Raw genomic sequence first — 69,806 nt, 5'->3', positions numbered from 1 at the left:
CTTTTCCAGTAAAATCTTCTTTTGCTATCTAATGTTTCTAGGTTCACATAAATATTTTTGGCTTATGCGGTTCATTTTGTGGTTTGCTTTTACTTAATTCCTGAATGTTGATGCAGACAAATTTGTTGTCTGCAATGGAATTGACAACTAATATGATGAGAGAGGTGAAGCTTTTGGAAGAAAGGCGCAAGCAGGCTAAAGAGGCTGCTACCATTGCTGGTCAAGATATTCTTGCCAAGATGGAGGAACTTAAGGAGATATCAAGACATGCACAGGAAGCAAATGACATGGTGTTTGTACTTTTCTTATATGCTTTTTTCTTTTTTTATTGCTAGAGGAAGATGCTAAAAAATTTTCCTAATATTTACAGCATGCTGGCGAGGTTTATGGTGAGAAAGCTATATTGGCGACTGAAGCTCGAGAGCTTCAGTTCAGACTCCTCAGTTTATCAGATGAAAAGAATAAATCTCTTTCAATGATTGAGGAGGTGTGGAGTGACACTTTGTTTGTGAATATACATACAAGCACATGCTTACTCCAGTTTTCTATGTGCATGTTTATCACACATTATATTGGTTTTTTCCTAAATCTGATAAGCATAAATTATCAAAAACAAGACATTGCTCAACTGTCTTGGTGGCTAAACGGATGCTTTCCCATCATTGAGATGTAATTTAGCAAAGTATAATCCCTTTACCATTTGAACTGAATTCTTGTATGTGCTTACTGTCTTCCATCTCTATTTTAGATTGTTTCACCTCATCATTATATTCATGGGTCTGTTTCGAAAACGTCTGAAACCGTTTAACTTTACATGTTTTTTTCTCATTTCACATAGTATATTGTTTCTTGTTTAATACTAGCTGAATTACTTGCCCTATATCACTATGTAGGTTGCTTCAATGGATGCATGCAAACATTTAAAGATGGAAAAATATGACCAGTAATTTTCAAACAAAAGAATGCACTTTTTCTTCACTATATGTGCCTGTTCATGACTCATATAATAAATTTAATAACATTAATAACAGTAATATTATTACTTTCCGCCAAATCCTTACTGATGATAGTAAGCCTTGGAGTCATGGTGCTCCTTTTGTGATTTGGGTTACCATGAGTTCAAGTCAGAGAACTTACATGCAAAATTAAGACTGCATATGTTGACTTTTACCAGACCTTGCATTCTTGGGAGCCTCATGCATTGGGTCCTCATTTCTCATCATATTTTTTGATGATATCCTTTTGTCCCATGATTCAAGTTGCAACAGTGGTCTGATGTAGCAGTAACCTACATTCTCACTTAATTTCAGGTTTTGGTTTCTCATGCTTCTTGTAGTCCAACTTTCATCTTAATTGCAATATAGCCATTTTGCATCTAATTTAAGAGCGCATTCCAGATTATGTACTTTGAGTTGCTTATCTTTACAAATAGAACTCATGACTATGATCGCTTTACATATTGTATTTTAACCAATATATTCTTACACATCCTCTCTGGTTTTCCTTTTAAACTTAGTTGTATTTTCTTTTTATTGTGACGACTCAAATTTGAAACAATACAATAGTCCTACTATTGTTGTCTCCTACCAGGATGACATTATTATCTCTGCCATTTACTTTCAGATGTATTACTCTATCCTATGTGAATTTCTACTATATGGATTATGCACATAATGTCTTCCTTTTTTGGAATTTTTTTCTTTTTATAAAATTTCAATTCTGCAGTATCAGTTTGCAGGTCATGATTGTGTTCTGATCAAATATTTATCAAAATTTTATTTATTTTGTTTATATGGATATTCGTTATTATGAAAACATTTGTGTTCTTTGAGAATTAATATTGGGTGAGTCTGGGTACAATGACATGGTTATTCCTGTGCAATGTGTATGATTTGAGTTTGTGTGGTGGAAACAATTGTACTGATATGGATAAAGCTTCATGAATTGAACCTTCCTAGACATTGTATCGGCGGGAGCCTCTATGATGCATTCGCCCTATTTGAGAATTTATAATGTTGTCATTCCGTAGGATACATATCCCTATGATTAGATATGATATCACATTAAAAGACCATAGAAATAAGAAAGTTCTTAATATTTGTCTATTGTTTCATTATCTCTTCACAATTTATTTGCATAACCTTCTATAGTTCTATTAATATTTGAACATCAAGAACTTGAATATGCATATCTTATGTTATCTAAGCCTTTTGGAGTAAAAGCGAACTTGAAATGTCATACGTACTTGTGAACTTTATCCAGATTCGCCAAACTGTTGAAGCAAGCATAGCTGCAATGGAGGAGGAAATTGCAGCAGCTGAACAAGAAAAGCTTGAGAAGGAAGAACTAGCTCTCAAGGCTCTTAGCAAACAGGAAGCTGTTATGGCTGCAGCAATGGAAGAGTCAAAAAAGCTACAACAAGAAGCAGAAGCTAACTCCAAGGTATTGTAAATTGGTCAATATTTTTAAACATCGTATTACTTACAAAATGAATCAGCTGAGCACGCCAATGTCTCTACTTTGCAGGTGAGGGAGTTCTTGATGGATCGTGGCCGTGTAGTTGATGCACTCCAGTAAGTTTTGATGTTGCCATTTCTTTTCAGTTTCTGATGTGCTTACCTTAAACATTGAAGTGTTCCAACCTCAAATTGATTATTTATGATCCTGAATGTAGACTACAATATGATTTTTTTTAAAATTTCTTCGACCTTCTACCCTGGAATAATTTGAATATTATTCTCAAAGTATGTCTCACTATATTTTAACAAGAATTCATTTACACCAATAAGCTTTACATCAAACAAAAGAAGTTTATGAAATTTTGGTAGTTAAAATCTGATCTCTTTCTTTTTGGTATTTGCATTCATTCTTTCTTTCTTTCTTGGTTAAATGACAGGTGCGCTTAATTTTAAACTATGTATTTTTGTTTCAGAGGTGAAATTAATATTATCTGTGAGGATGTCATGTTGCTAAAAGAAATAGTCGATGGCCGTGTGCCATTGAATGGATCTCTTCGTTCGACAGCTTTGAGCTTGTTGGCTTCATCAAGCTCATCATCCTATAGGAGCAAACGTTCATCAGATGGGGTTCTTGAGCTCGATGATCTTCCGGAGAAGTCTGCAATCACTGAGCAAGAACAACATGAGATTCAACAGAATGATAAAAGCAACCTCAGCGGCGGCATTCACGGAGCACAACCAGATGATGGCTGGGAGCTTTTAAAAGGTGGAGTATTGTGAAGCTAGACGAATGGAGTTACAATTTGTTTTCTTCCTGATTTTGGTAGTTCAATTTTTTTTTTTTTTTTTCCAAAAAGTTACGGTAAGGTTTAAAATCATATTGCTGATTACTACTACTACTACGTAGCTGCAAACATGATGAGGTTCATGTGGTTAATCTCTTGCACGCCCCAGCCGAAGTTTGTGAAGCACATGCAGCTATTGTTGCAATTTTTGGTTTCTTTCTTTCTTTTTATTTTTTTGGATGAGATGCGAAAATGTCATCGTGGTGTTATGGACTTTGTTTTGCTCAAGACATGTATCTGTGGTACCATGACCACTTACTCGTTAAATCCATGATCATTCTTATTGCCCTCAAGAACTTGTTGGAGTGTCACCTTTGGCTTTAACTGTTCCACGAAGCCCTGATCAGAGTTCTATAATCGATGGTTTCAGTTTTGTCAAATTTGAAATTAGATCAGTTCCGGACATTTTGGAACCCTCGATTTCAATTTTGATTGATAATAATAATAATAATAATAATAATAACCTTACTCTACCAAGATTCGAACCCAGGTTATTAGACTAGTTTATAAGAATAACTATTACACCATGAAACACATTTATTTTAATCTTTTTTTCGTTTTTAGTTGATTCGAAATCAAATTAGAATCATTAATTCTAATTCCAATTTCTAAGAACTAGAATTGAATCATATGGTCTTTGTTTTCATTCTATTCATAATCGTCAAATCATTCAATTTGATTTTGGTTTTGAATCAAGTCGTTTTCAAGGCTAATGCGTATCCTTGCACCCTCTTGATGGCGTCTTAATAGTCTGTTGATCTTTTGTTGGAATTTGAATTACAATATCTCTATGGCCTCTACTAATACGTTTGGGTTAGTTTGTAGCTTAGTAGCTCTTGAAGTCCATTAACTTTGTTGAAGATTGGTGCGATGATGTTTGGATCTTGGAAATCTGCCTCTTAACACAATCTTTCTTGTGCACTGTTTCTCTCGTGATATGTCAAATGACAAACATCACATTGGCATATTCTTCACTAATGTTAGCCATTGCAGTCTTTTACCTTACGCAAAGGCCTTCTAAGTCTTCACCTCTGTATATTAAGTCAAGTCACTACCTCGATATCTTCATCAATTGCATCACCAAAATCAAGTGTGCGTCTTAAAGCTGTCTTCGACTCTGGTGCCACACGAGATGTGTCTTACACTATCAGATGAGAAAACTAGGAACATGGTATCGCTCTTATCTTCGCAAGTTGATGCTTTTGCTTTATGTGCTATCTTATGAGAAGACTCGATTCATATGACTTGCACTGCACGAGTCAATCCTCCGTTAAGTCCGATGCTCATCCACTTGATCTTTCAATGCAATTCATCGACAATCACGTCACTTAGTTTTTGTAACATTATCTTTGCTACCCTTGTCCTTCGGCTTTAAAGAGAGAGCCGCAAGGTTGAGTAAGCATGCTTCTCATAAGCATCTCCTTGGTGATGTGCATGTGATCTATTGTACAAGAAGCATCCCATTGAACTCCATGGGACCAAGATTTGATCATCTTAGGATTGTCATTATCAGTTTGTCATCACGTCTTTCTTGTTTTTCAGTAACAAATGCTCTGGTACCACTTATTGAGAAAAACCTGTTAAAGCGGAATAATTCTTTCCCTCTTTGTGTATCAAAATAGATTTCTCATCAAAATACCAACTTGACATCCAAATGCAAATATCAACCAGCACGGCATAAACAATAGAGCAAAAATCAATCACACAGTGAGATCAAATCTTTTAACGTGGAAGACCTGAGAAAAACCACGGGACCATAGTCCACCTCAAACTTCCACTACCAATAATAATGATAACAGATTTACGCATGTGCGCACCACGTGGAGTTAGTCATTCGTTTGAATGTGCGCACCTATACCTAAGCCCGTCAAGCTAGTTTTGCTTAAGTTAAATGATCACCAGCAATTTTTCATAAATTTTAAAAGTCTCACTTATAAAGATTTGAATTAGGAAATCATAAATTCTACAAACTTAAGCCAATGGATTCAATATATTTATAACTTTAATCATGATAAATTCACATTAAGTCATGAGTAACATTGCATTGACCCACTCTTTTAGTGTTTAATTAAAAGTATCTTCTTTTGATAGCTTCATCAAGACAGAAACATAAACACAAACATAAGGAAGCTTAAAATGACAAATTCTAGAGCAGCTCCCTACAATAAAAAGTACCATGGTGTGTTCGTTGATGTCTATAGAAAAAGCACATCATTTGAAAGCTTGCAGTAATACTGTAAAGATACCAGCACACAGGAAAACCACAGTCGGGGGTAGTAAGCATCTATGGAAGCACAGCACATAAAGGGGCAAGCACAACACGGGTTAATGCCAGCAGCAGCAGAAACAATCACCGGTGCATCTTCCAGAGATCAACCTCCCCTGGCTTCCCTCCTGGTGGCATCGTGAAGGATGTCGATGTCGACCCCGTCAGGAGGGAGTTGGACATAGCGTACCACTGATCCCCTGATGAAACAATTCCGGACCGACAACTGCAATAAACCAGAGAAGTTTGAGCTCAAAGCAAAGTGACATCGTTCTTAAAAATACATGAAGCCATTTAAGAATGAGAACTGAAAATGGTACAAATGTAATGGTCTTTGTCTTGAAGCTCTATTCTCTTTACCCAACTAAGCAGTTCGATTGACAGAACCGAAAATGAAGTTCTATTCTCTCACCAAGTCGCAACCTGGTGAGAGATCTAACTAATGGAAAATAAGACTCCCAGGCTCTTGTTGCCTTACATATGTTGAAGCTTGTAGGTCCAGTGAATGCATCAGATGTTTTGTTCATCAGAATAATGGGTGAGTCCATGCAATCAGATGCATTTGCGAGAGGAATGATGCAAGGTGACTAAATTTTACCAGAAAGGCTCACAAGCAATGATACAGGTGGTAAAAATCTTCACAAATCCAGTCAGGACACTAGGATGATCCTCAAATATACCATTAACATGAAGCAAAATCCCAGTGCAACTCTGTCCCACCAATTTCCTATAAATCCTTGCAAAACCTCTTCAATTTGGCCTTTGAAGAGTATTCCACAAGCTCACATCGTGTTGCAGGCAAAGACGAAATAAAGTGATATGAAAAAGCGTACAGTATTTCAAAAACAAACATGACCAGACAACAAGAAAGAAAGAGTATATCTAATAGGAAAATGATTCATGAGATATCCTCAAGTGAAAATTTATCAATGATATGCAAATTATATATGATTATAGTTATAGAAAAGCACGTACAAATTTGATGATTTCAACATTCTATAATGCGACTTTAATATTGACAACATGGCGAACTTATTTCAAAAATTAAAGCAGATGTATTGAGCTGAATTGTCCAGCTCAAGAGAGGACAAATGATGTCGCCTCACTTTAGGACAACAATGTTGGTATGCTACAAATTAATCAGCTTAGCACCCCATTCAGACCAAAACAGGTATAATGATGAACAGAGGAAAAATGGATAGGGGACTACCACTACTAAACTTTTTGTAACAATGAGAATATACTATATCATCCAAATTTTTTCTAGTTAAGAAATCCCCATCTTCAAAAAATCAAACAAGAAACTCGACAGGGGCCTGCAGCAACTTAATTTTTCAAGACATTGAGAATATATCATATCATCCTACATTTTTTCCAGTTAAGAATCGCCCGCTTTCGAAGAATCAAACAAGAAAACTAGATAGGGGCCAGGGCCAGCAGCAACAAACTTTTCATGACAATGGGAATATATCATATCATCCATCCTTTTTCCAGTCAGGAATCGTTGTATTCAAAAGATCAAACAAGAAAACAAGGATAGGGGCCTGCAGCAACTAAACATTTCATGACATTAAGTATATATATCATATTGTCCAACTTCTTCTAGTCAAGAATTCCGTCTTCAAAAATGTCAAACAAGAAAACAAGGATATAGGCCTGAAGCAACTAAACTTTTCATGACATTGATAATATATCATATCATCCAACTTTTTCTGGTCAAGAAACCCACATCTTCTAAAATATCAAACAATAAAACACAGATAAGGGCCTGCAGCAACTAAACTTCTCATAACACTGAGATCCCAAGTCCTTTCTAGTCAAGAATCCCCCATCTTTAACAAAAGCATCCAGACATTTTCCTGGTCTTGTTAGGACTCTCTAAGGTTGGAAGAAAACTAAATGCAGTTTACAACTCCACTTTACCCTGATACAGAATGTGTCACTTAGAAATAGACTGAAATCTTTTGGGAATCTTATGGTTACAGGTTAAGTCTACTCCATAGAGATGATAAAAGATAATAGTCACCCAATAGATCTTTCCAATTTGAGATTCCCAAATTCCTAAATCATCAATCAGATCCCTGTTAGTGCTCTAGTATGCATGATAATAGACTTATTAAATTAGAACTTTAAAGTTTAATATTTACATATAATCAGAAAGTTTAGACTTAAACTAATATGGTTCAACTCTAGATATAGCCACCGAACAAAGTAAGACTAGATTTTGAATAGACCTAATCGTAACTGGCCTATATTTTTCAGATGCAAAATAGTAAAAACAACAAATAAGCCAGTGATTTAAATTCTGAAACTAACAAGCATAAATATAAGCAAATTCAGATAAGTTGAGTATTGGGCATGCCCATAATAAATAATATCTGCAAATGCTACAAGTATGGCTTTGGTCAGCCTGTTATGATAGAATAGGCTATTGATCTCTGGAGTCTGGAATACCTTAATAAACCAAATGGTAAGAAAAAGAAACAGAAGCAACTATTCCCAAATCACAGCCTTCAGGGAGAAAAGGACACTCAAGTTGGATCTTACCATAAAAGGGCATACCCAGAGGCTCCTACCAATGCAAGGTCTGGAGAGGGTCAGTCAATGTACGCAGCTTTATCTTTAAATATTTAAAGAGGCTGTTTCCGTGACTCGAATCCTCGTCTCCCAGGTCGCAAAGGAGGAACCTTACCTTACCATACTGAAGATAATGTTTCACCCATAATAGACACATTCATTATCCAAAGTCAGATTATGAACTAATGACTAGAGTTGGTATCTTGGCCTAATATAATTGAAGATCATATTTGGCGCTTATTGTCCTAATATTTAAGTCCATAATTTGGAAAATAGTTACTGTACTGGTAATTAAGCCCACTCCAAATAGTTGAAATTATGGACAGTTCAATGCACCAATGTACATCAATAGAGATTATTGCAGATACTGTATACATTCGAAGCAGGAAATGTGACTGGTTGAAGCAAAATCAAGATTCCATTTCACTGTGGGAACTTTGCTCTCTTTTCTTTTATTTTTTTGCTCTATCTTCCCAGTATTCTTCTTTTCTCCATCCTTCTTGCTGCTGTGATTATCAATTCGATAGCAGCATATAAAATAATTTCAATTCCAAAGAGATCCTTAACGGAGAAAGATAAGTGTAGTCTAGGACCACAAGGTTACAATATAAAACTGTTGTCAGTTGAGCAGATCTCGCCAACCTATCTTGCACTCTTTTATCTTTTCTCCTGCATAGATCTTCAAATGTTTCATTGCTTTACAGTTTTTTTGTTTTGTGTCATTCCTAACTTGGTTTTGATCTTTACATGCAGAAGTTTGAGTAAAAAGTTTTTATCTACATATGACAAAAAGGATCGTCAATATGGTTATGCTCTTAAGCCAAGAAAAAGGAATGTTCATACCAGGAAAATCCTTATGAGGAGACAGACAATGGAAAGTGGGCATTGTCCAAGTTTCACTAAACTGCTATATTGTGTATTACACTTCATAATTACACTTCATATTTAGTGTACTTCTCTCGTTTCTTTCTTTTTTGCTAATTACACTTCATAATTTAGGTCTGTGAATTATGAGGTGTTGCTTCAATGCCTTTATGTGTGTTCTACGGTAATGTTTAATTTTCTCAACTCACTTTGACCACCCTCTCCTCTCCCTCAGGTTGCTCAAACCTATCTCTTTCCACCTTCTAATCTAATTGGTTTGACACAGATGATAAAAGTGAATTCGATTAATGAATCCAACAAGAAGAGGTTTGGCATAACCACAATGAGCTTAGATCACCAGACCGATAAATGAATCCATTGAACCAATACATCTTACTTAAGGACCAACTCTTCTGGCAAATGGATCTCATTCATCACCTTAATGAAAAATAAAAAGGACAAACAACACATTGCAAGCTAAGATTATTCTCCATTTCAGTCCCGCATCAAAATGTCCGTGACAGAATCACCCACGACAAATAAAATAATTTTTTGACAAGGAAAACTGGTTTTAATTGCTCAGACGAAAAAAGAATGATTTTCCAATCGCCAATAGACGTTAGGATCATAAACCCTAAACCTAACATTAGCAGCGCAGACACCAATAGGCAGTCCACGAGTCAAGATTACGGATATGCATATGCATCCACGCCAGCACACACAAAAATCAAACAGAAATCCACAGAGAAAACTGGAAAAGGAAGAAGAAGAACGAAATCAAGAAGAAGAAAGAGATGGGTCGAGGGTACCATGTGAGGATACTTGTCTTGGTCAACGACCCGGATGTTTTCGAGCTTGATGTTGAGATACTGATCGACGGAGTGGAGGGTCCCTCTGATGGCGAGATCGTTCTTCAGCTCCACCGTCACTTCTTTCCCAACCAACTCCTTGAAGTAGGAGAAGAAGAGCTGCAACAAAGGCGAAAGCAAGTCCAAATGAGTTGACATCAACCAGAAGAGAACTGCGGAAGATACAAAGAACAATTGCGAAGGGAAGTAACAGTACCATCTTGGCAAGGTAGATGGAGAGAGGGAGAGGGAGAGCGGAGCGGGCAGGGAGGCGAGGGAGAGGAGAACGCAGGGCACGGTGTCGCGGCGGCAGAAGGCATATAGACCAACTTGGAGCGAACCGACTTGAAGCTAATTACCCGATCCGAGTCCGACTCGATCGAATGGCCGCTCATCTCAACACAATTGACGGATAAGATTCGGGTTCGGATCCATATTTCTCCAATCGATTGTTGGATACTAAGCCCATATCACTCACGCCTAAAAGTGATCCATCAACTATAGATGGGCGACCTTCTGTCTGATTCAGATCCGATAAGAATAAATCTGATTTGTGTTGATTAATAACCACCTTATCGGATCGGACCAAACGAAAAAACCCTGATCCGCATGCGATGGGAGTCCTAATTATTCAAGTTCAACCGACTTCATAGCAAATGCACATGCATGATTATACAAGAAACCAGCTTCGATCAAAATAAATCCAACTATATTTCATCGATTCAATTACTGGATCATAAGAAACTCACTGAAAGCAGCGTTCATGTAGAATGTACTTATCAAATGTTCTCCACATTAAGGTGATTATTGATGATGAATTAAGGCCAACGCAAACTGATTGATCTCTCAAGTGATTCCTCCAAACATCGACCAAAATTTGAGATTCGTACATGTTGCCCATGATAGTGTTAACTGTGGGGCAAATACCGAGCTGTGTTGCAGCAGTGGAAGGAAGCTCAGCTAATTACCTTAGCTACAACTCCTGCACCAACTGTCCTCCCACCTTCCCGGAGGGCAAATCTTTGTCCTGGAACATAAAACAAAGCAATTATGCTTTTATAATATTCAGAGCACTGAACATTAAATAACTTATCTATGGGCAGGTTGCGCATGGGTTGGGTTTCAAGAAAACCCCTATCCAAGAGAAAAGAAAAGGAAAAATGAATTGCATAATTTGGTAAGAAAACCGATAACACTTAACACATATAAATAAACAAATAAGAGGGTCCTTGATGTGGATTCAATTACTAGAATTAGACTACTAAACTTAAAAAGGCTTGGAAGATATCCAGAATAAGATTTCTTCAAGCCTGTCCAACAGATGTAGTAAATGCATTTTTTAAAAAAAGGAACTGCTGTATCAGCTACTGAATGAAGAGCTAGAAGTAAGTTAAGACAGAACAGTTTTATATAATGCTGGGCCCTTATCCTAACAAATGAGCAGGTTAACAACATAAATAATTATGGTCAACTGACATGTTCCCAGAAGCTATGTTGTCTAATTTTCATTGGGAAATAAATAGTGATGTAAATTGTGAAAGACATTGAGGAAACATTCTTATTAAAATAACTACCATCTTTCTCAAGAAATTTAGGTGTAGATACACCAAGATAAAATTACCTGCTTCAAGGGGAACAGGTGAGATCAATTCAAATGTAGCTGTGACGTTGTCACCAGGCATCACCATCTTTACACTTTCAGGGAGCTCCACTTTACCAGTAACATCTGCAGTTCTCATGAAGAACTGGGGTCTGTAGTTTGAGAAGAAAGCAGTGTGGCGACCACCTTCATCCTTCGTAAGTACATAAATCTCTGCCTCAAATTTCGTGTATGTCTTTAATGTACCAGGCTTGCATACTACCTACACTCATTTCGACAATCATACCTCCAGTTAACTATATATTTAGTGACAAATCACTACATAAGTTAACCAAATATTGAAGGAATAAGAACACAAATCCAAAATTTTAGCAATGAACGAAAAGCACCAATGGAAAAATGGACCCTGAAGTCAAGTTTCAATTCCCTTGAGACTTGCATGTATGATGTATACCTATACCTTTGGCTTTACATTTTAACATGTTGGGATAGAGTCGAGAGAGACTCCGTTGATATGCCTGAGTGTTGCTCATCAGTATCATATTGAAATACTAAATAATTGTTGTATGTTGCAAGACCAAAATATGGTTGTTATCTCCAACAGTTCACAGAAAAAATTATGACCATTGATGCCAACCTGCCCTCGTTGCACATCTCCACGCTTTAGTCCACGTAGTAGAAGGCCAACATTGTCGCCAGCCTACATAAGGAAAAACCTTATGATCCATTCTATATAGGGATACTGAAAAAGAATAAAATGCCAAATCATCTATTTACTTCTCCATGATCCAAGATCTTCTTGAACATCTCAACACCAGTAACGGTAGTTTTCAAAGGCCCACCCTGGTAATAGAAATATGTTAGCTATATCTGGCATATTTCTAGCATAATAGAAGAATGCTACTAGAAAGTATGTCATAAACTAAAGTATGAAAAACTGATTTCCTGCTAAAAATAAACAAGGACTATGTATTAGTCACAAATTTATGCAGCTGATAATTGTCAAGAATTTTTCTGACAAAGCATTTATTTACCTGCATCAGCCCTAAAACTTCAACTTCTTCTCCGGTTTTTATTGTTCCTTGCTCAACTCTGCCGGTAACAACAGTTCCACGTCCCTGCAGACATCAACAATATCCCAAAAAAACTCCCTTTAAACTAGCCATGCCAACTTTATAGTAGAAATTAGCATCAGAACAACATCAATCAGGAACTGATAATAAACATCTCTTGACAAGAATAATCTTAGGGGAGTTGCATCAAAAAATGAGACCAAACAGATATCTTAGTTCTAACTTCCAACCATGAAATCAATGACAAAGCTGTTGCTTTATTTGATGAATTCTTAATTACAGTCAGGATGATGCTCTCACTTCCAACCATGAAATCAATGACAAAGCTGTGCTTTATTTGATGAATTCTTAATTACAGTCAGGATGATGTATGTCAGCACATCAATAGTGATGATTCCTTTTATGGGTTATTGATTTAACCCTTGAAATAAAATCAAGATAAGTTATCAACTGATTTTTGGTTATCTTGTGAAAGACTGTCAAGAGGGATTCCATAAACAGCACAGAATAATTTCACAGTGAATGTCATTCCTCTCACAGGGTATGGTTAGAACCTATATCTGTTCAAAGAAGAATGGACCAACAAAAAGTGAGATATTTATCAAACAGAAACTTGTACAGCCGGGAGACTGAGAAGACTAATTGTCTAATATCAGTAAACCAGTATAATAAACGATGTGCAAGTCTACAAGAGGTGTCATATCTTTGCCAATAATATCTTAACTTTTCAAGTTAATTCAACAATCATAGAACTTAGTAATTTTGACTTCATCTAATTTCAGTATTCTAATATTTGGAAGGAGATCATATATTTTTGGTAAAAATATTTGGAAGATTCATAGCACAAACAACTAATGCTACCATAAGCAATTGCATTTAAAGAAAATAACATATTAGATGCTGCAGCTAAAAGGAGCATGAATTATGTGTAGCAATCAAGCATGGAAAATTAATTTTTATATTTGAAGCTTTGAAAGATTATCATTTTTTCATTGAAAACAGATATCTTCTCATAATCCCAAGACAAAGAAGTATGAGAGAACATATTCCTTGTTAAAGATAAAAATAATGTAAATTCATTTCTTCTGATGATCATCCAAGTAACAAAATTATTGTATTTTCAATTACATTCAAATCTTCAACATGCATATATTATCTTTTTAATCTTGTGCATCCACAAACCAAAATATTATATGCAAATCTATTTGGAAAAAAAAAACAGCTGAAACACAGAAACAGAGAGCAGCAGCAGTAGCAGCCTTGAAAACTGAAAAGGATGTGTTTTGATGGTTAACCATTCAGACTTAAAATTCTATAAATACATCATAATTACTAAAATGAACTATCTCCTGAAAGAAGAACGAGAAATATTTCATGCAGAAACATTGTCATGAACTTCAGAAATTTTCGTATTAACTAGAGAACACATAGTGCAACAAATATAAGTATAAAAATCATATGATTTAAAATTACTTACTATTAAATCTTATTAAAAATATTCAATGAATTCTCAAACAATAAGGTTAAGTTGGATGATAGCCAAAGAAACATGTGATTTACCTGTATTGAAAATACATCTTCAATTGGCATGAGAAAGGGCTTGTCAAGTTGGCGTATTGGATCTGGTATATATTCATCTACTGCATCCATTAATTTTAAAATTGCCTTCTTTCCTATTTCTTCATTTGTACCCTGCAAAGCGGACAATGCTGATCCTTGTACAATTGGAATCTCATCCCCAGGGAACTTGTAAAAGCTAAGCAGCTCTGCAGAAAAGCAAAAAGAATATCAAGCATAACTCTACAGAAATAGATCTTTAAAAAGAAACAGAGGTCATGAAAAATTTTTATTCTGTCATGCAACATCATACCTCGAAGCTCCATTTCTACAAGTTCTAGTAACTCAGGATCATCAACAGCATCAACCTTGTTCAGGAAGCATACAAGTGATGGCACACCCACCTAAATGTAACAAAAGATAAACAAGAACTGAATTAATCTAGAGAAAGATTATTCAGACAATCCATGAAAAAAAAAGTTAATTCAATGTAATGTAATCATAAGAATCTGGAAAATGATCGTTGAACAAGAATAGGATATTACCTGCCGAGCAAGCAGAATATGTTCCTTAGTTTGAGGCATTGGTCCATCAGGTGCCGAAACAACGAGGATCCCACCATCCATTTGAGCAGCTCCAGTGATCATATTCTGTTTCAGAATAAAAGATTAAGGCACACAATAAAGTTGTACTCCCCCTCCCTTGTTTTACTTGCGGATACTATTAAATATGTTTTTGATAAGAAATATGGCAAAAAGGATGTTTACATCAGGACAACATTTAAAGCAAATAGGCTACTCAGCAACCACAAATATCACCTGATGACAACAAAGTAGTACTCAATTTTCCTCATGGAATACAAAAATTTCTGCAATGATCTAGAGCTTTAAATAAGACTAGGATTAAATGAAGGATTTGCAGGATTTTGAAAATATATGTGTAATGTAATTTCAGCGTCTAGCACTGAAACTTCAATACAAGTTGATTATGAGATCATTTCTGGGCTTGAGAACTATAGGTTGAATTCCCCAAGGAAATTATTACCTTCAACTGATGTCAAAAACTTTTTCATGTTGCTGGACTTGAAACTTCTGACCGGAACTATCAGTTATATTGCCAGTCAAGCAATAGTCCAAGAGTCCATATATAGACAATGAAATTAAGCAGTACTGATTGACAGTTGCGAGCAGTAGAAGTTCAAGAAAGAGATTGTATGAGCATTCAATTGTAATGGTCACAGAGGTACTTGTAGCAGCTATGGTGGGTGGCAGCATGGATGGTGGCCAGCCAGGCAGCAGCAATAGTGGCACTAGTGGTGGTGGCAACTAAAGTGATGCAAGCAAGGTGGTGACAATGGTAAGCTTGCAGATGGGTGACGATGGCAGTTCACAAAAATGTTGGTGATTGGTAGCAACAGCAGTGTGGGAATGAGGGGGGTGGTGGTGGTGGCAACATGAGAGGGGTAATTGTGGTGATGGTGAAATTGTTGTTCGAGACAATGATGACCAAGAATGATAATGCCATCAATAGCCATAAAATTGGAGGTGGTGGTTGCGATGAGGCGATAACCTGGACAGTGGCAATAGTGTTTTCAAAAATCCCTTTGTAAATGTACTATCAAACAACCAAAATTTGCTAAAAGGAATTTTTTTCCTTAAAAGCTCTCAAAGGCCTTTTCATACTTGGTCTAGTAGAATCCACTCCAGTTCCTAGCACTTGTTCCTAGCACATGTCTTTCCATGTTCACTCTCTCTCCGAATGGCTTCTAGCATGAAGGATCTCATGGAAAGGCACACACATCAAAATGTTCAATCTACAAAGTACAAACAATTGGATTTCACATTTGATTTCTAAGAATCCTTAGCGCAGAATTCTTGATCTGATGAATTCTTAAACTATTATTATGTTTGGAAAATACAAATCTACAATTAGGCATCTAACTGATAGGTCATAAATGATGTCATGACCATAAACTTGCGATTATGCACAAAATTACACAAAGTGGCTAAAACAAGTACAATAAATAGTTGCACACATTACCTTAACATAGTCTGCATGTCCTGGGCAATCAACATGGGCATAGTGTCGTTTTGCAGTTTCATATTCCACATGAGCCTGCAGAAGAAAAGAGATATACACAATAAACAAACAGAATTCGATTAAATACACATATGAAGAAAAAGGATGCACGAACTGTTGCGATGGTAATTCCTCTAGCTTTCTCCTCGGGGGCTTTGTCGATCTCATCAAAAGCAACAGCTTTAGCTTTTCCCTCTTCAGATAGAACCTAGAGAAAAAGATGATAATGAACTGTGTTTTCAACAACAAACTGAAGAAAATGACAAGCTACCACCAGTTAGAACTTTAAAAAATTTTAAAGTGAGATGTCAAGAAGTTAAATACTAAAAAAAAGTCATATCAAATGCAAAAATAAAACTAATTGTAAGGGATTTGGACTCCTAAAAGGCTGGCTAACCTTTGTAATTGCTGCTGTTAGTGTAGTTTTCCCATGATCAACATGCCCAATCGTACCAACATTTACATGAGGTTTCCTGGGATAATAAGAGGAAAAGTTAGAACTGAGCTAACAAATCTTGTGTTGTCTTATCATAAGCAGTGAGATACAAGAATTATGGCAAACTGCATTAACTGCCTAAAAGAACCAAAAAGATAGGGAAAACAACAAAAATTAAGATAAGGCAAAACAGAAGATGCTTAAGTTTAGCTAAGATGTCGACACAGAAATTGGTCAGAGGATGTCATAGGTGCATGCAGAGTTGAAGATGCCACTACTAGGACCTAGCGCAAAACCAGGGCATTATGGTACTAGAAAACATATGCTTCAAATAATTGCAAACAAAATATCTGCACCTTAGATAGGGTTTCAAAGCACGTCAAGGAATATTTATTGTCCTCGGTCATCAGTAGAACCAAAGTTAGAAATAGGCAAGTTCTGTGTTGCTGAGATAAACTGCTTTACAGTTGATCTGTGTTTTGTTCAGACTCTAGATTTTCCATATATAAACGTAACAGATGTATCTCTCCAGTGTAAAACATTTCTCCACTCAGATGTATCCCTCCGGCCAAGTCAAAATCCATCTCGAGCAGGACTGAATGGATCCCTCCTAACTTCGTAAACAACAAATTATTGACGAGCAAACACTTAATAGAAATCAAGACTTCTCCTTGGAATCTAAATGCAGAACACACTACAAAGCACGATCGCATCGCATGAAGAACCATACAGAAGATCGAACGCAAGCCATTTCGAATCTTACGTCCGGGTGAAGGTGGCCATGGACCTCCTCGACCACAGCGCGCCCGCGGACTCGCTCCCGAGGATCGCGTCTGTCAAAATCTTCGGCTCCGAGCCGACGATCGCCCCGCGACAGCATGAGTAGAGCAGAGGGGAGACGGACGAGAAGCGGAGGAGTCGCCTCGATTTAGGGTTCCTCAGAGCGGCCGAGGCAGCCATTGGACAGCAATGGGAGATCTTGCCGCAGACGCACAGTAGAAATGGTGGGTTCGAGGTCAATCCCTTCAGTCTTGATGCCCGGACACGAGGCGTTGTGACTTAGGGTTTTAGGGAGCGTGAACTTTACCGCCGCAACGCATCCCTTGTCGTAAATGAAGTCGTGAAGTCAGTCGGTGTCACAGTCTCGATGGGAGGCGTCGTGCTGCTAACGGGTCAGGTTAATCCAACCCGTTTAAATTAAGGCTGGGCCGAAGACGAAGACGAAGCCGATCCGATCCAATTTTTCTCCTTGCATTGGATGACTCATCCAAAAAGGATATGCTTTGCGCGTTGCAACAGCAAAGGAAGCAACCCCTCGAGGCAGCAAGGAATGCTATCCTTCTCTTCATCAACCTGGGATGCATTGAAGTATTCATATAAATATGCATCATGGTCTTGCAGATCTGATCAACGGCGAGTTCCCTTCTTGATTCGACCCGTCATGGCATCTCAGAGCCCCAAATCCGTTGCCCTCTTCCTTCTCTTCATCAACCTCCTCATGTACGCGATCGTCGCCGCAGTCGCCGGTTGGGCTCTCAACTATGGCATCGAGGAGACACCTCGTGCAGGTAACTACATGCACCACATTCCACAGCTCAGTTCCTACGCTGAGCACTGATAAATGTGTGTCCGATCGACTGCAGCTTCCGGTTTATCGGTGCCTGCTCGATTGTTCCCGATCTACTATCCGATCGGGAATCTGGCAACCGGATTCTTCGTCATCTTTTCCCTCATCTCCGGAGTCGTCGGAGTCGCCACCTCGCTTACCGGCTTGCAAGACGTCACCGATGGGAGTGCGTCCAACTTATTATCAGCTGCAGCCGCCTCCGTCATCACTTGGGGCCTCACTCTTCTGGCCATGGGGTAAGCAAGACTTCATCCCCGAAGTTGCAGCGGATGCAACAACATTGCTGTCACCATCGTCATTGAAATTTGCAGGTTGGCATGCAAAGAGATCACCATCGGTTGGAGGAGCTCGAGCCTGGTAAGTAGCTTCTTTCAGCTCAGGCCAAAGCCGTTGCTCGATTTGTCTTTCAAGATTGCACGCTTCTTTACCGTCAAACATGTTCGACAGAGGACGTTGGAAACGCTCACGATCATCTTGAGCGGCACTCAGCTGCTGTGTTCAGGCGCCATCCATGCCGGTGTTCCAGCCACCGTCTCACGTTACGTCACAGGAAGAGTCTGAGATATCAAAGTCTGATACATGCTATATATATACCATGTCATTTCTTTTCCCAGATTTCACCTCCATTTGTCGTGTATGGGTTGTAAGTGAAGTAGAGGGCTCGCCATTAAACGAATTGTCTGAAGATATTTATGAAAATAATGTATGATTAAAGAAAATTCATAATGACACCTGTGCCTCAAACGGATCCCACCGAATAAACCAATAACAGGGCAATAACGTGGGAAAAAGCGCCACAGAGGAGTAATTAAGGCAGCCGCAATAGAATATACCAGTTTAAATAAAAACGCGCTATGTTGGCTCAGATAACGCGGCTTTTGAAAGGAGAGTCTAATTAGGAAACATGATGAAGTATTATCCCCGTGTTAGATTTTAACCTATATTTCTTGTTCGGTTCATTGTCATCAAATAGGTTCTTAAGACTTCGCATTCATTCTAACGTCGACACGGTAACCATGAGGGTGTCCAAGGGAAGCTCGGTGGAGGTCTACAAGTGGAAGGAAGGTTCCCATTCATGGAGCACCGCCCGAGTCCTCTCAGGCAACGGCCACACGTATTTCCTCCGGTATGATCGCCACCCGACGGACAAGCCGTTGGTTGTGGAAAGAGTGCCGAGGAAGTTCCTCAGACCCCCGCCGTTGTCGATCGGTGGCCTGTTCAGCGACTAGGCTCCCGAAGATGTCGTGGAGGCATTCGAGGATTGTACCTGGTATCCTACGGTGGTGGTCTCAATCATGGCCATCAGTCGCTTCCGTTAGATTTTGTGACCTTGTATAATTGGATAAGATATATAATATAAATAATTGGGTTCTGTTGAAATATTTTTGCCAATAGAATAGAACTTCACTTATGAAACGATTCCTTAGGAGATAACCTTGATGGGAGGAAATCTCCTAAGATCTTATCGTAGACCCTTTGCTCTCGCCTATAAATAGACAAGACCTCTAGGGACTGAGGGCACGTACACACATACACGCACACCTCTCCATTGAGGGATTACATTTTTCTCCTCAACCCTCTCCCCAAACGATTAATCTTAGTTAGTGCTATGAAAGGATAGGAAGAGAGGAGAAAGGATCTACTCCTTGCAACGATCTTGGATTAAAGACAGTGATCAAACAGAAATCTCTAAACAGATGGCATCAAAAGGTACACATCGTTAAAATTAGATCTATGTATTTGATTTCAATCCTGGCATAAAAGTTATTTCCATATTTTAACAAAGCATATTACAAATTTTATGCTTATAATTGGTATTAGAGCCTAGGTTTTTGAGATCAAATGCATTAGATCTGTTAATTTGTTTACGATGCATAAATTACCTTTATCCTCCGAGAATTGCTAAGCAGCAATGGTCACCGTTGACCTCGCTGCGAATCTACGACAAAGACTACCCTGGGCAACGTGCGCACCGCAACGCATGCAACCACCATACACAAGCATCACAAAGCCCATGCAACGACCGACCGCACGCGGGTGGAACCCGTCCATGCGACGGCCACACGCAGGCAGAGAACCTCGGCGGTGGCCACGCGCGGGTGGGCCGCACCCATGCAATGACCTCGCGTGAGCAGTGGCAGCCTCACGGCGGCAGACGGCAGCGGCCGCGCGCAGGCAGCAGCGATAGCGCCGCACGCATAGGCGACGACGGCGAAGGCATATTAGGGTTTTTTGGCATAATTATAGTTGTGTCCTCGAGCCTAGGGTTTTATAAAATTAAAGTTTTGCCCTTTGCAAATTTCTTAATTCCAGTTTATGTTCTGTCAACATATTTATGGTTTTACCATCGAATCTAATTTCTATCAAATTATAGTTCTACCCTTCATAAATGACATATTTCTGATTTATATCCTATCAATAGTTCATCATATTTTGAAAACTCAAAGCATTAATATTATATTATTAAAGTGGTACTTCATTCATTATATTTTTGTAACTGTCCCTACACTTTCTGAAATAAATAGCTTAAGCATATGTAAGTTGTATTGAGTGAGTAAGACCTTGATCAGATTAATTGACCAAAACACAAATTACTGAAAATTCTATGGAATACATAATTGAGGTGACAGATCAAGAAATGTATGAAAGACTCAATTTTATGATACTTAGACTTCTGTACAGTTTACAACTAGCACATAAGAATATCTAAGGATCAATTTAAATTTTCTGATAAGTCATTAGTTGACACCTTAATATGATAGTATTAGAGGAATTCAAGATTATATCTTCAAAATAAATGATAAAACTATAAACTCAAGACTCATAATATTTTGAGTACTACTCAAGGAGTAGGTAACACTAAAATAAGAAGCGTAAGTCCACCTGACTTTATAATTAATATATAAACTCATAAAAGAATATTTTCATAATAAAGTGTTACTTTTGTAGCAAATAAAGTTATGTGAAGAAGAAATATACTATAAGATTTGATTTGAAATGAAAAAGTATAAATATAACCTTTATATGGTTCAAATCAAATATTACATATATTATTATTGATGGATTAATTTGATGCTTTAACATATGTTACCAATAATAGATATTCATTAAAATAAAAAAATAAAGAGGGATAAAACCAAAAGAAAATGAGATATTTATCAATGTAGAGAATCATCTTAAAGTGAAAGCGATATTAGTTTGTATCTATCACTTATATTTAAAGATGATTCAATTTGATAAATCTTGAGAATGGATGTTGTGTTCTTATAATTCTCTGGGAATTTGAGTTCTTTACCTAGAATTATTAGAATATTATTTCCCTTTTTGGTAGTTGTAAACTTATTGTGATTCAATAAAATTAACCTTTGAATTTTGTATAATAGTCTATACAGAATTAATATGAATCAAAAGTTTACAATGATCCTACAATTAAATATTGAAGTGAAATATAGTTTTATAAACTTCTTGAGGTTATGGTTATCACTCTATGCTTTTGTCTCATTAAAGAGAGACATTTTATCACCATATAAATAATCTGTTGAGATATAATTATATATATCTAATTCATGTAAAGTCTATGACCGTTTAAAGTGTATATAAATGAAGTTGATAAACAATTAAATAGAAAAGTCAAAGATCATCATATATGACAAGGGTGATAAATTTTATAATATTTATGATGAACCAAATTATAATTCGTTTGCTAGATTATTAGAAAAATAAGGTATATGATTTACCAGACGTATTACAGCAGAATATGATTACTGAAAGATATCATCGTACCTTATAGATATGGTTAGGAGCATGATAGATTATTCTTTTGTACCCAAATCAATGTGAGAAGAAGCTCCAAGGACAATTATGTATATCTTGAATGGTATTCCTAGTAAATAAATTATATGACTTCTTTTAAATTATAAAATAATAGAAAATCGAACTTAAGATATTTACATATTTGAGATTGTCCTATGGAGATAAGGATCTTCAACTCACATAAAAGAAAATTAGATTAAATAATTATTTCTGAATATTTTATCTATTCAGAAAAGTTTAAAGGGGTACATATCTTATTGCTCTAATCATAGTACGAGGATAATTAAATCTAGTAACGTAAGAGTCTTATAAAATAGTAAATCAGTGGGAGTGAAAATCTTGAAATTAAATTTTGATATAGAGGAGTTATAAGTTGATACTCCTTTATTATTCGAGAGATTGTTGTTACTCAAATCATTTAATGATTTGATAAAAGTGAACAATAAAATAACATTACTAAACTCCCACATTATATTGATATCATTATTAATGGTCTTGTAGAACAATCATAACTTTGAGAATATCTCAAACGAGAAGGAATCATGTCATTTATGGTTATTATATTGCATATCTACAAAAATTAAATTATGATATAGGAATAAGAATGGATCCCTTATTGTTATCATAGGTCATGAAAAGTAATGATTTTGAAAAGTAATATAATGCAATAAAAGAAGAGTTAAAATTAATAACCAGACTAGTGTCTGATAAATTTATTTAATTATCCAATAATTGTAAAAGAGTCTATTATATAAATTTGACTCAAAGGACAATGTCGAACGATATAATGGTCAGACTTGTGGTTAAAAGTTTTACTCATAAAGAATATATCGATCATAACGAGATTTTTAATGAACTCGTTAAGAATCATCATGACATTAGTGATTCATTATGAGTTTGAGTTATATCATAATGATATCATCTTGAGTGGCACTTAGTTGCTGTGTTCAGGCACCATCCATGCCGGTGTTCCAGCCACCGTCTCACGTTACAGCACAAGAAGAGTCTGAGATCTCAAAGTCTGATACATGCTATATATATACCATGTCATTTCTTTTCCCATATTTCACCTCCATTTGTCATGTATGGGTTGTAATTGAAGCAAGGGGCTCACCATTAAATGAATTGTCCGAAGATATTTATGAAAATAATGTATGATTAAAGAAAATTCATAATGACACCTGTGCCATTGACGTCAAATAGATCCCACCGAATAAACCAATAACAGGGCAGTAACATGGCGAAAAAGCGCCACGGAGGAGTAATTAAGGCAACTGCAACAGAAAATACTAGTTTAAATGAAAACGCGCTATGTTGGCTCTCAGATAACGCAGCTTTCGAAAGGAGAGTCTAATTAGGAAACATGATGAAATATTATCCCCGTGTTAGATTTTAACCTATATTTCCTGTTTGGTTCATTGTCATCAGAGAGGTTCTTGAGACTTCACATTCATTCTAACGTCGACACGGTAGCCATGAGGGTGTCCAAGGGAAGCTCGGTGGAGGTCTACAAGTGGAAGGAAGGTTCCTATTCATGGAGCACCGCCCGGATCCTCTCAAGCAACGGCTAGGAGCAAGGAAAAAACTGAATACTACGATGCAAGTAAAAGAATCCTTTTAATTCAAGAAAACTGATGTAGTATTTAAAACAGGAGGATTCACAAGAACACTTACAAGGTATTTCTAAGTGCACACTCTCTCTACATATCTTACTTCATGAACTATGATCCTATTTATAGGATCTAGTGGTAACCATCCTATAACTACTAGATCATGATTGAGGTAGTTATTGAAATCACCCAGTAACTACTAGATCATGATAACTACCTAGATAACTATGAATCAAATCTCAACACTCCCCCTTGATTTATAGTTACATACACCGATTTGTGACATGAAATAAATATGCTTTTGAACTGAAAGCGACTTGGTGAGGATATCTGCAACTTGTTCATTTGTTCCACAATACTTCATTGTTATGGCTCCACTTGTTACAAGATCTCGAATGAAATGATAGCGTATCTCTATATGCTTCGTTCTTCCATGAAACGTTAGATTCTTCGTCATTGTAATTGTGGCTTTATTGTCACAAAATATTTCTGTTGCTTCTTTTTGTTCTTGATGAAGATCTTCAAGAAGTCTTCTAAGTCGTATTGCTCGATAAGCTGCTGATGTTACAACTACATATTCTGCTTCCGATGTCGATAACACAATTGTTGCTTGCTTTTTAGAACTCCAAGAGATAGCTCCCGATCCGAGGCTAAAAATATTATCATAATCTGTGGTTCTAGTAATATAACGTAGAATTCTTTTAATAGCTCAGAGATGATGTTTGCTTGGGTTATGCATAAACCAGGATACTACAATAACAAAAAATGCAATATCTGGTCGAGTATGAGTTAGATACATACCTCTAACCAAACTTCTGTAGTATCTTGCGCTTGTCATACTTGTACCATCTTCAATTTTCAATTTCTTATTTACATTCATGGGTGTTGTTGTAGCTTTATAATTAATCATGTTAGATTTTTTGAGTAGATCAATTGCATACTTTCTTTGTGAAATAAAAATTTCATATGATCCTTACTTCACTTCCAACCCAAGAAAATAGTGTAGTAGACCTAGGTCTGACATTTTAAAACTATTTATCATGTATTTTTTAAATTCTACTATAGAAGAGTTAGATGAACCCCTATATATAATATTATCAACATAAAGCCAAACCATTAGAATATTATGTTCATCTTCCTTCTTTAGATAAAGAGTAGATTTATTATTACTCCTCTTAAATCTATTTTGAAGAAAATAATAATCAATTTTACTATACCATACCCTTGGAGTTTGTTTAAGTCCATAAAGAGCTTTTTTTTAGCTTATACACCTTTTCTTCGTGTTCTTTAATAAAAAAACCTTCGGGTTGAGCAACAAAAACCTCTTCGTGTAAATCTTCATTTAAAAACGTAGATTTCACATCAAATTGACAAACAGGCCAACTCAAGTGAGTAGTTAAAGCCAAGAAAGTTTTCATGGTTTCGAATCTAGCAACCGAAGAAAAAGTATCATCAAAATCAATACCTTGTTGCTGTGAATATCCTTTTGCTACAAGCCGAGTCTTAGGCTTTTGGATACTTCCATCTGCATTAAACTTTGTTTTGAACACCCATTTTAATCCAATAGCTTTCTTTTCTTTCGGTAGATCCATTAGCTCCCAAGTTTCATTCTTCTCAATCGACTTGATTTGCTCCTTCATTGCTTTTCTACATTCCTCTTTTTAAACTACTTCCTCAAAAGTTGTTGGATCTGAAATAAACAAAGCAAATGTTGAGTCATAAATTTCTGTTAATGATCTGAAATTTCCTAGAGGGGTTTCATATAAGGAATTAGAATTTAAACTACTATTGGGTGAGATTGATGATGAACTTGTTGGAGTAGGATTTGTCATTTGATTCTGCAAAGTGTCTCTGAAATCTGCATTTATGTTACACCTTTATTAGTCTCCCAATTTTAACTTGTCCTTTTAATTAATTATCTTATGCCTTATTTTAAGAAAATAATTCATGAAAAATATATATATAAATAAAAGATTGTATTAAATAGTATCAAGTACATGGACCTTTGAATATGTACATAACCATACAATGTTTGATATGTCTTGCAAGATACCGAGAGTGCGGACAAATTATAACTATATAGGGTCATGAATTCAGAGAGTGAGTTCCACCCTACCGTATGCATGCAGTGGTGAGCCTACTTATGGTAAAGGAAAGGAAGATGGATATAATAGATAGATGATAATGAGAAGGACTTCAATGTACTAAAAAGTTTAGACTTTCTCATGACTATTGATTCGTTGCTCTAACAGGAAAAACGCACAGGCATACTCCAAATACAAAGACATAACAAAAAAAAAAGAGTTAGATGGGTCCATACTTCAAGATTTAGTAGTATTAAATGAGTCGAGGACTTCGGTAGACACGCAATGAGGGTCAATATATAATTTAAATATGAAATTATATTTGATAATTTTGTTCAAAAATCACATTTGGTCTATTTGCTTATTAAAAATGCTAATATAATTTTTATATTAGCATTAGCATTGTAGTGTTTACAAAATTCTAATATATTTTTTTTAAAATTTCTAAACTATCAAATTATCACTATATAATAGAAACTCTAACCATCATTTCATCTTTTATTTTTTTATTTTTATTATTATCAATATCATGAACTTAATTGGAATTATCTAAGTTGGCACCTTATCCATTCGTAAAGGATTAACCTAATTATAATATTGCTTAAGTCTCAAAGAATTTATAAAAAAATAAATTGATTATTTCAAAAATAAATAATAGATAAGTCCCGATATATCACAAAGAGGACAATGTTAAAAGGAAAAATCTATGACTTTGAAAAACAAATGAATAATTACAAGTCCAAAAGCGACTTACGATTATTTATTTATGTAATAATTATTAATTTTATTATATATTTGAGCCATACAATTTATTTATAAGATTACATACATTCATTTATTTATTTAGTTATTAATTTATATATATATATATATATATATATATATACTTTTATATAAATACTAAAAAGAGTAGAAAGATAAGTTTATAAAATAATATTTAATGAATCTTTAAAATATAATATTATTAAACTATACTTACGTCAATACATATTTAAAGGATAATATTTATCTATTATTTATCAAACTCCGAGCAAACGATGGATCCATCCACTTCAATCATAGGGCTGCATTTGCTTGTGCTTAGCTACCAGAGTAACCGATCTCCAGATTAACTGCATTGCTAAGCTGCGCTGACGAACGCGCGTTGTGCCAACTACCAGATTGACCGATATCCGAGTTTCAAAAGGATTCTAATTGCGAGACATGAGACATTTTATACCCCCATTGGATTTTACCCTATATTTCTTGTTACGTTCATTGTCATTAGAGTGCGTCGGGCTTGTGCGAGAGAGAGGTTCTAGAGACTCGGCATTCGTTCCGACGTCGTCATGGTGACCATGAGGCTGTCCAAGGGAAGTTCGGTGGAGGTCTACAAGTGTAAGGAAGGCTCCTACTCCTGGAGCACCGCCCGGGTCATCTCAGGCAACGGCCACACGTATTTCCTCAGGTACGATCGCCGCCCGACGGACAGGCCGCTGGTTGTGGAAAGAGTGCCGAGGAAGTTCCTCAGACCCCCGCCGTTGCCGATCGGCGGCTTGTTCAGCGACTGGGCTCCCGGAGACGTCGTCGAGGCGTTCGAGGATTGTACCTGGTATCCTGCGGTGGTGGTCTCAGTCATGGCCGTCGGCCGCTTCGACGTCCGACTTGATGGATCTTTCAGACGCCTCAACGTCCGCACCTGCGAACTCCGGCTGCGGCAGCTATGGAAGGATAACACATGGAGTCTGATCCCAAAGGTAATTATTACCCGACAATTCTTTACACACATGTTTCTACGCACGTAGGAAGCACATACGTTCTTGGATGGATCCTCCTGAGGAGGAGCGTCATTGAGATCGTAAAAGGCAGTCTATTGTTTGTTGGTGTTCAAAAATAGGTCAACTCAGTAGTGTTTCTTCATGATCTCGCAGGATTCTGGGAATCGTAGACCAAGCAACCACCCGTTGCCGGCTGAAAGCTATATCAGCCGTAACGAAGATGAAGAGCGCTCCACGAAAAGGCCACGGATCATCTCGTCGCCCTCTGAGTCATGCAATACGGCTGGCTGGACGAGGAGAGGTATGGAGTTGCCGTCGAGGCATCATCCTCATGCTTCCGTACCTCCTCCACGGGCATTGGATCTGCAAGATCTGCAAACGGCGATTGGTGGAATGCTCGAAGCCGACGGCGATCGCAGTCCTTCGTCCTCAGTTGGTAGTTCTTGAAATAGCAAAAACACTTGATCCTATGTTGATAGTTGTAAGTAAATGCAGTCAAAGCCATGGTAAAGCAGGCCAATATCTTCCTTAACCGAAGTCAACTTGCAGACCCCTCGGTCATTTTCCTTGAAGGAATACTTTGTCCTTCATCAGGTTTGATTGTTCTCTCAGAGAGGGCAGCAAGTTTGTAGGTCCATTTTTACTTTAGTTTCAATAGATCGAGTCATTATTCTTGTGCAAAGATGTGAGGATTTATGATCATGTTGTTTTGTAGTCATTGACGTTGGTATTGCCGCTAATAGAGTTCGGACAAAAAAGGCTGCAATGTAATGTGTTTGTGATCTAGAAATCTATATGCAAATAAACAAATAATCTGCAGATGATGCTATAAGATGTTGTCTCCCATCAACTACGAACACACTCCTTATGATTTGTATGAGAATATCCTCTGCTACTTGGGTGTCATTGTTCTATTGATATTATGATGACTAATCTCTATATGATAAGTAAAGAAGTCAAAAGTCGTACCTCACGGCGAACATGACAAGGGGATAGGGATACTTGGAGTTCTCTCTCTCTCTCTCTCTCTCTCTCTCTCTCTCTCTCTCTCTCTCTCTCTCTCTCTCTCTACCGCTACCTCTACCTCTACCTCTACTTTCCTCGTTCCATCGAGCTCATTAAGTTCTAAGTCTCTTTTGTATAGCAACTTTGACTTGAGTGCCAGTAAAAGGGTCATAAAAAAAACTCGATGCCTTATTTTTCTTTTGCATATTTCTCTTATGTCGAATCAGATGAGATAAAGTTTCCTTCCTCACTCTTCCGAATGGGCAACTGAATCACCGATTATTCTTTTCTCTCTTAACATAAATCAAATTAATATAAATAAGATATTATTTTATTTAAATTATTAACTTTCTAGTTTATATAGTAGGATTAAGAAAATAATTAAAATTAATTTTTTAATCATATGGATAAGTAAAAAAATTTGTCAATCAATTGAATTATTAATTTATTTATTTTTTAATGAGTAATATAATTTTTAAAAATATAGTTTAAATTTTATTTTTGTGTGTGAATCTTAAGAAATAAATATTATAATTATATCTTTATGCGTGAAAGTAAATTAAAAATAAATTATTACTTATTTTTCAGGAAGAACTCATTTTTCCGTATACAAAGAGGCTCTTCCTCCATCATTCTTTACCAAGCTTATCAGTGAAAGGATTTCGGAGAGGATGTAAGAATCTCTATTTTTTTCTTATTAATTTTTATTTATATTTTAAAATATTTAATATTAGAATTATTATAATTTGTGTGATGCATAATAATGTTTTATTTTAAATTTTAAAAAATAATAAACAATGATCCTTGAATTATAATATTAGAATGATTTATTAATTTAATAATCATTTTATTTTATTTAATTGGACATATTTATGTTTCAACAAATTATGTATGAATTTTTATGATCTAATTAGTTTTAAATTTAGAATCATAAATCTAAATTAATTAATTCATTAAAATAAATTTAAGATTAATTATTATTTTATAATATTTTAAAGTATTTTAAAATATTATAATCTAATTTAATAAGAGATATCAAATTAACATTTGACCAAAGTTAAATTAATTAACTAAATCAACTCATGTGATTTTGTGTAGCCTGGTACATATAGTCAGACATAACCCAACTAATATATCAGGTATGGTCTAACCCATGTAGTTCGATGTGACTATAATTATGTGATTAGATACGACACAATATATATAGTCAAAAATGACCCAGCCCATATAGTTAAGGATAACTTAACTTATGTGGTTAAGTAGGACACAACCTTTGTGGTCAAGTATGACCCGACCTGTTTCATATAGTCAAACACGGTATAACTTATGTGGTTAGGTATGATCCAATCTATGTGATTAAGTATAATCTAACCCAATAGTGGCCTAGTTTATTGATAAAGCTTAGCTCAAATCATGAAGTTATGCCTGCCTAACTATACGATTGATGCTAGATACATCATTGCTCCTCTATGTAGCCCGTTGTATCTCAGCCCAACCTACTACTTGGGACAAACATATGTGACATACGTGACTCGTCCAAGACTCTGGTGGATCAATTAGGTCTGGACTAGCATTGTGTGATATAGTCTATTTTTCTTTTCTTTATTAGTTTGAGCTTGTTAGTTGACCGAATCAAATAGGTTTGAATAGTTAAAGTCGATTCGGAATGATTCCAAACCAACTTGACCAATTTAAGCATACTTGAGCTAATCAAAACTAATTAAATCTAAATTAGATTAGTTTAGGTGTGATATAGATTCTCTCTATCTACTGTTGAGAGAAATTTATTTCGTAGAGTATATCTCTTGAGAGTGCACCATCGAGTATGATGTACATCTTTGTTATATGACTGTTATATATGTTATCGAGATGTGTTGCATGTGAATGATGCAAAATTTATTTATCATATAAGAATTATTATTATTTTCATGATACATGAGTTTCATAATGAATTGATATACTATCATTTCATTTTAAATTATTGATATTTATATATGCATCCTGAGTATTAAATATTAATTTTATGAATTTTTATGTGTTCCTAATAGCATGTGTGATCGTTGATTTATTCTATATTTATTTTTAAAGTAACCTATTACTTTCTAATATATTTGAGGTTGAGTGCATGAGACTTTTTTTTTATCTCACTAAAAAGGTGTGATTCTTTTTTTAGTTAAAAATATTTAATATGATAAATATAGTGATTTAAATTCAAAGATAAAATAAAGTCTTCTTTTATAAATCTAGAATGTAACACAAATATGTTAGATTGATATTTAAAAGATAACTACCCTCACAATTCTAATGTCATCATTGGCACATAAAAGCACTTAGGTAGCTATGAAAGACTATTTGTAGTAACCTCCTTCCTGTGTCAAACCTAAGAAAAGAGTATTTAAATTAGTTCCAACTAAACAAAATTTTAATTCGATCTAGTTAAAATAAGATAAATCTGAATTAAAATCAGTTTGGACCTATCTAACTAAATTGGTTCAAACTCGATTAATTTGATTTGATTAATTGGTTAATTGACTTTATAATTTAATTATTTTTTAAAAATATATATTTTTTAAATAAATCAATTTATTTCAATCGAATCAAACTAAAATCTTAATCCAATTGGATTGATATGATAATATTTGTAAAATTAGATCCATGTTATTTGTGAAATTATGACACTAAAATTGGATAAAATTTGATCTTTGAGTCGATTTTAACCGATTAAAGATTTATGGTAATGAACTATGTTGGACTAATATTTTTAAATTTAAAATTAATTTTATTCAATTTAAACCATTAATAAAATAAAGAAGAAAGAAGAGTATCCCAAATCATAACCCTTTATAACCTTATTTTTCCTATCCCCTACTTTTCATGTCTTTCCATTAGAATAACATTATAGCGATACAACCTCTTCATTATCAAAGGTTCTTTCTCTTTGGAGCACTTTTATGAGTGACGTTTTCCAAAAATACGTTTCAACATAATAAATTTTTTTTATTTTTTTAGATAGGCAAATAGACTCCATATTTATCGACCTAGGTGTAAAAAAAAAAGAGATTTGAGTCTATTTTTGGATGAATTTAGTTTTGCTTGAATCCATAATTGATATAGAAAGTTATGGTTAGAAAAATATAGAAAGGTCAAATTTTCAAAAAAATTTAGATTCACGGTTTTGTTCCCAAATGAAAGAAATATCATGTGTGAAGCTAAAATCTTCCAAAATTTTCAGGATTAAGATGAAATCAGAAATTAAAAGTTATGTAGGAAAGGGTTAGAATACTTGCCTTAAACAAAATTGAATCCCAAAGACGTGGAATTGATACAAAATTTCAAGCCAAAGCAAAGTTTTTTCTTCCTTTACTTCAATTCATCTTTCTTCTCTTCTCAAACTTATGTTGTAGCTCTTAAGTTTTCCTTTAGTTTCTCATTTAATTATTTAGGTTTTGCTAACACAAGAATTTGCTAGGTGGCAAGCATACATGAAAGAAGCATATGTGTTATTTTTAGAACAAACATAGGTGGCGGCACTCTCCTTAGGTTAGTTAGTGACATATGTCTTCCATTTTTTTTTGTTAAAACTTAATATAAATCTTTCACAAATCATATCTAATTTTTAATATTTATATTTAGGTCCCTACATTACGAACAGGTCTTTACAAATTTTTGCAAATGAGGGATGTTACACTCTCCCATTCTTAAAATAAAATTTTGGTCTAAATTTGTCATACTTCCTTCGACGAAAAGATGAGATCAGGATTGCACTTGGATAGAAGTTATCAATGTCATTGAGTCGTGCTTTTTCCTCATAACATTCAAATTTAAATTTTTTTCTAATAATTTTTATTATTCTACTACAATTGAGATTGAGTTACCCTAGTTTAGTGCAAAATGACCAATCCAGTGATAGTGTCAAGTTGATTTTTAGTGCTACAAAGATAGATAGTCTTTTAAGTTAGTACAGTACTACTCCTCGATGTCAAAGTAATTTAAACGACCACTATAGAAGTAAAAATACTTGATAAGAAAATTATATTTAAGAAGAAATAATAAAAAAAATAAATTTAATTTAATTTAATTACTACCTTATATTTTATATTGAAAAAAAAAACACTATGGGCAAATACAAAAACATGAAAAGTTATTTTGAATAGGGTTATCATATTAAGATTAATGAACAATTGAGCAGATACATGATCCTTATTATTAGTTTCTTAATCCATATAAATAGATAGATGTTTATGGTAATTAGCATATTAGAGAAAATACAATTGTTAAGCTGTCTTCCATATTAGACTCCCTATCACCTCTCAAGTCCTCCTTTATTTCTTCTGATCCAGGAGGAAAAAAAGATGGATGCCGGATCAGAAGAGCATCGACGAGCTTGTGTTGTCCATGGACGGGATTCTTTCCTTTGTTCGCGGCCTCTCTGGCTTCCTCTTCCATCCTCACCGAAATGCACGGAAGCTTCCTTGGAGCCGTGGCAGACGCACGCGCGCCTTCTCGAGGAAGGTAACCCAACGCTTGCTTGCACGCATGTTTCTGCGTAGGAAGCACATATGTTCTTGGATCCATCTTCCTCCGATCATATCACGCATATTTACTGACTACGATCATATCAAACAACATAGTATTAATCGTTCTACTCTATATACGAATGCTAGTGGCAACCAGAAAAGCTGAGAGCGTGTTCTTGTTGTCACTAAATTTGATAGAGGGCACTCTAACATCATGCATCGTGTTGTTTCTTGATCTTGAAGGTTTTTAGTCACCATACGCTCTCTTCATCTCCTCCTTGCAGGAATCCGGCCATCGTCGACCAAGCAACCACCACATCGACCGTGATCAAGACGAAGACAGCTGCATGAAAAGGCCACGAACGATCGCGTCAACGGCCGAGTCATGCAATATGGCTGGCCGGAAGAGGAGATGCATCGAGTTGCCACAACGTAAGCGTTGTCGGCTACTTGGCTCTGATGCTTCCGTAACTTCACGGAGGTTGGATCAGCAAACACTGGTTGGTGATGTGCTCCAAATCGATGGCGATCGCAGTACTTCGTCCTCTGTAGGCAGTTGTAGTCCTTGAAATCGCAAACGCTTCCATCCTCCGTTGATAGTTGTAAGTAAATGTAGTCAAAGTCAACTTGTTTTCCTTTAAGGAATACTTTTGTCCTTCATCAGGTAAAGATCATTTTGAAGAAGATTGGCACGAAGCTGTGGTTCCATTTTTACTCAGTTTCAAGAGATTAAATCATCATTCTGAACGTGATGTTCATGCATTACTCCATTTCAATATAAGCCTTCTGGTGTTTATAGCCGAAGTATTGTTGTACATGCACTGTGCTTCTTTCCTTCGATTGCACCATGTCAAAGAGGGCAGTCTGCCATTTCTGTAGCAGACAAAAATGAGGTTAGAATGATGTGATGAGCATTTGTGTGCAGAATGTCTATAGTGGAATAGTCTCTGAGCTTTTTTGTGATCCCTAATTCACACTAAAAGCATCCTCATATAGAGCTTGTTTGAGATGTAGAGATGTTGAGGTAACTGAGCTAGCTATGACCAAGTTGCTAAGCATGCAAGTCCTGAATCGGAATATGATAGAGAGAGTTTCTTTAGTGGAGAGTTCACATGAAAAAGATGCTTCAGAGATCTCTTTATGCTTGATATTTGTGTAGTGTGAGAACAACTAACCTGACAGGCTTTGATGAAAGTTTGGTTTGAGTGAGAAGATTTCATCTGTCATCTCAGCTTAAGAAATGCCACCTGTTAAGTTGATGCCTCTTTTCCTTTTTCTCCTCAACTTGAAATGTGTGGGTAGCTTTAGTTGATTAGATATTCTTCTGTGTGTACGTCAATGTTAACATTTAAAAAATTTAAGATTTTTATCTTTTATTTTTTAAATAAATTGATCAGATGATATTTTAGAGATAAAGAGATCTTGATTTAAATTATTATTTACACATATAGATAGGATATTTATATGTAGATCCATCTTGGTCTCTATACCACTTAAGTCCAATAGTAGTATCCTCTACGTATTTATTTTTTTGAGAAAATTAATATAGTTTAGTTTTTTTTTACTTTTGTCTTGATTTCTTTTTCTATTTAGTTTGGTATTGGACAAAATATATTATTACTACTATTACAGAAAGAGTTGTATTTGCATGTGATTTTTTCCTCTTTTTTTTACATGATATCATAGTCGTAAGTGTGATAATTTGTATTTCAAGATCTTCTTAGCGAAGAAGATAATTTTTTTCGACTATAAATTATAATAATTGAGTTAGTGGGTTCGGTATTGAACTTTTGAATTAGTTTAACTATATGATCTTGAAAACTTGTTTGGAATCCTGTCTCATAGAGAAAAATCTATGAGATGTAGATGTAATTGGTATCAATGCTACAGCAACACCAACACTAGAGCAATGAATGTCCTAAAGAGAAGGGGACTATTAAATACAAAAGCTAAATTTATGTTAAAAAGATCTATCTCTTATTATCTCTTTAAACAGTATTTTTAAAATAAAAAATTATATTTAGAGATATCATTGTTAGACTCAAATAAGTTTAAATCTAATACATGAATAAAACATTATATTATTTATGATATTTGAAAAAAAATATATTTCTTATGTTATATTTATTCAACGATGAGTTTAACACTCATCATTAGTTTAGTTAGAAATTTTTTTTGCTTTTCAAGAATTCTTAGCTCGGACAACGATGAGAGTCTTTACTTCATGGGGAGATGGATTATCATTTTTAAAATAATAATAATAATAATAAATATAAAGAGAAGAAGGATGATGCTAACCGTAAGTCTAAGTCTTTTTCGAACAATAATATAAATCAAAAGAAGATCAAGTGTCATAGATGTGGTAAGCTAGGTTATATTAAGAAAAATTATCATGTTAAGATTAAAAGAGAAAATATTACAAATAAATAAGATCGTTCCAAATAAAAATTGGGGCAAATGTTTTATGATTGAAACTATTATAGTGGAGGCTATGATATCCATTAACTTACTGAATTGTTGATTCGGGATATCATCATCATCTCAAGATACTAAATTTATTAATCTTTGTCAATATGAAGATAAAGACACAATTATCACGACTGATAATACTATTCATCAAATAGAGAAAGAATGTAACATCGTAATCTAAGATAAAGATGATGATCATATTATATTGAAGAGTATGTTCCACGTTATAAGTTAATGCTTCTCTTTTTGTAAAGAAAAAAACCAAAAGTTTTTTTAAAAGTTTAAAAGTTTAAGTTAACAAGTGTTCTTGAAAGGAAAATTAAAAGGTTACACACCGATAATAGTAGGAAGTTCACTTCTGATATATTCTTCTCCATTTGTAAAGAGCATGATATCAAAAGGATATTCATTTGTGCAAATACACCACAATAAAATGATATGGTAGAATGAATGATTCAATATCTCATAGATACTTGTAAGAGTTGGCTTTATATAAAGAATTTACCCAAAGCCTTGTGGATAAAAGGCATAACATATATAACTTATATTATTAATCAAACTCCTCTTAAGCTAATCAATTTGAAGTCTTCATGTGAACACATATTTGGTGAGAAACTAAATATTAAATATTTTAAAGTATTTAATTCTCCAAACCGACAAGTTTTGAGTAAATTATTGTACGATCTAGGTAAGAATATATAAATAATTAATACACTAATTATAGATAATCTATTTTAGGTAAGAATATATACAAAACTAATACACTAATTATGGTTAAATAAATCTTGTAATTTCTACAATAATTTTTGTCATAACTTTTTTCATTGATATCCCCCCTCAAATTGATGCTAGATGATCAAAAAGTATTAATTTGTCAACAAGAGAGTGATGTCGGTGTTGAGAGAGAGCCTTAGTAAACACATCGATAGTTTGGAGATCGGTTGTGATATGCAGAAGAAAAATGACGCGAGCATCATATGCTTCACGAATAGAGTAACAATCCACTTCAATGTACTTGGTGCGCTCATGAAATATTGTGTTAGCAGCAATTTGAATAACACTAGTATTGTCTACATGGAGCGGAGTAGGCTCAATTTGGGGAAACCCTAGCTCACCCAATAGTCCTCAAAGCTAAACAATTTGGGAACATGTAGCTGACATAGCGTGGTGGTACTCTGATTCAGTGGAGGACTTAGGCACTCAATCTTGCTTCTTGCTTTTCTAAGAGAAAAGAGAGGTACTAAGAGATGTACTAAGAAACATACACCAACCAATAATTGAATGTCCAGTATAAGAACAACCATCCCAATTAAGATCACTATATACAACTAAACGAATAGAAGAGTCCACAAGGAAGAAAAGACTTTGGGCACAAGTGCCTTGCAAATAGCGAATAATGTGATGAACAGCAACCAGGTGGAGGTGCTTAGGCGCTTATATAAATTGACTAACTTATTAAACAACGAAAGAAATATCAGGCCGAGTAATAGTCAAATAGTTCATGCTCCCCACCAATTATCTATATAAAGAGGGATTAGAGAGAAAATCACCCTCATCACGATGATATTTAATATTCATTTCCAAGAGGGTATCAATATAATGACTATCTTGAAGGCTAGCTAAAGTAATTAACTCTTGAATGTATTTATGCTAGTGTAAGAAAATTCCAACCGAGGTAGAATATACCTCAAGGCCCAAAAAATACTATAAAGGACCCAAGTCCTTCATATGAAAAGAATCCTAAAGTCGCCCTCGAAGCTAAGAAATCAATTTAGAGTCAGTCCCAGTAATAACAATATTATCAACATATACTAAAAGCAAGATGATTCCCTTAGCAATCTTGCAAAGAAACAAAGAGGAATCGTACTGACTCTGAACATAAGCTAATAAGCATAGAGCAAAACTTATCAAACCAAGCATATGGAGGCTGTTTCAAACCATAGAGTGATCGTTTAGCTAACAAATATCAAAAGAGGGTATAGAAAATAATCCTGATAGTAGAATTATATAAATTTCTTTCCTAAGATCTCCATGCAAAAGACATTCTTAACATCTGTCACAATAACCAACTCTTGGAAGCAACAATAGCTAGAACAAGTTGCATTGTCGTCATCTTTACTACAGGTGCAAATGTCTCTTCATAATCTACCCCATACGCTTATCGATTATGGAGTGTCACTAACCTAGCTTTATATTTGTCAAATGAGCCATCAGACGGAAGCTTAATGGAATATGTCCATTTACAACCAATGGGCTTAAAACCAATAGGATAAGAAATAATATCCTAAGTATGATTATCTTGAGAATAAGAAGTAGAAACTATAGTATTAGCTAAAGTGGTAGAGAAACCATACCTATCAAGAGGATGACTAAAGTGGTAGAGAAACCATACCTATTAAGAGGATGACTGATATGGAGGGTTCTATAAAGAGCCATCGGAGCAGGCACTGGATCATGATCAGGAAGGATTTGTGATGATGGGGATTGTCATCATTGATAGACAATACTAGATTTAAAATGCTCGATTGGTGGAGAGATATCATCAAAGCTAGGAATTGGGACACCGTCGAAAGGGAAAACATGTAGCTGAAAATATTACTCGTGTTCAAAGTGCTGAATCTCATATTGTGATGATGAAATCAATTGATGAGTTTATGGACTAATAAGCATTTGAGATAAGTGATGCAGGACAAACTTCGATCATGGACTTGAATCATCGAAAGACAAATCGTTGAAGTATGAGAATCAGACGTTGGGCCAGAAAGCATCATGTCAGAGATTAGACATTGGGCCGAAGGATTGGTCGATGTGTCGAAGGATGGATTTCATGTTATGAGTTCGGGTATCGAGCCGGAAGGATCAGATGCTACAAGAGGTCAATATGCTGATGAATCGGAGAATACGCCGAAGAAAAGAACGAAGTACTAAACGAGCAAATAACATGTCGGGCAATATGCTGAAGGCTTCATGATTGTAATTAGAGCCGTTAAGTCTTGATCAAAGTTGTTTAGAGTCTAATTAAGTTGGTTTTAGGGGCGTAACCATGCCAACTTGATCAGAAGCCCATTAGGCCCGAACCAAGGTTGAATTGGGCCTATTCGAAGGTTAATTCAATGACATGGGGTTGGGCTGAGCTGGGATGTGGTTCCGCTTGTGGGTTAGAAAATATAAATTACACTTTTCTGAAAATCCTGACGATAGAACCGCCTAGGCAAGAGATGGTACTGCCCAGATTAGTAGTAGAATTGCCCAACCAAGTGATGGTACCATTAGAGGCTAGGTTCCCTAGCTTTGTCGGGTGATGGTACCGCCCGACGTAGGCGATAATACTGCCAGTTCCTCGAAAACCCAAGGATTTAAATTTTTGGCTCTATTTTTGAAGTCATTTGGGGTCTATAAATACCTCACTCATACTTGCTTGATGAAGCAAGAAAATAACAAGAATTCTTGATAATAAAAGTATTGTAAACTCTCTTGAAATGTGTTGAGTCTCTTCCTCCTTGGGTTTAGAGGATATATTAAGGAGGTGTGAGGTCTTTTGTAAAAGAGGGGTATAAATGTTCTCTCTTAAGCTTGTGAAAAATAGAACGGGTTATAATAAGGATATTTGATCTTCATTGTTAAAAAGAAGATCAATATTGAAAGTCGATGGTATCGGGAGAAGAGGAATCAGGAGTGAACGTAGGTCGGGACGACCAAACCACTATAAATCAGTTTGTATTTCTCTTTATTCTTTTTTTTGTTATCACTAACCGATTTAGTTGCTCACTACCCTTATAAACATTCTAAGTTAAATATATTTCTGATATAGATTTTTTTATTAAACTTTCAAATCAAAACTTTATTTCAAAAGTACAAATTCACCCCTCCCCTCTCTCTTAGTGCCTTTATGATTCTAATACAAAGAAAATCATATTTATAGAAATACACATATAATTATAAGCTTGTGGCACTCATGAGGAGGCAAGTGAACAAAGCAAACACATCCAAATATGTGTAGCATGTGATAATTAAGATGCGTACCGAAAAGATGATAATAAGGAGAATCAAAATTCAATTATTAAGAAGAAAGATGATTAATTAGATAAACTATAGTAAACAAAGCTACCACCCAAAATTTAGGTGAAACCGAAGACTTTAAGAGTAACGTTTGAACTATATCCAATAATCGATAGTTTTTACGTTCAACAACCCATTCTATTAAGAGGTATAAGGATATGATCGTTAAGATATAATATATTTTTATTGCAAAAAGACTTGAAAGTCATGTGACATATATTTGTCGTCATTATCAGACCATAAAATCTTAATGCAAGTGAAAAATTATGTTTTAATATATGCCACAAAAGTTTGAAAAATAGTGAACATCTTAGCTTTAATACGTGTGACATGATATAATTTTTTTTTATTATTTATTTGATATTTTTTTATTTTATATTACATGTTGCATGTATTGTGATATTTATTGATCTATGCAATTAGAATTGAATTATGATGAGCTCGTGATAATGAGATTGATTTGTCTTTAAACACAGACCCTAAATAATCTCGATCATAGGTTACTCGAGAGGAACATCGAGATAATCGGACAGATTTGTGTGTTGTATACATGTCTATATGATGGATACAATTAGTCTTATAGCTACTCGTGTGGGGACATTAGGGATACAGTGCAGGTGCTTATTGGAGAATGAGTTCAGTGATTGATCCGTTGATGGAATACTGGATAGTTGATGATAACTCATTGTCAGACAATGATTCTGTCATCCCAACGATGTACATAGTCCTTAGACTTGAGATACTAAAGATATCCTATATGAGTACTTCATTTTTTTATATTGGACTTATAGTCTTGGAAGTTCCAAATCTAGCACAATCAGTTATCGAGAGTGACAGCTAACCTTACGAGAGTTATTAAGTATCAATAGAGGATTATACTCTTGGTGTCATGAGAGGAATACCTCATGTATTCTTGCTCAGGTAAATCTCTAACCAAAGTCATTTGGATTGAGTGAGAAAGAATTTTTCGGGAGAATCCGATTAGAGTGAGACTTGAGTAAAAACTATATGGACCTGACAACACCATACATAGTATACAGTCTCTGAGATATTAGATAGATGATGGACTATAAGTACATGATAACTGAGGATAGACAAGTCTAATGGATTGGATTCTCCTATATCGTTTGAGGACTGCGATATAGTGACATAATACGTTCGTAGTCGATGAGTCGAGTGAATTGTTATGGAGATAATAATTCACTGAGCTAGAAGGAGTTCTGATATGAATGACTTACAACCAGCTTAATATTGGGCTTAGAGGGTCACACATATATGGTAGGTATTGCGACGAGTAGATGTTCGAATATGATATATCCGTTGAAGTCCATATCTTATTAGATATCCAATAAGCTCCTGAATTATTGGATCCTATGAATAAGATCCAATAAGAGCCAATGTGAGATTATTGGGTAGAGACCCACTAATCTAAGAGGCCTGGATAGTTGAATGAAGATCCAATACCTAATAGGGCAAGATCCATTAGAGTTAAGTTGATAAGGGGCCTCTATAAATACGAGGGAACCAAATGGTCATAAGCTAGACCTCTTTTGATTGCTCCATCCTATTCTCCTCTCACATTCTCTTTCTCAACTAGCAACCCTTATTTGAGGCATGTGGAGATTTGAGGAGCAACTTTATAGCCCCTATCGTGTGGATCACCACTAGAGAGGGGGACAATTGACCTCCTTCATCCTTTCCCATAAATATGTAGGATTTTAGGGATATACGATTTTCTTAGGTAAAATATATCTTTTTTATATGCGTAAGTTTTGATTTTATAATTTTTGCATATCAATCTTCACACGACTATAAACATCAATGAACATCACAAAATATTTATATTACATATGTGAAATGATGGGAGTAATACTCAAACATCACTATGTATAATCTCAAAACATGTATTAGTACGACCATCATAAGTAAGGAAAGGTAAATTAGGAGGCAATCTATGAGTAGAACACTGATCTTTATTACCAAGAAAACCACGCTTCGTTAAATTAGACAAAATTACATTACTTGGATGGCCCAATCATCTATATCAAACTTCAGTCTTATTTTCAACAATAATAGAAGCCAAAGATAAAGTTCTTGGAATAGTAAATTGACATAAATAATCTTCCCACTTTAGGCTCACCTTCCCCAACACCTGATCTAAGACAACCACCACGAGAGAAATGTGCATCACAGTTATTATCTACTATCTAACCAATAGAAATTAAACTAGTAGACAACCTAAGAGAGACGAATACATGACAAAAAGAATGTCCAATATCACCAATGGTTGCAATTGAAAGATTACTGTCATTAGCAATATGAATATTTTGTGTACCAGTATACTACCGTAGATTATGTAATGAATTAAGTGAGTCAATCATATGATTGGATACTCTAGAATCAACAAACAAAGGAGAAGAAATAGTCTTACCTTGGCCTCAAGTCCAAGGGTAAAGAATACTATGAAAATAATCCATTAGAACCATTTTTAGAGTAATAATAGACTGATTGGTGCTAGTGGTTGTAGATGTAGGACCAATAATGTGATGGTCTGGAATAGTAGCTTGAAAAGCTTAGGCTCATTAATTTTTTGGATATGTAGGACAGTCCTTGATAATATGTAAATTCTGCTTATAGAAATTATAGAATTTCTTACCATAATTGTGGGCAATATGCTCGAACTCCTTACAATTATAGCACTGCATTTGTCCCTTTCTCTATTTTTCACACAACAATTCAAATTCTAGTCTCAATTTCATTAAAAATTGATCACACATACTAACTTCATGAACCATCGGAAGGGCAGCTTAGGCCTCTTTAGGTACCTTAGAATAAATAGATAATACCAAAATATTCACTCCATAGATTAATAAATCCAGAATAATATTGCTCGATAGAGAAATTATTTTGACTAAAGTTACTAATCTCGAGTTCTAGTTGAAATCATCTTGTATTATTATCTTGATAATATATGCGCTTCAGATAATCTCACATCTTCAGAAAATATGATGAGTATAAATTGTTCACCATATAAGTTTCAATAGATCCTAAAATCCAAGAGATAATTCGAGCATCCTTTGCCTCCCATTAGCTAAGTTCCTTAGCAGTAGAAAACTCGTAAATGTGACTCTAAAACTCCTTCCCTTTTAGAAACATTTTGAATTGAAATTCTTATGTAGCATAATTCTTTTCTGTAAATTTGATAGCCAAGGTCTTTGTAGGTATTCTTCCAAAAAGATTCACAGTAGACATTCTTCAAAAAATAAATTCAAATGCAGATATCTCAATGGCTGTCAACCATAAGTTGATTGATAAAAAAAAAAATCTCAAAATAAAGTTGTTGATCAGAAATTAATCAACCCAGAATAAGAAAAAAGAAAGGAGATTAGAAAACTTCGAAAGACAAAAACAAAGCTGACAGTAATTTAAATATTTAGTTATGGATTCAAGAACCTGGCTTTGATATCATGATGAGTTTTGAGTAAATGACTAAATGACCTCCCCTTAAGGATCCTTTCTATTAAATAAGAATTGTTGTATAATCTATTTTAGGTAAGGCTATATACATTATTGATAATCTATTTTAGGTAAGAATATATACACAGTGAATACACTAATTATGTTAAAATAAATCTCATAATCTCTGTCATAATTTTTGTCATAATTTCTACCATTGATACATGTCATATTCATATGTCGGGCTCAAAAGAGAAGCAAACTTAATGCTAACACCAAAAAGTATATTTTTATTGGTTATGACAAAAGGAAGAAAGATTGAAAATGCATAGATCCAATGTTTGATTAAGTTTGATTAAGTTTCTTCTTATTATCCTCCATAAGTAGTGTTTTTAAAAATATCAATCATAATAGTGAAAGTGATATATGTTGAAAACCTATGATTGAATTTCTTTTGCCATCCAATACTTCTATGGATTTTGGCTTATCTTTTTTCTCATCTACTTATATTATTTCTTCGTTATCAATGATAGAGCAAAGTAACAAGGGGAGTAATGATATTCATAAAGAGAAAATTTCAACATTGAGAAAATAAAAAAAAGATAATTATTAAAACAGAATGTTAGAGAGATGGAGATAATATAAGCATGTCATTTTTTTTTTGAATCAATTGATGATCTTGAGCATATTTATTTTGATGAAGCCAAAGGTGTTAAGGAGCGCAAAGGTGATATGGATGAAGAAATAAAGGCTTTCTTAAAAATACAACTTGGAATCTTGTAACAAAGCTTGTAAATATAGATTTAATTACTTGCATATGAGTCTACAAGATGAAACACAAGCCAAATAAATGTATAGATTATTATAAGATAAGACTTATTGCAAGAGAGGTTTCTAAAAAAAATATGGAGAATATTATGAGGAAACCTTTAGTCTTGTGGCCAAGATGATATATATGGTAATAGTGATTGCTCTAATAGCTAATATTAGATAGAACCTTTGATAAATTGATAAGAATGTCTTCCTCTTTGATGAAATTAACATGGATATTTAAATAGAATAACTACTTGAGTATATTTCTATTTCTAAATCAAATTACATTTACTTCACTTGATACAAATATAAAGCTAACTTGTAATGATAGTAAGATTTTTTTTTTATTCTTGATCTTTTCGTGCTTTTATTAGTAGTCTTATCCACCTAATAATTATAAGACCAAATATTATTTTTTCAATTGGTTTTATAAGTAGTTTTATATAATATTTAAGGAAGCCACATCTTGATGAAGTAAAGAGAATTTTAAAATATATGAATTCTATTCTTGATTTGAGATTATTTCATAAGAATAATATTCATCCTGAATTGTATGGTTAATATAGCTTTTTTTTTATTTTTGAGAAGTTTAATATAGCTTTTTTTATTTTTATCTTAATTGCTTCTTCTCTTATTTGATTATTTGATCTTAGGTTAATAATATCTTGTTATTTTTATTTGAGAAAGGTTTATGACCTCTCTCTTTCTTTAAGATCACAAGCAACTTGATCGAGCACTAAATTTATGATGATTACATCTGGGCATCAGCTAATCTCTGACTTGGCATCCTCAACTGATATTTCTTCCATCAGTTAAGCCTTTATGGATTGCTTGTTAATTCAAAGTGATGTTTCTTAATTATTAAGATCTTTAATATGCAACTGCTCTAATCCAAAATATTTGAGTGTCAAATCATGTGCCCAGTAAATCCAGTTGTATCATCATATGTTGTATATTCCCTGTTGCATGCTGCAGTTCTTGTTAGCTGATAAGTCTCTCTTGGGTTGACATCACTGCAAGCTTGCTGCTAGCTATTGGTTTCTGTCAATGTATTTATATTCTATTTCTAGATCTTTACTGCTGCATGCTTCATGATGACTACTACTATCTTTTATACTCTCATAAATGTGAGAATATAATGTCAGGTATATGTATCCTGTAGCTGTAGCCATACCCTGTTTAGAATCCTATCTGAGTTTATGAAACAAACTACTGAGAAAGAGGTCTTCTTTAGCTTTGTCAGTATGGAATTATTCTACTTGATATCTTCAAAGTTTTGACAGAGTGATTCAGATTGTTGGGTTTAATATCTTTGTGAAATGCATTATATGTAGAATAGACACATAAAAGAAGCCTACAAAATGCATCTGCTATTACCTGTGAATGCTTCAGTAGCTATAACATTATGCATCTTGTTCCTCATCAACACCCACATCTAAGATCCTGGTGTTGGAAGGAGCAAATATTTGATCACACAGATTCACCAACTCCAAACTCATTAAATTATCCTCCCCTGATCTGCTTTTGGCATGTTTCAAAAGTCAAGATGGGAAACAGAAGACAAGTTTCAGACTACTGCAAGTTTGCTTGGAAGCATTACCACCTATGCAATCTTGTTTATGCAGAACTAACATGCTTTTGATTCTTATAAGAAAATATTAGTTGGATGAGTGTAATGGGGACTTTCTCTGTAGCTGAAAGAACATACAATTGCCATCACAACGTCTGTAGTTGGCACAGCTGTCTTGTTCCCTATAAAGGAAATTGACTAATATATGTTTCCATGCTTGGCTGACTTGATACATATCTGACTTTATTAATTAGTGTCACATCATTAAAAAAGGTGAGCCTAAATGTTCTTTGATTGAACTTTGTAGTTGGACTCTCCCTCTTTAAAGAAGGATTCAGTTAGATGAAATTTGTATTCCATGTTCCACCAAAGGTTTGTGGTTTAACTTGCAACTAATAATAATATTCTTCCTTCAAAAGTAATATGGAAATATTGAATTGCTAATGTTATTGGTTATCATCATGAGGATATGATAACCTTCACTGATGTTGTTGTTCATGTGGCAATAGAGAAACAGTAATCATAGAACAGATGGAGGAAGTTGTCTTTCTTCCTTCCCACTGACTTGATTGCCCAAAAGAAAGCCATGCTTTCTTGAAAGTACTGGAGTTCCCTAACCACTTAGCTGAATGAGTGGAGAGGGGCAAAAAGAGCATCTGATTCCTCCATTGCCTTTGGAAAGCTAAAGCCACAACAAATGCTGCATCTCTAATGTGTTAATCATTGTTGCCATGTGCTGCAGGAACTACTCTTCACCACCCAAAGACTCCTACAAATTGGACTGCAAGAGAAAGGATAGATTCTCTTAGGAACAGTTGAACTATTTGTCACTCTTCCAGTGTTCTACTGAAATAGCATGGAACAGATTCTCATTCAGATTCCATTCAATTGATCTTGCCTGCTATGGATATAGTACAGAGTAGCAAACCTAAGGTAAAACTTAATACCATGTATGTACTAATCTAATCGAGCTGTATTAGTCAATCTAGCATAGACTGCATGCCAAGTTGTGTTTGTTTATTGCTCGATAATAAGATTAGATGGAGCTCATATGAACAAAAATTCAGTGTGTGGTCAACTTGCACAACATATGAAAGCTTCAGAAAAGAGCATGTTGTGGGTTAAGAACTTAATATGAGTGATGGAGCCATTTGTGCTGCTCACTGCTCCTTGAATGATGATGCAGTAAGGAATAAAGTCTCCAAGATGACCCTTGAAAAGGTGCCTTTAGGAGCCCCATGCAATAAAGATATAGCAGAAGCTTTGTGGTTTGTCAGGATACATATATATTGATTGCTTGTGCAACTTTGCATTTGACTTGGAGATCAATAGAAGATGTTGTAGCTGAGTTCTAATGACATGAACACAGTCATTTTCATGGAAACACTTGCTTCGTTTAATGGTTGTGTATAAGTTAAATAGAAATGGATTTGCCATCTTCCTTCTTTGAAGGTAGAATCTTTCTTTAGATTTCAAGACCATGCTTTGTTGTCTGTCCTTTATGTATCTATATATATCTACTCTGCTTCCCAAATAAGGATCTTTGCGTCAGCATTTGAGGATAAACAATTGGCAGGATTGCATCATGACTTGCATCAAAGCGTCATAAAAGAAATCTCTCTCTCTCTCTCTCTCTCTCTCTCTCTCTAAAGCATGGTTGATTAGGAGAATTTGAATAGACTGTTGAGAGCACTACGGAGATGTGTATGTTGCATCCACCAATCCATGTCTTCACATGGCTTGGATATGGTGCATCATCGTCTCTTTAAGTTTCCACCACCCATAGAGCACCTTGGATCTCTTTCCCCTGTAGATTATTCCTCAGAAGGGGAACAAGGAAAAGGACCACAGCGATCACGCTTGCTCATGGAATGGTTCAGGTTTCGTTCCCTGAGGTGGATATATCCTCACCTTTTGATCCATCCATCCTCTGCAGGCTTTGTTTCTTCCATGCTTCAACACCACCCTCTGTTTCTGCCACATTGCATCGTATCATGACGCAGTGCATCGTGTCGTGTTGTTTTCGGCTTTCTGTTTCCACCATGAGAGGTAAGTCTTTGGTGCAACGTTTTCTGCCACCGGTCATGGCTGTCGACCAATGAACGGACGACGGGCGTTGACCGGAGCAGAGCGCGCCGATGAAGGTCCATTTGCGGTCGCACGATCCAGAAAGAAAGCAATGGCGCCAGAGGCTTGGAAGTCAACGCGCCACTGCATGCATCCGGAGATCGCCGGGGTGGAGGTGGCAACCGGAGGAAGTGGAAATCGGCGGAGGGCCACCGGCTTTTGGACAATAGCGACTGCCGTCGCACCACTCGCCGGTGATGCGGAGAGTCAACCGAGCTGCAACCTCATGTACCAATGAAATGAATGGTTGAGCAAATGTCCAACAAAATACGTCACTTTTATTAGCATAAAAGTGACACTCATAATATTTGGGACATTTTGAATCTTTGTTAAAAATTATATTCACAAAATATTTTTAATTTTTTTTTACATCCACAACATAGAGCAAATCAAATTGAGATACAACTTCAATATTAATTTGGTAATGATATATCAGATTTTTTATCAAAAAGTTAACACTTTTAAATCTCCTTTGATATATCAAATTCACTTAAAAGATTGATATTAAAACACATTGCTCATCTATTATTTTTTAGGGGGAGAAACTAATGAATTAATCCCACAAGTAAATATTATCTAATTTTCTTTTTTAAAATATTATATAATTTTGCTTTCTTTCTTCTTCTTCTTCTTCTTTTGTTTCCTAACCTTTAGGTTTAACTCCTATCTTCGTGGCCTTTCAATTGAAAAGGAGAAGCACACGATGCTCTCCGCCATGCTCTCTGCTGTGGACATGGATGCCTTTCATGTCCATCGACATTACCAAGTACCCACACCATCACGCTTTATGCCTAACTTGCCTTTCTCGGATAAGAGCCACGTGTGTGCAATCAGAAAGGTCGCCTCCATTCCCTTATAGCGCCAAGGATGTAAAAGACAACTGAACTAATGCACTCGTCAAAGTTGTAATTATGGTCGTCGGATACCGACAAATTCGAATCTTAAAGCAGATTCTTCGTGTAGCGTCATCGATGTGTTGAGCCTCTTCACATCAATGCAATCAATGAATGATAAACCGTGCAGTGACGACTCGGATATCGGCACATGCAGACCACCACCCACCCATCACCATCGAGTGGGCTCCCCACAGCGACCTCTCTCACATTCTATATAGAATTTACTTTCTGGAATTTTTGAAAAAAAAAGTTGAGTTGAATGTGTCATATAATCACATTAATTATTTTAAATATATAAAAATTATATCCAAGAATATTTGGAACGAGAAGAGTTTGGACTCTCTCTCTCTCTCTCTCTCTCTCTTTTTGTTTTTCTTTTCTGAGTTGGGTGGCTGCTATCGTCTTCCTCCACTTTCATCGTTACAGGTGGGACCCGCGGGACAGGGGATCCACTTGTTCGGCCAACCATCATCGGCTGCGCTGTCGAACGAGGCGGGACCCAAAACCAAGCGTCGGTTAGGCTGCAAAGCAAATGGCGCGCGACAATGCGCCGACCGGAGGAGGAGGAGGAGGCAGATGTTTGGAAGCGGAAGAAAGTAAAAGGCGGAGAAGGAAACGCCGAGCACGTATCTCGAAGCATCATGACATTTACCCGACTTCAGTTCAGATGGAAGCGTCACACATCAACGCCTACGATGCTTCTCCGACCCTTCCAACTCCTTCCACAACCCATTTTAGGTTTCGGATTCTGTTCAGATGTGCTGGCAGTCTTCGAGTTGGCATTGACGAACTCCAGCCCGTAGACCTTGGTTTCTTGAAGACATGTAGCTCCATTATTACTATTATTATTCTTTTGGTTGACTTTTATGTTCGAGATTGAATCTTTCGATTGCTCGAGGAGCCATTGGCCCTTCCTCCTCAAACGGTTGACCCGAACGATCGGTGTAATTATTTACTAGATCAAACTGTTCGACTCTTCACCCATGCGACTCTGAAATCCGCGACTGGAAGGTGCGGGAAGCTCGCCCAGAATAAGGCGCGCGGCCACCTCGGTGTGCGTGCCACACAAGTTTGGCGTTACGAGAGGGAGGTAGCCAGGCGTTCCTTGGCGTGGGACCCACCGCCATTTGTGGGTGTTGTGAACCCTGTTGCCTGTTCACCCTCCCGTCAACTGCTATCGTAAACCTACACGCAAAATGGCAAGAGGCGCAAAAGGCGAACCTCAACGGACGTGCTCGCTGACGCCACCCTCCACGGGATTGCTAGAACAGCCGCAGCGTGACAATACAGATGTCTTTACGCATCTACGTATTTTTATATATGATGGTGTGATACGCAACCCTTTTAATAATTTCAGCGAGATCACAACCGTTGGATCACGGAGGCTGAATCACTATCGTCGGCGGGGAGGGTCCGTTGACCAACGGTCCCCAAGAATCGGACGGCGGAGATCCCTGGCCCCACCCGGCGCTGCCACGAGTCCGCCCGAGCGAGAGGCGGCGGAGGCATCGACGTGCGCGTCGGGCGAGGAGCACGTGCTGCAAGACGCAAAAGGATGGGATCCCGTCACCGACGCGGTGAGGCGGTGAGCAGCATCTCGGTGGGTATTCGCGAGCACCTCTTCCCAAATAAGTGCCCTGTACTCTCCCGGTCGTCCCGGTTGGGGTCCTTCGGCCCTATGTCTTCGCCACGTGGCCGAGGCTGTACTGGTTCCCCTAGTATTTATAGAGCCTTCGGGGTCTCGTTTGCTCTGTCTCGTCCTTTAGTATCTTCTCTCTCGCTAATTGTTATACGTTTCTACCGCTCGCTCTGTCGCTCCCACTCCCTCTCTCGCTCTAGAAATTTCCGTGGCGTAGATTTGGGGTGGGTAGTAGGAAGAGTGATTGGTCGGTGGGGTTGATGGCGACGGCGGTGGCAGGGGCCGCGACTGCCGCGGCGGCGGCGGTGGTGCCGGAAGTGTACGCCAGGGACGCGATGATCGCGTGGTTCCGCGGAGAGTTCGCGGCAGCGAACGCGATCATCGACGCGCTGTGCAGCCACCTGGCGCAGATCGGAGGGGCGGCGGAGTACGAGGCGGTGTTTGCCGCCGTACACCGGCGGCGACTCAACTGGATCCCGGTGCTCCACATGCAGAAGTACTACTCGATCGCTGACGTCGCCGCCGAGCTCCGCGTAGTCGCGGCCAACCGCGATGTGGCCTCTTTCGCCTCCGCGGCCGAGGATCCGACGGAGGCGAAGCAGCTGGTGACGACGCCAGAGGAGGATAAGCCGGTGGAGAGCGGCGGTGCTCAAGCGGAGGAGGAACATGCTGCTTCAGAGGAATCAGTGGTAGACGGCGTTGGCATCGCAGTTGAAGAGGAAGCGGCGGCGGAGGAAGAACCTGCTGCTGCAGAGGCGGTGGCGGACGACGGCGTTCAGGTTGTCGTAGTGGAGGAAGCGGCGGCGGACGAGGTTTCTTCCGGTGATTCTTCGGATCACAAGGGTACCGAAGGGGGCGACGCCAAGGGAGGTAACTAGTAATTTCTTCCTCATCGACCAAATACATATATTATATATTTATTTGTTTATCCTTTTAATGATACCGTTGTGTTTACTGACTACTTTTTCACATTTAATTTGTCTAATATTTGTATTCGAAATTTCTGGATCTGTATTCCGTTGATATTAGTTAGTCGGCCGCATCGGAGCCAAATCCGCGTCACTGACTGGTCTAACCTCCTTCCCTCCTCCTCCGGCTATATTGGGGTTTTCGAGGTGGATCGGACGGCCTTGATGGACTACTCTTCGCCGTCAGATTCCAGCGGCGTTCGCCCCGCCCCAGCAGCAGGCGGCGGCAATCGAGTCACCGTACCCAACTAGGCCCGTGAGTCGGTTCACGGACAGGGGAATCGAAGTACTCATTTTGGGACCTAGGGAAGTGTTTGATTCACGCTTTACAATTAACCTTCTTGTCTGGGATTATGTAGAGGGGGTCTTTACAAGCGGGCATGTACTCCTCGGAATGGGAAGTACATTTACTCGGAAACCTTGGAGAAGTCTCGTGCTTGGAGCCACAGCACTTTGCTGGGGGTTTCTCCGAGAGGCTCTTTGGTGCCACGTGGCAAGGGTTCGTCGTGCGCAACTCTTAGCAATGTTCAGTAATGCCGTCTGATCATAATCAGACGGGTTGCGTCGGCTATTTGCCCGTGTTTACCGGTGAGGGAGGTCGTTCGGCCGCACGTGTCGGTTCGTTTGGTGGTCAACCAACCCAGATTGGCTGGTTTGGTGATGCGCCCGGGCGCTCGCCGTGTCAGTCGGCGGTGCGGTTCGGTGCAGCGGCGGCCACGCGGCCGGACCACGTGACGGAGAACGCCTCTGTGAGAGGTGCCGTGGGGCCCATCTTTGTCGTAGTTTGCGTTAATTATTTTTGAGCCGGAGTTAACGATTCGTTAACGGAAGGCAGGAGCGCGAGAGGCAGCAGCGTTCCACTTCTCAAGCAGCCAAGATCGAAATGGGAGCCGCCTACAGCAATTATTAATTGACCCTACGTTGGCCCCCACACAGTTGTACACCGTTGTCCTCGGTCTCATTTGGGTCCGTGGCGTTCGCTAGGTCGGGCCAGATCACCGGAAACGTGTGTGGCCCGTGCTTCTAGAATTTCAGCGTGTTGAACATTGGTCCAGGGATTTGTTGGAGGAATATTCTAAGTTGAGGAACATTCTTAGCTCTATGATGTTTGACGGGAGATCAATTGTTGCACGGAAGCAGCAAGCAAGATGCAATTGCCTACCTTTGGATATGGCATCTGTTCCTCTCTTGTTTAGCATTTGGGTCTCTGTGTAGATTATCATGAATTTTTCTTCAGTCTATTTCTTTAGAATAAAGATAAAGGCAGATTACACTAACAGTTGATTAGGCACAATAAGCTAATTGATATGCTGAAGCTGCATTAGTTTTCTTCTTTATACTTCATTTTTTTAAAATTTTCTAAAACTTAGTAAAAACATAACTACTGTGACACAAACATTGAATATTTTTAATCATACTATCAATATCTAATGCTTACATATGTAACATGATGTCAAGATATCATTGAGGAATTCCCTTTTACAACAGTAGTACCGCCTTGCAAGCAAAAGGTGGATGTATAATGTTTAGCTTACTTGCTTCAATCAGGCTATATGTACAGAGTTCCCATCATTTAAGGCAATAACATCTCAAGAAGATCGTGCGCTTGCTTTTGTTTTTCCACGGGTGTTTTTTTGTATTAAGGTACTAATATTTTTAAGTGTTTGTGTCCTAGGATCTCAAGAGGAACATCAGGAGGGACAAATTTCATTCAACGAGGTCAATATTTGTGTGGGTCATGAAGATTGCTTGGCACGTCCCGAACGGATCAAGATCTTAAAAGGTTTTGTGGCCAAGGAGTCAGTGAAGGGGCATATGGCGAGTTCCATCTTACCATCATTGGGCACACTTTCTGTATAGAGATGCAATAGAAGATGCCGTAGGATTAGTAGTTGTTCAGCTTTATATTTTTGAGTTTTCCTTATGATAAAATGTGCTGATTTCTGCTGTGGTTGTTGATCAGGTTAATGTTGTTAAGGGCCTTAAATTGTACGAGGACATTTTCACAAACTCAGAGCTTCTCACTCTTGCTGACTACATTAATGAACTACGTCTTGCTGGACGCGGAGGAGAACTTTCGGGTAAAATTTTTCTCTTAGTTGGCTGCTTGTCATATGTTAGTCTCTAGCATAAAGTAGCTGCATTGCTTTGCTAAGCTCTTCACCAGAAATTAATTCATATAATTTGAGGCCAGGGTGATTTTTAACAGAATTTTTGACTTCTTGGTTACAGCTTGGAAGGTCAGAGTTACAAACTTATATTGGTGGTTTTCCTATTCAGTCTTTGCTTCAATCCTTCACAGATGACTAAAGTTTTAAGATGTTCCACTGCAGTTCAATAAACTTTAATCCACAACAACATGAGATTTTTTCCTTTACACTTGGTTTTTTGAATCTGACCAGAGTTGCTTATGTTAGGGATGCAGCATACAGCACTCTGTTAGAGGGTTTATGTTCATGGTAATGAAAAAACGTTTGCTTGAGTTTTTCATTTAGTTTTACTGTCTAATAGAACTTGGAACTGACATATTAAAATATCAGGAGCATTTTTTCACCGAGTATAAATGGATCAAGCACTGGATTTGGAGAAAGGGTTAATGTCTAGTCACTCTTCAATGAGAGCAAATAAAAAAAAATCTGGAATAAAATTACACGGAATGAAGTGAAATAAAAATCAAGTGTTTGCCTTGTGTGCTTCCATTATTTCTTAATTTTCTCTTCCTATACCTTACTTTTAGTAAGACCTAGCTATCCTTTGTTCTGCTTTATCCTCTCATGCTTTACAAAAGATGCCAGTAAATAGATGAATTCAATAAACTCTGCCTTTCTTTCTGCCAAAACTGAAGTTTGGTATATCGAGTTTGTATGATATGAAAACATTCGTCTGCATATTTTCAGACTGATGCACATAAATATGTTACAAGTTCATGCAAAAATACATTGTTCATCCAATTTGATCATCAGATGCTGAATCCGTCTAACAATTGTTTTTGTGCATATGTTTTCAGGAGAAACATTTATTTTCTTCAACAAACAAATGAAAGGGAATAAGAGAGAGATCATTCAACTTGGTGTCCCATTATTCCAATCAACTACGAAGGAGGCAGCAAGTAAACCCCAATTTCTTGAGAACAATCCTATATTTTTATTTTTGTTTCTAAGTGACACGGTCATTTTAGCTTCTAAACTATTAGCGGCATTCTGATTCTACTGGTATTCAATCATGATCATTGAATTACATAAAAGCTCAACGATCTAAAATATATTCTGTTAGCAAGGACAAGCCACTAATGTGGGTAGGGTTTCAGTCTCTTGCAGACACTTTTGGTTTTTTGTTACTCATTGCGGAACCTTAAGTATGGATTATGAATTGTTAGAGTCTGTCTGGTGGGCTGAGATGATTGGATGTCACAATGCATCCAAGAGTGTCACAATTGTGTTAGACCAATAACTGCTGGGTAATTAAAGAAATATTTTGATGTAGGTAATATCGAACCGATTCCGACTGCTCTGCAAACTGTAATTGATCACTTGGTTCAGTGGCGCTTAATTCCAGAAAGTAGGAAGCCCAACAGTTGCATAATCAACTTCTTTGATGAGGTAAAATCCCTTTTCTTAGAGCATCATGGAGATCTTATGCCTTCGATTTCTTACATGCACCCACTGTTGGTTGTTCTGCAGGATGAGCATTCACAGCCATACTTCAAACCTCCACATTTGGACAATCCCATTTCCACGCTTCTTCTATCTGACACTACAATGGCTTTTGGACGCTCTCTTGTCAGTGATCATGAAGGAAACTACAAGGGCCCTCTAACATTATCGATAAACGAAGGGTACGCACTACCATTAGCTCTCTGTTTCATCCACAGTTTCCTTAATCCAAAACCAGCAAATATAAGTTACTTCAACTGTCTAAAACAAGCATAGCTCTGCTCATGAGAGAGCTCAAAAAGGAAGGCAGCCCAGGAGTTAAAATTGACCTCCATATTTGATCCATTTTACAAATTTAGCATGAGAGGATAACCATAAATAAGAGGATACAACATTATTGAGATCAACTTGTATCTAGAAAAATTTACGACCAGACCAATCAAGAACCAAAATCAAATTAGGTCAACGGCTCGATGGTTTCAAATCGACCTGAAATTGGTTCTGGTGGTTTTATTTTGATTTTTATTCTTGGAATATAGAATTGAAATTGGAACAAATTGAAATTAAAACCGTCTAAAACTGATTTTAGTTCCAGTTCCAAACTAGAACTTATGACAACCGTTCTGTTCTGGAAGGGACAGGACTACCCAGCACAAACTCAGCTCCTCAAGTCACTGGATTGAACTAGTCCCAGAATCTTTTCTCATAAACCATTAACCCTCCTGATAAATTGCCATCCAAGCAACAGCATAGACCATCCACAGTTTTCTGACCCAGATGTATCGCAGGAGTCATCCATTTTGTGTAGTAATCATTTTTTTGTACACAAATTGTTGCAGATCGCTCCTCGTTATGCGTGGCAACAGCGCAGACATGGCGAGGCACGTCGTGTGCGCGTCACCAAATCGGAGGATCATCATCACATTCGTGAAGGTCAGAGCTGCCAGTCATCCGACAGATTCACCGACGGCACTGCAGCAGCCGACCAAAACCATGGCTCTTTGGCAACCTGCACAGAAAGTAGCCACCACCGGAGTCATCGCCTGCGGGCCTCATGCGATGATCCCAGCTGCATGGGGACTCGCTCTCCGCAGTCCCGTCGTCATGCTACCACCACCCAGAGCCATGGTCATGAGCCCCAACAAGAAGGCGCCTCGCGGCGGCACCGGTGTGTTTTTACCCTGGACTGTCGGCCCCAAGAAGTACACTAGGCATCTTCCCCCACGCATCCAGAAGAGGAGGTTACCGTCGTTGCCATCTCCGCTAGAAGTGCGGGCGTAGATCACAGTAGCAGCTTTTGAGGTGCCTTCTCTTTGTCGTGCCTTGTGATGCAGTACTGAGTGGATGTGGGTTGTTATGGTCGTGAAGAAGATGGTGGAGAGGGGATTTATTGTCGATAAGTTATGTTTCCGTCGGCGTGGTTGTCTCTCTCTTTAAAGTTTCTAGGGTAGCAGAGGTAGCGAAGTGCTTGAATCCACCCTACTGGGCATGTTAGAATTTTGTAATATTTATGTTAAGAGTTATCTTCAACGGTAGATTTTCGCTGAATCATTCAATCGATCGACACTAATTTGGAACTCCCAGATAGTCTGATGTAATCAGAAGAACTCTAACTGGAGAATTCAACACAGAACGGTAGTAATATGCTCTGCAATAGTAAAATAACCATCACAGAATTCTAATTGGATTCTCACTATAATAATAATAATAAATCGATAACTGATTGATTAGTACATATTTGTACAAATGATAGATCTCATATTCAAGATCACATGTGATCTGTAAGAAATGAAATCTCTTAGCTAATATTAGTTGGGAGATTTGCTTATGTAATAGGTTGTTGGTATAGCTAGCAACTTGATGAAGGTTTGTTTCCACCACAGCTTATAATTAGACCAAATTACACAGCAAGGTTTATATATGGACCTAAAACATGTAACTCAGCAATGAGATGGAGAGTTAACAACAGCAAAATGATGGCATTTTCTAAGTCTTGTAAATAATAAGTCCAGTTTTAGCTGGGTTAAAGCATCTGAGATGGGTGTAAATAACATCTCAAATTTGACCAGTATAAATTTGGAAGTTAAGGTCAGTTAAGAAAACTATTTCCAAAGATGATAGACCAGACCATCTCCTTCAGCCAACATGTGAACTATGGTTAAGGAGCAGCAAGATGCATACATGTTAAAGATAACAAAAGGACAACATAGGAATCTAATTATTAGTTGTTGTGTTAAAAAGAAACAGGGACATCTCTTTCTTCTTCTCTCCTTCTAGTTGGAGATGGTGGGAAATGGGGGAAGAAAGACCAGCTCCTACCACACCATCCTTTTCTTTTTCTTCTTGGGTTTATAGAGGCTCACATGTAAACATCTCACTTAGCTACAATAAACAAACAAAGTTCTTTAGAATCCCAAAAATAGAATAAAAAGGTCTTAAAGTCTTATCTTTTTTTCCTTTCTTCACTTCAAAAATGATTGAGTCCTCGACGTTTGTTTATCCTTCTAAACTTGTCCCATAATCTTAAGATTCTTATCATGGGCTGCATACAACCTAGCATTATCATGTACTGTTGTATGCATTATACTATAGTGCTGCACAGAGCTGATTCAATTCACTACATAGCGAATTTGAAATAAAAGAGGCTTTGTTTATTCAAATCTCAGGTCGATAACAATAAAATTATTGAATTTGATAGATCCGTAAATCTATTGTGAAAGTAGCAAAGGAAAAGATAGAAGGGGAAGACTCTTTTGATAAAATTAGAGAGGCGAGGAACGCCAAGGGGTTCAGTTGGCTATGCTTTTGAAAATTGTGATTGAATTCTCAGTTTTTGTTTTTAAATTCTATCACGACACCACAATCATAAGTTCATACTGATTTCTTTTTACTAACAGAAAGAGTCCATCCAAAAGGCTACAATTCAACAGTGCATCAGAACTTTAAAGCATGAGTAACCATTTGAAGAAGACATGTATAATTAAAGAGATTGGTAGACATATATAACTAAAGAGAGAACTGTTCCAACATAGGTGTATCAGATATTCACTTTGCTATAGTATCCACTAGAGGCACAGCACAGATTATAGATAAGCAATCTCACAGATAAACCAGTGTTATTGCACTAAAACATGATAATCATTTATATTTCAGAAACATCAAGATGAAGTCCACTTAAATCAAATTCATCCTCTTGGAACTTAATAGTTGGTAAATCATGTGAATTGGTCTAAATGTATGTATATTAACATTAAAATGCACAACAAGAAAGAAGCAAGTTTTATTTTATTGACCAAACTCCTTGCTGCACACATGAGAAATGAAAAGTAATCATATTAAACATACTTGCATCCTCAATTCAAGGCTTGGAGGGCTCATCGTCGTCGTCCTCAATATCCCAGCTGAGATCCTCATCCTCTTCAGCAGCACCGAACCTCTTGTGCAGGTCCACCACCTTGACAGGGCTCCCGCTGGAGCCACCAACTTTCTTCTCATCATGCTCACCCAGATCCTCAATCTCATCCCACCCAAGATCATCTTCCTCCGGCGTAGAATTCTGGCTTGAGATAACTGAAAAATCGCTGTCCTTGCTTGACCCTCCAGCCGCTGCCTTCCCTTCAGGCACCAAAGTTTCATCCAACTTGCAGTTCAAATGCCCAACAATTGATTCAGTATTTTCTGGATATCCAGCTGTTGATGTCTTTCCCTCATCGACCTTCGCTTCCAACGCTCCCGAGTTCTCAACTTGGGATGCCTCGGCAGGGTTTTGCTGTGCTGCAAGCTCCATGGTCGACCTTAATTCCTCATCATTCTGTTGTTCTTGTTTTTCTACTTCGATGACATGTCTTTTTGTATTGAGATTTTGCTCTTTCGGTTCTTCCTTCTTGGTTTCTTCCTCCTCACCCTCGTCATCGTCAACCTCCCAGCTCAGCTCCTCCTCCTCCTCTCTCGATATCACCCTCTTCACAAGCTTTGCTCTAGCATCCTCTGTCTGCTTCAGCTTATGCACCCGATAGTAGTACCGGCACCAGAATGTCTCGTAGTCCACAACACCAGGAACCAGATTGTTGAGAAGCCCATCCAAAGCCCCATTCTCATAGCAAAGATTCTCGATCTCCTCCTCCTTCTCAGCCAAATCAAACCCCGATCTCCACTCGCTGAAGTCCTCCGCGTCCTCCGGGTCTTCCGAGAAGGTACTCGCGTCTGACTGTATTGCGAGTACCTGCACCTCGAATCGGCTGTACCGCCTCGAAGAGCTGGAGGAACTGGGCCGCCCGGGCTCGGTGGAGTGCTGAGCTGCGGAATCAGCTCCAGCCTCCATCGACAGGATCGCCTCCTTGCCCTGGGAGACGATTTCAGCGGTCCCCCGCCACACCGAGCCGCCTAGGTCGTCAATAGCCTGCCCAACGGACTCGAGGGACTCCTGGGCAACGGAGGCGCCAGCCTCGAGTGACCCGGGGAGGTCGCCGACGGCACGTACGGCGGCCTCCCGGATCGCCTCCGTCTCCTTCTTGAGCCCGGTACCGAACTCCGCGAGGTCGCGACGGTAGGTCTGTATGACGGACTCCGACTTGGAGGCGAACGTCTTGATGAAACCACCGAAGCTCCAGCCAACGCCGCCAGCGGAGGCCTCAGAATTGGGGCTCGGACTGCCGCTGCTGCCACGGTCGTCCTCTCTTGCTCGATCCTCTTCGTCATGCGGCGATCCGACAGGGGAGTGCTGCGAGATCGCGGGCTCAGGATCGGCGGAGAAGACCGATTTGAAGAAATCCATGGCGGAGGCCTTGTTTCCCCTATAGGGCTTCGCCCGATCCGATGGGGGAAGGAGACGTCGGTGGAGAACACGAGTGGTGTATACTTGGAAGTGACCGCAGAGATCGTGCCGTATCGTGTGACCTAATTGAACGGGTCCACAAAGTCGGGCCCACCGTGTGCATGACAGGAGAAGGAGACCGCATAAATTGGATGGTCGTGATGGTCGGATAAGTGGATCTTGATCAGATCCGACGGTGAGGACAACAAAAGTAGTAGACACGTTGTAGAGGAGATGCGGATGCGGATGCGGATCAACCCGTTCGTTGCTGCGTCTTCTTGGACTGCTTCCGTTGACCACCTTCCCATCCTCAGCGCGCCTTCCCCCGACAAGCAATAGCTATACATTAGGGACGAAACGGCTCGTCGATGGGTCTTTCCCTTCCGTGCTTCGCTCCCTTCCTCACATTCTCATTGACTGCTCTCCCAGCTCAGCGGCTCTTATCGCCCACCCGCCTCTCCTCCCTCCTTTAACCTCTTCCTCCTCCACCTCCTCCCATGGATTCCCCTCCTCTTATCCTCCGTCCCTGACGCCACCTTCCTGCCATCCCCCGCTCCTCGTTGCGGCAGGATGGCCTCCTCTCACCGGTACCGCCAAGGCCTCCTGTCCTTCGTCCTCCTCGTGGCCGTCGCGGACAATGCCACCTCCACTTCGAGCATCCGCGTCGACGTCATCCGCCGCCCGTCGAGCATGGTCTCCTCCGTCCCCGCGTTCCGCGAGGCGCCCGCCTTCCGGAACGGGAACGAGTGCCCCTCGCCGTCGGAGGCGGGTCGCGTCGACATCGCGATGACCCTCGATGCCAACTACCTGCGCGGTACCATGGCCGCAGTCCTCTCCATCCTCCAGCACACCTCCTGCCCGGAGAGCGTCACTTTCCACTTCCTCGCCTCCCAGTTCGAGCCCGACGTCCTGGCTAGTATCCGCGCCGCTTTCCCCTACCTCGACTTCCGGGTGTACCGCTTCGACTCCGGCCGCGTGCGTGGCCGCATCTCCCGATCCATCCGCCACGCCCTCGACCAGCCGCTCAACTACGCCCGCATCTACCTCGCGGAAATACTCCCGCCCGAGGTCCGGCGCGTCATCTACCTCGACTCCGACATCGTCGTCGTCGACGACATCCGCCACCTCTGGGAGGTGGAGCTCGAGGGGCACGTGGTCGCCGCCCCGGAGTACTGCCACGCCAACTTCACCAAGTACTTCACCGACGCGTTCTGGTCGGACGCCACGCTCTCCAGCACGTTCGACGGCCGCCAGCCCTGCTACTTCAACACCGGAGTGATGGTGATGGACGTGGAGATGTGGAGGTCGGGAGGGTACACCAAGATGGTGGAGGACTGGATGGGAGTGCAGAAGCAGAAGAGGATCTACCACTTGGGCTCCCTGCCACCATTCCTGTTGGTCTTGGCCGGAAACATAAAGGCAGTCGATCACAGGTGGAACCAGCACGGCCTGGGCGGAGACAACATCGAAGGCAAGTGCAGAAGCCTTCATCCAGGGCCCATTAGCCTTCTCCACTGGAGCGGCAAAGGGAAGCCTTGGTTGAGGTTGGACTCCAGGAAGCCATGTGCCGTCGACTACCTCTGGGCACCTTACGATCTCTACAAGTCCTCGTCACCCTCCCTGGAAGAGTAAGGCGACTTGAAGAGGTCGAAGAATAGCCGGTGAAGGGCAAAGAGAGGTGGGAAGCAGAGAGATAGCATGGGGAGGGAAAAGGGAACTGGTTTGTGTTAACGTACGTAGGAGAACTGAATGGCTGTCAAGACATTGATGCGCCCGTGACAAGGTCGGGAGCATCGTTTGGATGGGAGAAGACCTGCTGCAAATAGGATGAGGAGGAGGGGGAGTGAAATGAAGCCGGGGAATTGAGACAAAAGTGTCAATGGGGGGGGGGGGGGGAGAGGGGGGGAATTTAGATGCAAGGGTTGGCTATTCTTTTCTCCATTTAATCCTTTGTTTCAGATTTGGTTGTTGTTGCTTTGAACTATTTCTTGTGAGTTTTCAACCTCTCCTGACGAATGCATATCCAAAGTGCAAATATTAGATTCTACTTAGATTTACACAGTAGACAAATAATCTACAAGGAAATCTACTTGCCGATGTAGTTTTGTAGGTTCTTAGATTACATCCTTATCTTTAATTTAGTTCACATCTCGATCCCATCATGGAATCGTGACAACGTATGGCGAAGAGACAACAGAGTTACTTTCAGGTTGAAATCATTCCCTCGGGTTTCGGGAAGAACAGAGATCCCCACCCCATCTCTTTACTCCTCCTCTTCCGGTCCCCAGCCCTTCTCTTTTTCTATTGCTTTTGATCGGGTGACGCCCAGCTGCGTTCGCAGAGGTTCTCGTTCTTAATCGATCGGTATGCCTCCGACATCTCATATCATTTTATGTTGAAGGGCATCGGGATCCTTAGCTTCCCCTCTGCTGTTGTGCTGCCAGCAAACGAGATGCTGTTGCTTCTCTTTCTTCCTCGATCTCCTTTGACACTCAACCGGTAACGTGGTTCTCCCCCTTTGCCTAAACATCTTTATTCCTTGTTTCTGGTAACTGGTGATGCCTTCCTCCACCCATGGATGGGAAACCCCGCGTTTCTGACTCCATTTTCTTGTGCCGCAGCTGCTTCTTTAGCCAAAAGAAAGAGACCGTAAGGTCTTATGACTCCTCCGCCTCCTCTCTGTCTTCCTCCTATTTGATCCCGCAAGCCAATAGAAGCTTTAAGTTGTAGGATGGGTTGTGTGCATAGCAAGTGCTTTGACCATTCCAAGAAGGGCTGCTGCAGCTGCGGCTGCGGCTGCAACTGCAACCGCTGCCTCCACTGCTCCCACTGCCGTGCCTCCGCCGACGATGACGCCGAACCCTCCCGCGTCGACGAGGACGACCGCTTGCAGCAGCACAGCCACCTCATTCGCCACGTCCTCTCCGCCGCCTCCCTCGGCTCCGCCGATGTCCCCTCCGCCGGCCTCCGCCTGCATTACTCCTCCCTCACGCAGCGGGGCTACTACCCCGGCTCGCCGGACCGCGCCAACCAGGACAGCTTCTGCGTGATGACGCAATTCCAGGGCAACCCCGACCTCCACTTCTTCGGCGTGTTCGACGGCCACGGGGACTTCGGTGCCGAGTGCGCCGCGTTCGTCCGCGACAAGCTCACGGCCGTCCTGTCCGCCGACCCTCGCCTGTGGGAGAACCCCGCGGAAGCGTACGACTCGGCTTTCGCCGCCACGAACTTGGCGCTCCACGACAGCGAGATCGACGACTCGATGAGCGGCACCACCGCGATCACGGTGCTCGTCCGGGGCGACACGCTATTCGTCGCGAACGTAGGGGATTCGCGGGCGGTGGCAGGTGTTTGGGATTGGGACCGCGTGGTGGCGGAGGACTTGTCGAGCGACCACACGCCGTTGCGGAAGGACGAGTGCGAGAGGGTGAGCCTGTGCGGGGCGAGGGTGTTGACAATGAACCAATTGGAGAGCGAGGGCGACGAGGAGAGCGACGGCGGCGGCGACGAGGAGAGCGACGACGGCGACCCGCCAAGGCTGTGGGTGCAGAATGGGATGTATCCGGGGACGATGTTCACCAGGAGCGTCGGAGACTTGGTGGCGGAGAGCATCGGTGTTGTCGCCGTCCCGGAGATCAAGGTGGTGAAGATAACTGACAACCATTCGTTCTTCGTCATAGCAAGCGATGGGGTTTTCCAGTTCCTCTCCAGTCAAGCAGTAGTTGACATGGTGAGAGCCGCTCAAAGATCTCTTTGCTTCCTGCAGTTCTGAGCTCATCGTGTTCACTCTCTTAAAGACCTCGCCGCTCGATCACTGCAGGTTTCTAGTTTTGTGGATCCCCGCGACGCCTGCTCAAAGATCGTTGCAGAATCCTACAAGGTGTGGTTGGAACGCGAAGGCCGGACTGATGATACGACGATCATCATCGTCCGCATCAAAGATTTGTCTAAGATGCATCCAATTGTTTGAGATTCTTCTCATCAGCTAATAACCATCAGCGAAGCTGTTGTTTCATAGACAAGAACAGAGAAGGCGATTTCTTTCCATCATTTTTAGTGGATCTATATATCAATAGTGAAGCTAAACTGTTTGTAAGCTTGTTCCAATTGACAAGATCATGTATCAACCCATGATCTGGGGATGGACTCACAAGTTTTTGAGTTCAGTAAGAGTCTTCATTTCATGTTCGAACTGTTTAAAGCCGTGTTCATATGAGTAGATTGCACTCGTCTCCACCGGTCTCTCCATTTACATTTCAACTCTGTCTAAGCTATTGAAGTCTAAATGTAGTGCTTTTGTCTACTACTATATACTAACTAATTATTCTCTCATTTTTAATATGAAAGTAACTTTCAGTATGACTTAGTTTGAAAGCAAAGCATAAAAATATAAATTTCTTTCTCATTTATTATGATAAAAAAGATAATCATATATATTTTTTTTTATGATAAAGAAGATAATCCTAAACTATCTTCTCTTCCTTTATGACAATCTTAAACTTCATTCTCTTCCTTTAGAACAGGAAAGAAGGAGAACTCTCCTTTTTTAACTATTTGAACTCATATTTTGAGATATTAGATTACTAACTTAGTGTCCAAAGGGTCGAGATGGGAAACCTCCCACTGTTGACCACTTGTGCATGTCCCTAACATATCTAAAAGGTGCCTTAGGATGAGGCTGAATGCTCAGGATGAGGCTGAATGCTCCCAAGCATGGACAAGCCACACTTTGGGATGGCCCCAAGCTCCCTTCAATAGACAAGTTCATACCTTAAGACCATCATCGTGAGACAACAATATATCGAGAATCTATTTGCCATCTCAACCCCCCCCCCCCCCCCCCCCCCACCATTCGGATCGCACCCTTGACCCCAAACGGATCCCTCGGACGGATCTTTGTCTTTGAGATCAAACCAGGTCGTGTTGGCTCTCCGGTCAACGACACCAAGACAATAACATTTTGACTCAAGACAAAATGTAATTTATCACGTAAGTTATTATGAAATTTATCGAAGTTTGTGGCTCCATGACATGATATATATCTAGTTCTATTATAATTTGTTTAATTTTAATAAGAGAAATATTAACCAAAACTAGCTGGGACATGTGATTACTAGATGGATAACATAAAGCACACTATAGTGAATCCATTTTATCAATCAAAATCAAAATAAAAATGATAGGGAAAGTAATGACGTAAGCATCACATTACTGACTCATTCAGTTGTAGATTGCCACTTGAGCGATGACGTATGTAGAAGAACTTGTGCCCCTCCCTTGCAATCATTCGCAAGAGGACGATCCTCTGGCTCCTACATACCTCGATCTCTAGGAAGGCTGCACATGCTAGTTGTAGGTTGCATTAGTCCTCGATAGTGAGGCTCATCCCTTTCTCCTTTTGAATAGGTTACCAGTCATAAGCAACCCGTCTCCCACCGTCAATCATGATTTTGGGAAAGCACGCATGTCAAACCGTAGAGGGCATTAATCCTGACCGGCATAGCCCAATTCCCCTTGTCCCTCTATATGGCCCGTTGGCACAAGGGACCATCCCCTACTTTAGATAGGCTCCGGCCCTAATAAACGATGCTCTCTCAATCGTCCTTTCCTAACACTATCCTTAGAGAGGTGTGCTCTCTAGTTGTCGATATAAATGAGCATTTACACAACATGGAGGTCCCTGTGACTAACCGTCGACCACACTCCATTAGTCGCAAGTATAAAAGCCAACCCCAAAGTCTAAATGGGTAAACATCTCTATTATTTTCACTCTCCAACTAACTTTACCATCGAAATGGTCGGGTCAGGAACATCCCCCAACATTGATCTCTTATGCAAAGACCTCGACAAGGCTAAGATGTACCTTGGACAACACCGAGTCAACCTTTGGCACAGCACACAAACAATGCCTTAGGATCACGTCAACCTGATCTGCTCTCTGCTCCAATACCTTCTTATTACCCCCCACCCGAACGAATTTGTATTTTTCGGGATCGAACCAAGCCACGATAACTCTACGGTCAACGATAACAATGCAAAAAAAAAAAAAAAAATCAATACACTAAAACACTAAAATGTATCTATTGTACCAATCAAAATCAAAATAGAGAATATTCAACACACGAAAACGAATCTATCACATTGGACAGAATCAAAGTACAGAATATTCAAAACACAAAAGCGAATCGATCACTGTATAAAATATTCAATATTTATTTTCTCGATTCAATGAATATTTTCCTCACCACTAACGACGACAGCACCGACATGGTCAATGTTTTTTTAATTTTTTTTAAAGGATTCTACATAAATTCATATTAAAATTTTCTAACTTGAACGTTAAAGAAATCGGACGTACTCGATATATATCTTATGGTAGAAAATAAAGATAAAAGAGATTAGACGTACTCGATAAAACATATTAAAATTTTTTCATCAATTCCCGAAACACCAAACTCTGAAATATATCTTTCATCTAGACACAAGTTTATTGGCATAATATAATGAACTAACAATCTCTTAATGTTATGATATATTTTGATAACATAACTAACTGATTTTATTAATTTAATAAATTACTAACTTTCAATATAAAATACTAAATTAAAAAAAAATATTTAAAAATAGTTTACAAGAATAAAATTTGGTTTACAGGGCAACACAAAGATTTATATATTTGAACAAATAATTAAGATGAAATCAATAGTTCCATAAGTGCAAATGCAATGAGGAAGTGAAGGAAACCACAAATAACCTTTTGAGTTATTTGTAATATCTGAATAATTTTTATCCTACATAAAAAAAACAAAAAAGGAGTACGAAAGTTAGGGAAAGGCTATAAACGAGTCGTCAGTCACACGCCATCAACAAATAGGATAAAGAAAGAGGAAGGAGAAGAGATGGGAGTCGCTCCCCCCCAGTTTGTAAGGAATGCGTTCCACCGCCGCCCTCCTTCCATTTCCCTAAGCGCCACTGTCCCTACATTAACCCCCCCTGCCCGGGTTCCCGTCCACGTTCGTTCCTTCAAGACCCCGCTGTCCCGCTCCTCCCCGCGAACCCCTTATAAAACCCCCTCGAAGGTTCCACCTTTTCCCCTCGTTCCACCGAGTCGGCTGATCGGCGTGGTGATGGCATCGTCGGGTCCCGTGCAGAAGTCCGAGGAGGAGTGGCAGGCCATCCTGTCGCCGGAGCAGTTCCGGATCCTTCGGTTGAAGGGGACTGAGTAAGCCTCGCGTGGCTTTTTTTGGGCCTTGCTTGTGATTGTTGTTTTGCCTGCATGATTTTAGTGGGTTCTCATGCGCCTCCTTCCAAAAGCTGTTTTTTTAAGGGGATCTTTCCATCGAGATCTAAGTTGTTCCACTCGGATTAAATCCTTTAGTGGTTCTGTTTGATTTCTGAGGGATCTATTCGACTATTTCGGGCCTATTTGGATTAAAGATGCTTCTGGCCTTGTTTCATTTTAAATTCCACTCACCTTCTTTTACTTTTCGTTGTGTGGCTTTCCATAGTATCGTGCTTTTTCTTTGAAGTAATCCTATATGCCTAATTTCAAGAAACCATGTTACTCTTTCACTGTATGATTCAAAGTGACATTTGTCTTGTTCGGGGTTTATTTATTTCATTAAGATTGTTTATAATTTGGTAAATATCTATGGAGTTGTCTCGATGTTTGTTCAGTGATACTGAAGAATGGTGACATTCTTATAAAAAAAGTCACTTAGAACTGATCGGAAGATGAAAGTATGCTATTGTTCATGATATCATTGGTTGAGTTAATTCCAACTTATTCATCTATTGATTGGATTGTCATGACCTAGCATGATGGATTGGATTAGTTGACTCGTTGACATCACTGAGATTGAACCACTAACTCAAAATGATCAAAATGCTTAATTTCAAGTAAATAACATCAAGCCCTTATTAGTGATCTAAATTTTTGCTCACTTTCGAAGTGAGACTAAATTGGGCTATTACAAGAACTATCCTAAGTTGAAAGTTTGACCAGAATCTTTGCTTATTCTGCCTTGGTTGTTGTTACTTTGATTCACTTTGACTGACTTTTAGAATAGAGAGTTGCATTAGGATTTATGTGCAAGATACATTTACCCTTTCACAAACATGATGGAGATAACAATTTGCAACTTGAAGTTTAAATGAAATCATGAGACTGGAAGAAAAACTGAATGTTTCTTTAGTTGATTTGGCAATCATGATCTTTATATTCCATTATATTTCTATTGCAAATCTGCAGAAATATGTATAGCCTGTCTACTAGTTATGCTTTGGGTCTTCACTTGATTTAGGTGCTATTCATAGTATGTTATATGAATTGTGATATATTGTGGTTAACGAAACATCAAACAGGTGTATATCAAGTGCCTTTTTCATGAAGACAGCTGCTCACATAGTCACATGCATGGGAAAATGAACAGTTTCAGGCACTAAACTTATCTGAAAACTGCACAATGAATATGTTGTCTTAGCTCAGCCAATATCATGTCATGTAAAATCCTGCTTTCGGTTATTGACCTAGATGCATGGCTCAGCAACTACCTACCTTATGACTTAATCCTTGCAAGTTTGCTGTCAGACCATATTTTGTATTCTCATCTTATAGTAGCAGAAAACATCCACTGGAAATTAAATTGAGATATTTGTGAAAGGTTCCCATCCTATGTTGATCTTCTAGAATAATCATATGCCAGATGATTGAAGGTGGTTTGTTTTTGCTATTGGTTGGACATTGATTTATAGGTCAAACAAATAATATCCTGAGTTCAAATTCTAAAGTCAATTTGATTTATCTTTGGCCATATTGATTCTTGTGCTATGGATACTGGTTCATGATCATTTAAAGGATCAAAAAAAGAAAAGGAATGATATGTCAGATTTGTATGTTATGGCTGTTGTAGGCAATCTGTGATTTGTTATCGTGTGCATATGAATTCTAAGAAAATCATAGTTGCTCAACAACACAGAAAAAAGCTTTTATTTTTATTTGCATAGACAATTTATCTTGTGGCTTGATTAGAGAAAGAAATGAAACTATCAATTGTTTATGGACCTTTGATATTATATGAAGCTTCCATTAGATGATTCATGTATTCCAATTATTTATGCCATTTACAATATGTTGATTTCCTGTCACATTCCAGGTAATCACTATAGTAACAACCATTATATCTAATATTTGCCCATGAATGTTAAATCACATAGTAACCGTTGTAAGGGAATTGGGCACATGCACACCAAGGTTTAGAGCCAAAATTCTTTTTCCAGGTTTGTCTATAACATGATTAAGCGAATGAGCTTAGAAATACATCTAGCAAAAAAATAAATGACAAAACTTGTTCTTATTTTGGTTTGTGTATAAATCAAGTAGTATAAATCAGGGTTATGCAATAAATTCTGATGCTTTTCAGGTATCCTGGCACTGGTCAATATGACAAGTTTTTTGCTGATGGTATATACGAGTGTGCTGGTTGTGGAACACCACTGTACAAATCCACTACTAAGTTTAACTCTGGGTGTGGCTGGCCAGCCTTCTTTGAGGGTCTTCCTGGAGCCATAAATCGAACGGTGGTGGCCTTCTCTTTCGATGATTTAGTGTTGCCTTGGTGCCCTTCTTTTGCGTCTATGTAGTGATTGACTAATAAGTTTGGGTTTGAAATTGCAGCCGGACCCTGATGGAAGGAGAATAGAAATAACCTGTGCTGCTTGTGGCGGTCACTTAGGTCATGTGTTCAAGGGAGAGGGGTTTAACACCCCCACAGATGAGCGCCACTGTGTCAATAGCATCTCACTCAAGTTTGTTCCTGCCTCCCAAAGCAACTAGCTTCCTCTTTGGTATGTATGGCACTCTTATTTTACCAGTACAATGATCAAGAAATAAGAATTGGTTTGTTGTCTGTTTCTTGTTGTCAATGGAACTTATTCCCTTTGCCTTATGGATGTATGGAATTCTTTATTCAAGCATCACCGAATAATTCACCTGTATAAACACAAGCTTTGAGGTGTGTTTTGCCATTATCCTGACTAAACTAGTCTTTTTAGTTAGTCAAGCTTGATTTGATTCTCAGCTAATTGGTAAGGTAGAGATACAATTATGTTTTGTTTTTATATAGTTTATAAACTGTTGGATCTCATTCAATAGCTGCAAGGTTGAATCTCAACCTTAATGCACATTTTGTTTGTGTACCTCTTGTTTCATAACCTTTCTATTTCTTTCTTCTCCAACTTGTAGAGCAGTAGTTGTGAGTTATAGGAGTTGGCGTTTTGCCCTCATTTTGGTATACACCATTGATGCAAGGAACATATTGACATTTC

The 69,806-nt window shown here is 38.3% G+C and overlaps 10 protein-coding genes across 12 annotated transcripts in view; 7 read left to right on the top strand and 3 right to left on the bottom strand.

Annotated features, from left to right (window-relative positions):
• LOC135582066 (uncharacterized) overlaps positions 1–3,600 on the top strand; it is a 6,067-nt gene extending 2,467 nt beyond the window's left edge. For both annotated transcript variants that reach the window (XM_065119992.1, XM_065119993.1), the window contains 5 exons: positions 117–290; positions 371–487; positions 2,263–2,442; positions 2,527–2,573; positions 2,933–3,600. In XM_065119992.1, coding sequence (XP_064976064.1) covers positions 117–290; positions 371–487; positions 2,263–2,442; positions 2,527–2,573; positions 2,933–3,239 — 825 coding nt within the window. In that variant the 3' untranslated portion in view covers positions 3,240–3,600. The remainder of the gene's footprint in view (positions 1–116; positions 291–370; positions 488–2,262; positions 2,443–2,526; positions 2,574–2,932) is intronic.
• A 1,814-nt stretch (positions 3,601–5,414) lies between these two features.
• On the bottom strand, positions 5,415–10,233 carry LOC103993723 (sm-like protein LSM2). Its single transcript, XM_009413894.3, has 3 exons — positions 10,077–10,233; positions 9,821–9,979; positions 5,415–5,796 (listed from the first exon to the last, which is right to left on the bottom strand). Exons 1-3 carry the CDS (start codon positions 10,077–10,079, stop codon positions 5,677–5,679), a joined length of 282 nt encoding a protein of 93 aa, XP_009412169.1. The 5' UTR covers positions 10,080–10,233; the 3' UTR covers positions 5,415–5,676.
• A 313-nt stretch (positions 10,234–10,546) lies between these two features.
• Positions 10,547–17,703, bottom strand: LOC135618777 (elongation factor Tu, mitochondrial-like). The gene is made up of 12 exons (XM_065119991.1): positions 17,368–17,703; positions 16,566–16,641; positions 16,284–16,376; positions 16,130–16,204; positions 14,635–14,739; positions 14,403–14,493; positions 14,093–14,298; positions 12,494–12,577; positions 12,237–12,302; positions 12,097–12,159; positions 11,481–11,721; positions 10,547–10,886 (listed from the first exon to the last, which is right to left on the bottom strand). The coding sequence occupies exons 1-12, from the start codon at positions 17,562–17,564 to the stop codon at positions 10,816–10,818; spliced, it is 1,368 nt and encodes a 455-aa protein (XP_064976063.1). The 5' UTR covers positions 17,565–17,703; the 3' UTR covers positions 10,547–10,815.
• Positions 17,704–18,003: 300 nt separating this feature from the next.
• On the top strand, positions 18,004–18,975 carry LOC103993725 (membrane protein PM19L). The gene is made up of 4 exons (XM_009413897.3): positions 18,004–18,172; positions 18,248–18,467; positions 18,543–18,588; positions 18,679–18,975. The coding sequence occupies exons 1-4, from the start codon at positions 18,046–18,048 to the stop codon at positions 18,790–18,792; spliced, it is 507 nt and encodes a 168-aa protein (XP_009412172.2). The 5' UTR covers positions 18,004–18,045; the 3' UTR covers positions 18,793–18,975.
• An 8,100-nt stretch (positions 18,976–27,075) lies between these two features.
• On the top strand, positions 27,076–27,942 carry LOC103994316 (uncharacterized). Its single transcript, XM_009414641.2, has 2 exons — positions 27,076–27,474; positions 27,649–27,942. The coding sequence occupies exons 1-2, from the start codon at positions 27,076–27,078 to the stop codon at positions 27,940–27,942; spliced, it is 693 nt and encodes a 230-aa protein (XP_009412916.2).
• A 22,223-nt stretch (positions 27,943–50,165) lies between these two features.
• LOC135618775 (RNA demethylase ALKBH10B-like) lies at positions 50,166–56,202 on the top strand. Its single transcript, XM_065119986.1, has 7 exons — positions 50,166–50,916; positions 52,690–52,832; positions 52,978–53,095; positions 54,022–54,123; positions 54,498–54,613; positions 54,695–54,849; positions 55,507–56,202. Exons 1-7 carry the CDS (start codon positions 50,307–50,309, stop codon positions 55,946–55,948), a joined length of 1,686 nt encoding a protein of 561 aa, XP_064976058.1. The 5' UTR covers positions 50,166–50,306; the 3' UTR covers positions 55,949–56,202.
• Positions 56,203–56,906: 704 nt separating this feature from the next.
• On the bottom strand, positions 56,907–59,534 carry LOC103993727 (uncharacterized). Its single transcript, XM_065119987.1, has 2 exons — positions 58,013–59,534; positions 56,907–57,049 (listed from the first exon to the last, which is right to left on the bottom strand). Exon 1 carries the CDS (start codon positions 59,439–59,441, stop codon positions 58,026–58,028), a length of 1,416 nt encoding a protein of 471 aa, XP_064976059.1. The 5' UTR covers positions 59,442–59,534; the 3' UTR covers positions 56,907–57,049; positions 58,013–58,025.
• Positions 59,535–59,675: 141 nt separating this feature from the next.
• LOC103993728 (probable galacturonosyltransferase-like 4) lies at positions 59,676–61,326 on the top strand. The gene has a single exon (XM_009413900.3). It carries the CDS (start codon positions 60,051–60,053, stop codon positions 61,110–61,112), a length of 1,062 nt encoding a protein of 353 aa, XP_009412175.2. The 5' UTR covers positions 59,676–60,050; the 3' UTR covers positions 61,113–61,326.
• Positions 61,327–61,496: 170 nt separating this feature from the next.
• On the top strand, positions 61,497–63,712 carry LOC103993729 (probable protein phosphatase 2C 35). Of its 2 annotated transcripts, XM_065119988.1 has the most exons (4): positions 61,497–61,844; positions 61,925–61,979; positions 62,102–63,210; positions 63,301–63,712. In XM_065119988.1, exons 3-4 carry the CDS (start codon positions 62,212–62,214, stop codon positions 63,448–63,450), a joined length of 1,149 nt encoding a protein of 382 aa, XP_064976060.1. In that variant the 5' UTR covers positions 61,497–61,844; positions 61,925–61,979; positions 62,102–62,211; the 3' UTR covers positions 63,451–63,712. The 2 variants fall into 2 exon arrangements, with proteins under 2 accessions (XP_064976060.1, XP_009412176.2); XM_009413901.3 differs by lacking the exons at positions 61,497–61,844; positions 61,925–61,979 and having other exon boundaries at positions 61,993–63,210.
• Positions 63,713–66,355: 2,643 nt separating this feature from the next.
• On the top strand, positions 66,356–69,427 carry LOC103993730 (peptide methionine sulfoxide reductase B5). Its single transcript, XM_009413902.3, has 3 exons — positions 66,356–66,702; positions 68,903–69,059; positions 69,157–69,427. Exons 1-3 carry the CDS (start codon positions 66,380–66,382, stop codon positions 69,313–69,315), a joined length of 639 nt encoding a protein of 212 aa, XP_009412177.2. The 5' UTR covers positions 66,356–66,379; the 3' UTR covers positions 69,316–69,427.
• The last annotated feature ends 379 nt before the right edge of the window (positions 69,428–69,806 follow it).

The sequence above is a fragment of the Musa acuminata genome, chromosome BXJ2-8 (assembly GCF_036884655.1).
Source record: "Musa acuminata AAA Group cultivar baxijiao chromosome BXJ2-8, Cavendish_Baxijiao_AAA, whole genome shotgun sequence".
Classification (NCBI taxonomy): domain Eukaryota; kingdom Viridiplantae; phylum Streptophyta; class Magnoliopsida; order Zingiberales; family Musaceae; genus Musa; species Musa acuminata.
Note: the sequence above shows the minus strand (reverse complement) of the source record. Positions and strands in the feature narration are given on the sequence as shown.

Excerpts from the sequence above, each read along its gene's own strand:
- LOC103993723 (XM_009413894.3), bottom strand. Across the intron at positions 5,797-9,820 it reads AAGACAAGTATCCTCACATG|TTGTCGGTCCGGAATTGTTT; the intron begins GTACCCTCGACC and ends GGTTTATTGCAG.
- LOC135618777 (XM_065119991.1), bottom strand. The coding sequence starts at position 17,564 with ATGGCTGCCTCGGCCGCTCTGAGGAACCCTAAATCGAGGCGACTCCTC. Across the intron at positions 12,303-12,493 it reads AAGTTTTAGGGCTGATGCAG|GGTGGGCCTTTGAAAACTAC; the intron begins GTAAATAAATGC and ends TTCTATTACCAG. Across the intron at positions 10,887-11,480 it reads ACCTGTTCCCCTTGAAGCAG|GACAAAGATTTGCCCTCCGG; the intron begins GTAATTTTATCT and ends TTTATGTTCCAG.
- LOC103993725 (XM_009413897.3), top strand. The coding sequence starts at position 18,046 with ATGGCATCTCAGAGCCCCAAATCCGTTGCCCTCTTCCTTCTCTTCATC. Across the intron at positions 18,468-18,542 it reads CTCACTCTTCTGGCCATGGG|GTTGGCATGCAAAGAGATCA; the intron begins GTAAGCAAGACT and ends TGAAATTTGCAG. Across the intron at positions 18,589-18,678 it reads GTTGGAGGAGCTCGAGCCTG|AGGACGTTGGAAACGCTCAC; the intron begins GTAAGTAGCTTC and ends CATGTTCGACAG.
- LOC103994316 (XM_009414641.2), top strand. The coding sequence starts at position 27,076 with ATGAGGCTGTCCAAGGGAAGTTCGGTGGAGGTCTACAAGTGTAAGGAA. Across the intron at positions 27,475-27,648 it reads CATGGAGTCTGATCCCAAAG|GATTCTGGGAATCGTAGACC; the intron begins GTAATTATTACC and ends ATGATCTCGCAG.
- LOC135618775 (XM_065119986.1), top strand. The coding sequence starts at position 50,307 with ATGGCGACGGCGGTGGCAGGGGCCGCGACTGCCGCGGCGGCGGCGGTG. Across the intron at positions 52,833-52,977 it reads AGTCAGTGAAGGGGCATATG|GTTAATGTTGTTAAGGGCCT; the intron begins GCGAGTTCCATC and ends GTTGTTGATCAG. Across the intron at positions 54,614-54,694 it reads TAATCAACTTCTTTGATGAG|GATGAGCATTCACAGCCATA; the intron begins GTAAAATCCCTT and ends GTTGTTCTGCAG.
- LOC103993727 (XM_065119987.1), bottom strand. The coding sequence starts at position 59,441 with ATGGATTTCTTCAAATCGGTCTTCTCCGCCGATCCTGAGCCCGCGATC.
- LOC103993728 (XM_009413900.3), top strand. The coding sequence starts at position 60,051 with ATGGCCTCCTCTCACCGGTACCGCCAAGGCCTCCTGTCCTTCGTCCTC.
- LOC103993729 (XM_065119988.1), top strand. The coding sequence starts at position 62,212 with ATGGGTTGTGTGCATAGCAAGTGCTTTGACCATTCCAAGAAGGGCTGC. Across the intron at positions 63,211-63,300 it reads GTCAAGCAGTAGTTGACATG|GTTTCTAGTTTTGTGGATCC; the intron begins GTGAGAGCCGCT and ends CGATCACTGCAG.
- LOC103993730 (XM_009413902.3), top strand. The coding sequence starts at position 66,380 with ATGGGAGTCGCTCCCCCCCAGTTTGTAAGGAATGCGTTCCACCGCCGC. Across the intron at positions 66,703-68,902 it reads CTTCGGTTGAAGGGGACTGA|GTATCCTGGCACTGGTCAAT; the intron begins GTAAGCCTCGCG and ends GATGCTTTTCAG. Across the intron at positions 69,060-69,156 it reads CTGGAGCCATAAATCGAACG|CCGGACCCTGATGGAAGGAG; the intron begins GTGGTGGCCTTC and ends TTGAAATTGCAG.